This window comes from Oryctolagus cuniculus, chromosome 17, assembly GCF_051225735.1.
Source record: "Oryctolagus cuniculus isolate XC-2025 breed Fujian yellow rabbit chromosome 17, ASM5122573v1, whole genome shotgun sequence".
NCBI lineage: Eukaryota > Metazoa > Chordata > Mammalia > Lagomorpha > Leporidae > Oryctolagus > Oryctolagus cuniculus.
This window is the reverse complement of record NC_142883.1, coordinates 70,089,348-70,155,062: the sequence shown is the minus strand read 5'-3', so window position 1 is coordinate 70,155,062 and position 65,715 is coordinate 70,089,348. Positions and strand designations below refer to the sequence as shown.

The following is a 65,715-nucleotide window of genomic DNA, read 5'->3' as shown; positions in this document are numbered from 1 at the left end:
GACCATCTTCTACTGCTTTCCCAGGACACAGTAGAGAGCTGGATTGGAAGTGGAGCAGTGGGGATTCGAACCAGCACCCATACAAGATGCTGGCACTGCAGGTGGCGACCCTACCTGCTAAGCCACAGCACTGCCCCCTCCCCATGCTCATTTTTTAATTGGGTAGTTTTTTGTTGTTGAATTGTCGAAGTTGTTTATATATATTCTGGATAGTAATCCCTTGTCACATATATAATTTAACAATTTGTTTTATATTTACTTGAAAGGCAGACAGACAGGGAGAGCCAGAGATAGGTCGACAGATCTTCCATCCGCTGGTTTACTCCCCGATGCCTGCAACAGCCAGAAGCCGGGAGCCTGGAACCCTATCCAGGTCTCCCATGTGAGCAGCAGACACCAAAGTACTTGAGTCCTCACTGCTGCCTCCCAGGGCATGCGTTAGCGGGAAGCTGGATTGGAAGCAGAGCCAGGACCCAACCTCAGGGGCTCCACCATGGGGTATGGGTGTGCCACGCAGTGACTTAACACCTGCCCTCAACTTCACAGTTCAATGCAGTGGGCAGTCTTTCCACTCTCTTGATGATGTCCTTTCAGGCACATACTTTTTTTTTTATGGGAATTCTTTTTTTTTTTTATTTTTTATTTGACAGGCAGAGTTAGAAAGTGAGAGAGAGAGCGCGAGAAAAGTTTTCCTTCCATTGGTTCACCCCCAAATGGCCATTATGGCCAGAGCTATGCCGATCCGAAGCCAGGAGCCAGGTGCTTCCTCCTGGTCTCCCATGCAGATGCAGGAGCCCAAGGACTTGGGCCATCGTCCACTGCCTTCCCGGACCACAGCAGAGAGCTGGATTGGAATAGGTCTAGAACCCGGTACCCAAATGGGATGTCGGCGCCGCAGGCGGAGGATTAACCAAGTGAGCCATGGCACCAGCCCCCAACACACGTTTTCAATTCCAATTAAGTCCTATGTATCGTTCATTTTCTTTTGCTGTCTATGCTTTTGGTGTCATATTTGAGACATCATTGATAAATCTGATGCCGTGAAGGCTTTTCCCTGTTTTCCTCTACAACTTTTTTTTTTAAGATTTATTTTCTTTATTTGAAAGGTAGAGTTACAGAGAAGGGGGTGTGGGGGGAGTCTTCCTCCATTGGTTCACTCCCCAGATGTCTGCAATAGCTGGAGCTGTGCCAATCCGAAGCCAGGAGCCAGGAGCTTCTTCCAGGTCTCCCACACGGGTGCAAGGGACAAAGGACTTGGCCCATCTTCCACTGCTTTCCCAGGCCACAGCAGAGAGCTGGATCAGAAGTGGAGTAGCCAGGACTTGAAATGGCACCCAAATCGGATGTTGGCACTGCAGGCGGTGGCTCTACCTGCTACGCCACAGCACCAGCCCCTAATTCAAAGACGTTTTATATTTTTTTGATCATTTGTTTAAGTCTTTGATCCATCTGGAATTAATTTTAAAAAAAGTATTTGAAAGGCAGAGAAAGAGACAGAGAGACCTCCCATCCAAAAATCATTCCTGTCCAGTTTAACTCTTCAAATGCCCACAAAGGCTGGGCTGGGAGCCAGAAACTCAATCCAGGTCTCCCATGTGGGCAGCAGGGACCCAAACACTTGAGTTATCACTGCTGCCTCCTGGAGTCCACAGCACAGGAAACTGGGGTGAGGAGCCAGAGCCAGGAGTCCAGCTCATGCACTCTGATAAGGGACCTGGGCATCCCAACCAAGGTCTTAACAGCAAGGCCATTTGCCCAGTCCTGGAGCTGATTTTTGTATGTGGTGTAAGATAAGGGTGGAACGTCATACTTTTGCATGTTGATAGCATTTTCCCAGCTCCATCTGTCCCCACTAAATAGTCTTGGCACCTTTATTGAAAATCAATTAATAAATGGGGGGTTTATTTTATTCCACTGGTCTGTCTATGGCTATGTTAGTACCACACTTTTTTTTAAATGACTTATTTATTTAATTAAAAGACAGAGTTTCAGAGAGGGAGAGAAGGAGGGAGGGAAGGAGAGGCAGAGAGAGAGAGAGAGAGAGAGAGAGAGAGAGAGAGAGAGAGAAAGTCCTCCATCCATTGGTTCATTCCCTAAATGGTCACAACAGCTGGAGCTGAGCTGATCCAAAGCCAGGAGTCAGGAGCTTCTTCCAGGTCTCCCACACGGGTGCAAGGGCCCAAGGACTTGGCCAACTTCCACTGTCTTCCCAGGCCACAGAAGAGCTGGATTGGATGTGGAGCAGCCGGGACTCAAACCAGTGCCCATATGGGCCGCTGGCGCTGCAGGCGGTAGCTTTACCTGCTGTGCCACAGCGCCAGCCCCTATACTGCGTTAGTAGCCTCAGTTTTATAGTAAGTTCTGAAACCAGGAAAGTGTGAACCCTCCAGCTCTGCTTTTTTCTAAGCTCGCTTTGACTGTGTAGGTTCCCCTAAGATCTTATGTGAATCTCAGGATGGATTTGTCTGTTTCTGCAAAATATGTCATTGGGATCTGGAATGGGATTGAACTGTATCTATAACTTAAGGCAGTATCATTGTCTCCAAAATAGTAAGTCTTGCAGGGTAGATGTTGAACCCAGGGTTAAAACGCATTCTATATTGGACAACCTGCATGCGATGCCCGGTCCCGGCTCCTCCTTCAGCTTCCTGGTCAGTGTAGACCCTGGGAGGCAGGGATGGCTCAAGGAACTGAATTGCTGCCACCATGTGGGAGACCTGGGGTTGAGTTCCTGGTCGCCAGCTTCAGACTTGGCCATGTGAGCAACTGCAGAGTGAACCAGCAGACAACAGCCTCCCTGCCTCTCAAATAAATAAATGCTTACAATTATTGTCTTGGGGCCAGCGCTGTGGCGTAGTGAGTAAATCCACCACCTGCAGTGCTGGCATCCCATATGGGCGCCGATTCGAGTCCCAGTTGCTCCACTTCCGATCCAGCTCTCTGTTGTGGCCTGGGAAAGCAGTAGAAGATGGCCCAAGTCCTTGGGCCTCTGCACCCACATGGGAGACCTGGAAGAAGCTCCTGGTTCCTGGCTTCAGATCGGCACAGCTCAGCCATCATGGCCATTGGGGGAGTGAACCAGTGGATGGAAGACTCTCTCTCTGTCTCTGTCTCTGTAACTCTTTCAAATAAATAAATAAATCTTAAAAAAATTGTCTTCCTATCCATGAAGATAACATTTCTTTCCATTTATTTGTACCTTCTTTAATTTCAGCAAAGTCTTTAATATTTTCAGTGCACAAGTTGTTTAGCCACCTTGGTTAATTCCTAGGTATTTTATTCTTTTAGATGGTATTCTAAATGAAATTGCTAAAAAAATTTACACTTAACTTTTTTCTTTTTAGATGAAAGCAACACACACACACAGAGAGAGAGAGAGAGAGAGAGAGAGAGAGAGAGGGAGAGAGAGAAATCTTCCATCTGTATGTTTACTCCCCAAATGCCCACAACTCAATTCAGGTCTCCTATGTGGGTGGAAGAACCCAAGTACCTAGGACATTACCTGCTGCCTCCCAGGGTGCACATCAGCAGGAAGCTGGAATTGGAAGTGGAACTGGGACTCAAACCCAGGCACTCTGACACAGAACGCAGGTGCCCCAAATGCCATCTTAACCACTCTTCCAAATGCCTACTCTGAAACTGTTTCCTCAATTTCTTTTTTCGGTTGTTCATTGTTACTATATATAAACACAGATTTTTTTTAATAAGGCAGAGAGAGAGATCTGCCATCTGCTGGTTCACTCCCCAAATGGCTACATAGCCAAGGCTGAACCAGGTCAAAACCAGGGGCCAGGAACTCCATCAGGGTGACAGGGACCCAAGTATTGGGCCAGCTTTTACTGCCTCCTGGGGTGCATTAGAGAAAGTTGGATCAGAAGCATGGAGTAGCCGGGACTTGAACCAGGCACCTATTATGCCACAATGCCCAGCCCTTGTCTTTCCTCCCTTCTTCCCTTCCTTTCTTTGTTGGGAATGCAACCGATTTCTTTTTTTTATTTGACAGGTAGAGTTATAGACAGTGAGAGACAGAGAAAGGTCTTCCTTCCATTGGTTCACTCCCCTAATGGCCGCCACTGCGCCGATCCGAAGCCAGGAGCCGGGTGTTTCCTCCTGGTCTCCCATGTGGGTGCAGGAGCCCAAGCACTTGGGCCATCCTCCACTGCCTTCCCGGGCCGCAGCAGAGAGCTGGCCTGGAAGAGGAGCAACCAGGAAAGAATCCGGTGCCCCAACCGGGACTAGAACCCAGGGTGCCGGCGCCACAGGCAGAGGATTAGCCTAGTGAGCCACCCACCGGCCACAACAGATTTCTGTGTGTTGATATTGTATAGTATAACTTTGCTGAGTTTATTTCTCAGCTCTAACAGTTGGTATGGTCTCTTCAGAGTGCTCCCTGCATAAAGTCCTGCCATCTGCAGAGATTTCATTTCTTGCCTTGCCATTTGGATGTCTTTTATTTCTTTTGCTTCCCCAATTGCTCTCGCTAGAATTTCCAATACTGTGTTGAGCAGGACGGGGGAGAGTAGGCAGCCTTGCGTCTGCATGTACTTTTGCAGAGACCCAATCAAGAACAAACAAGGCTGGTGCTGGTGCTGTGGTATAGTGGGTAAATCTGCTGCTTGCAGTGCTGGCATCCTATATGGGCGCCGGTTCAATTCCTGGCTGCTCCACTTCCGGTCCAGTTCTCTGCTATGGCCTGGGAAAGCAGCGGAAGATGGCCCAAGTGCTTGGGCCCCTGCACCCATGTGGGAGACCCGGAAGAAGCTCCTGGCTCCATTGTGGCCATTTGGGGAGTGAACCAGTGGATGGAAGACCTCTCTCTCTCTCTCTCTCTCTCTCTGCCTCTTTCTGTAACTCTGCCTTTCAAATAAATAAAAATAAATATTTTTTTTTAAAAAGTGCACAACTATGACAAGGAAAAAAAAAGCCTCAAAGCCTGACCCCTAATACAGTAATGGCAGTTCCATAAGGTTACACCTGAGCAGAGAGAGTAATTCTGTCTTATTCTGTATTTTTTTGTTTGAGGGACAGGGGCACGTTCCAAAAGTTTCTACTTAAAAAAAAATACATAGTTCTTTTGTAACTGGATTGAAGGCTTTTTAAAAATATGTTATCAGGAAGAGTAGCATAGTTTTTGGAAAGCCCTCGGTGGGCGGGCTCATTCAACTCTATCTTGATTTATCTGGTCTCTGTAAAATTAAGCAACTGAGAAGGAGGACTGGGGGGAGGAGGAGCCAGGATGTGGCGTGACCGTGGCTGTGGCGGCAGCATTTCCAGGACCAGGAAATGTTCATGGTGAACAGGTGAGAGTGTTCCAGAAGGAAACACAGGCTCTTGAGGGCCCCGGACTTCCTAATGCAGAAAGACAGCCACGCACGCTCATTACGCACCACTGGGCTGCTCTCAGCCTCCCCGCATGGAGAAATTAGGGTGGAACTCGGGTGGTGGGGAGGGCACCATGTGCACTGCATATAAAACCCAAAACGTACAAGACCCCTGCAGCAGGATGGGACAAGTTTTCCCAGGCAGGGTGCATCCTCAGCAGGCTGCTGCCTGCGAATTTCCTCTGGCAGTTTCCGTGACTATCAAACAGGCAGAGTTTTTAACAGGAAGAGCCACAAGTCGGATGCTGTTAGCTCCAGGGCGGGCAGCTTCCGGTGCACCTGACACTCCATTCTCTTCCTGCTCTGGCAAATGCTTACGCCCTGCAGGCAACACATGGCTTTGGCTGGGCTGCTCCTAAAACAAAGATGCCTGCTCTGGCCAAGGACAGTGGATGTAAACTGTGTTTGCCATTCTCCAAGCCCCTTCCCCCAGACCTGCAGGGCAGAAAAGTGGCTTTCTCCCATCCACTCTCACTGCTCTTTCTGGTCAGCAGACCGCAGCTGGCTGAGCTGCACCTGGTCATGCTGCCAGCTTTAGGACAAGGTAGCTCAGAGCACTGCAGAGGGCAGAGGCTGGGGTGCCAGGAGCCCCCATCCTGGGCCCAGGGACCCAAGCAAAGTCCCTTCTCTGGTTTCTCTGGGGCTCCAACGTGAAGCTGAATCATGCACCTGATCCCCCTGCCCCTGAGGTCTGTGATGATGGTGACATCAGGCCTCAAAAGCCTTCGGGTCACAAGGAATCACGTCACAGGAATGGAATGGAGTCAGCAACTCCACATAAAAGCACTCAACCCAGCAGGAATGAAAGAAATGAACGTCGAAGCAAAATACCCCTTCATCTACCCATGTAGCAAACTCCTAGCAATGATTCAGAACGGGTGAGGCCTCATCTTGTGCAATGACCCTAACTGGGCTCCCCAAACAGGGGTTCGTCCCCTCCGCCTGCCCAACCCATCCCCTTCGCAGCACCTGAGTGGCCCTTCTCATCCTGACACTGGTCACTAAAAGTCCTTCGTGGTCTCCCACTGCTGGCAGGTCAGAGTCTACATTCCTCTGAGCCCTTGCCACCCCACCCTCCAGCAGCCCTGGGGTTCCTGCCTTCTGCCGCCACCCCCACCCCTGCCCCGGCCTGGACACCTGGGACAACCTTCTCTCCACCGTTGCATCTACTTCTGGCCTTGTTTCTGTTTAACACCTTCAACACAAGGTCTAAAAACCCTTCTTCCATATACCAGTGCCCCTGCCCCTGCCCCAGTCCCAGTCCTAGCCCCCAGCCAGCTTAGGTTAAGCAAAGCAAACATAAACCAGTATAATTTGTTTAGAGAGGAAGAACCTTGAAAATGAGCATACCCTTTGACATGGTAAGTCTGTTCATGGGGATTTATTATAGGTAAATAACGTAAAACGCATTCAGAGAGTTAAGCCATAAGATGTTTATCACTATATAATTGTAACAGCAAGGAAGAAAAAAATAAAAGACATCTAAATGTCCCAGCATTAAGACAATGGTGGGTAAACTGTAGCACATTATGTAGTTGTTTTAGATTTTTTTATTTGTTTAAAAAACAACATTTTCAATTTAAATGTTTATTTATTTTATTTTCATCTCTGACAGAGCAGAGAGATAGAGCTATCTTGCACATGCTGGTTCACTCGTCAAATGCCCACATTTGGGGGCTGGGACTGTGGCGTAGCGGGTAAAGCCACTGCCTGCTGTGCTGGCATCCCATATGGGTGCCAGTTTGAGTCCCGGCGGCTCCACTTCAAATCCAGCTCCCTGCTATGGCCTGGGAAAGCAGTGGAAGATGGCCCAAGTCCTTGGGCCCCTTCTCCCTCATGGGGACCCAGAGGAAGCTCCTGGCTCCTGGCTTCGGATTGGCGCAGCTCTGGCTGTTGTGGCCAACTGGGGAATGAACCAGAGAATGGAAGACTTCTCTCTCTCTCTCTCTCTGCCTCTCCTCCTTTCTCTGTGCAACTCTGGCTTTCAAATAAATAAATAAAACCTTTAAAAAATGCCCACAACGGGCAGACTGAGCCAGGCCAAAGTCAGGCGCTTGGAACTCCATCCGGGTCTCCCAAGTGGGTGGCAGGGACCCAAGTACTTGGGCATCATCTGCCTCCCAGGACGCATTCAGGATGCTGGATCAGAAGCAGAGCAGTAGGGACTTGAGCCAGCACTCCAACAGAGGACGCAGGCGTCCCAAGTGGTGGCTTAACCTGCTACACCACAACACTTGCCCAGTGTTGTCAATATCACTACTTATGGGGGCTGGGGCTGAGGCTGGCTCTGTGGCACAGCAGGTTAATGCCCTGGCCTGCAGTGCCAGCATCCCATATGGGCGCCAGTTCCAGACCCAGCTGCTCCACTTCCAACCCAGCTCTCTGCTATGGCCTGGGAAGACAGTGGAAGTTGTCCCAAGTCCTTGGGCCCCTGCACCCACATGGGAGACCTGGAAGAAGCTCCTGGCTCCTGGCTTTGGATCAGCGCAGCTCCGGCCATTGTGGCCAATTGGGGAGTGAACCAGCAGATGGAAGACCTCTCTCTTTCTCTCTGCCTCTCCCATCTCTGTGTAACTCTGACTTTCAAATAAATAAATAAATCTTTAAAAAAATATTTATAGGGGCTGGCATTGTGGCACAGTGGGTAAAAATCCACTGCCTGCAGTGCTGGCATCCCATATGGGTGCTGGTTTGACTCTCAGCTGCTCCACTTCCAATCCAGCTCCCTGCAACTGCACCTGGGAAAGCAGCAGAACATGGCCCAGATGCTTGGGCCCCTGCACCCACACAGGAGAGCCAGATGGAGTTCCTGGCTCCTGGCTTTGGCCCGGCCCAACCCTGGCTGTTGCGGCCATCTGGGGAGTGAACCAGCAGATGGAAGACCTCTCTCTCTCTCTGTTACTTTGCCTTTCAAATAAGTGTATCCAAAAAAGATAATATTTATAACCTGTTTTTAATTAAAATGCTTATTACACACAGGGCGGGGGAGAACAGGGCACAAAGTTATCTACAGCATCATCTCTGTAAAGAAAAACACACTCATAATATGGAAAGACACGCACACATCACAGATGGCTAGTGACCTACAGGAGGTAGGGAAATGAATATTTTTGTCTCCTTCTCTACATCACTTCATGCCTTCAAGTTTTCAGGTTGTGGGCGAGGGAGGGGGAAAGGGAGGGAGGCAGGAAGGGATTCTTAAGAGCCTAAGCTGAATTCTTCCCCTTGCTCCAGAGCTGCCTCATACCGCGAGGGGTCAGAGTTGATTCGGTCTCTCTCTCTCTCTGATGTCCCTGTGGCACCGATCTCCTGTGACCTTCCCCTCGGGGTCTCCTAACCTACATCATGCGGTGACAAATGCCAGAGGGGCAGAAAGGAGGGCTGGGGCCATCTGTTTCTGCAGACCCCAAGGATAAAGGACAGCAGAACCTGGCAGACGGCCCTAGGCCAGCAGCTCCTGCTCCCAGAAGGAGGTGGTCACCCAGAGTAGCTGCTGGACGCTGGATGTGACCTTTTTCCCGGGGGATGGGGGCTTCATAGAAGCCTAGCCAGCCCCTGCCCCTGCCCCTGTGACGGCATTCCACTATAATCCCTCTCGGGGAACACTGAACATCTTTACTTTCATCTTTGCTGGGAGGCAACCAATAAGGAAATGGCAGCCTGTGTGCCACCACACACCCCGATGAATAAACCACCAGGCACGTTCAACGTCTGACGCCAGGGCCGTCGGGTTCCCATTACACAGGTATGGGAGGCGAGGGCCAAAGATCTGTAGGAAATGGGGCTGGTACCCCACTGCCCAGATGAAAACAAATCTTCTTTCCTGCCTTCTCTGTGTCAGCACCAGGGTGGGCCTCTCCCTGTGATGGAGGGCCCCAGGGCACACAGGCTCTGTGTCACCTGCCAGGGTCATTTGTGCATGCGTGCATGTGTGCCTGGGCTTTCAGCTCCCAAGGCTGACAAAGGGCCCGGCGCTGACAGCAGCCCGCATGCGAGGCGCTCACACTGTGAGCCGCGGGCATGAGAAGGCGTGGGGATAAATGGCACTAAATAATGCAGGGGTGAGCACCATGCAGGCGGGAACCTAACAAAGGGCGTTTGAGAGAGCTGCGACATGGTGGGCGGACGGCAAGGGGACCGCCCTACTGCTGAGCTCCAAAGCGGAGCGCTCCAGCTTACAGGCAGCTCCCGCGTCGTCTCCTTCACGGCTGCGGGCCCACCTGCCCCTGACACGGCTCATTCCAGAGTCCTGCTCTGTCCTGCCACGCAACAGAAGGTCCGCAAAAAGGCGGTGCCTCATGCGTGGCTGGATTCTACCACATGGCAGGTCAGCTTCAGAGGCTCTTTTGGGGTCACACAACAACCCGCAGCAGGGACCCCCCTTTTCCATATCACTCCCTCCCACCCAGCCTGGTGCAGCTGAACGAGCATCCAGGACCAGCTGGTGGGAACGAGAGGGGACAGACTTCAGGTGAAATTAAGAGGGACCCTTTTCCGGCTGTCGTTGAGGCGTAGCAGGTAGAGCCACAGCCTGTGACGCAGGCATCCCATGTGGGTGCTGGTTCGTGTCCCAGGTGCCCAACTTCTGAGCCAGCTCTATTCTAATGGCCTGGGGAAAGCAGCGGAAGATGGCCCCAAGTGTTTGGGCCCCTGCCCCGACATGGGAGACCTGGAAGAAGCTCCTGGCTTTGGCCTGGCCTAGCCCTGACCACTGTGGCCATCTGGGGGAGTGAACCAGCAGATGGAAGTCCTCTCATCCTCTTTCTGTCTCTCCCCTCTCTGTGTAACTCTCAAAATAAATAAATAAGACTTGGAGGACCTACAGGGAGAGCAAGGTCGCCCACCGCATGGAAGCTGAGCCACGGGAGCCGCGGGGGATGTGCCCTGAGGTGGTCCCATGGAGCACATCCCCATTCCATGGAAGCTCCTAGAGCTGCTAGGAGGAATTTTGCTTTCATCTGAAGGGAAGGCTGTAGGTGCTAGCAGGATTGGCAGGCAAATGACTCTGGAGAGGGCTGTTAGTTGTGTTGTGTCTGGGGAGAGCCACCACAGCTGTTGAATATCTCCCTCTACAAGGTGAGTCCCTGCCAACCCAACCTGAAGTCAACAGGGAGCCTTACAGGTGTGGGGAGACACTGGGGGTTGTCCCTGACCACCTCCAACTCAGGAAGATTAGGAAGAGGGTGAGACAGAGAGAGGCACCTTTGGGTGCCTTTTCACACCAGGAAGACAGCCCACTGTACACATCTTTATATCCTTGTAGCTACCCATCCCAACCTGACATCACATAAGAGCCAGCACAGAACACAAGAGCTGTGGGGATTTACCCAGGCCTTTTGGGGCCCTCAGCCTCCATTCTCAGAGGCTGATAGATGCGTTTTCACATGTTGATTGTTTATTTTTGTGCATATAAACTTTTCTATGTGCCTGTTAAACTTAATTGTCAGCAATTAAGGCAAAACTCACTTTGAAGAGTGACAGGAGCAGGGTGTCAAGAACATAGTGTTCTTCTCATTTTTGCGCTAATTTTATACTTCAATTACAAATACACACTGGCTGCATGGCCCTCTCAAAAGAAATGTCTTCCATCACATTTTCCATGCTCAAATATAGTAAAGCAATAATGGTTGGGTTAATGTCACAGAATAATTCTTGCCAATAAAATCCCTGAAATGACTTCTACATGGAGGATAGAAAGAACTTCTACATGATTAGGGAAGGAAACCAAAGAGCTCTGTGCAGTTGTCCATAATTAACATGCAGGTCACAGGCCCCAGGCCTGTGGGGTAAGGACTGAGTAGGCAGCATCAGGACTCCCATTATGTGTCATCAAACCTCCTTCTCATAAGACCCAGGGGAGTGGGCCTTGGATTTTTTTTTTACAGGCAGAGTGGACAGTGAGAGAGAGAGAGACAGAGAGAAAGGTCTTCCTTTGCTGTTGGTTCGCCCTCCAATGGCCACCGTGGCTGGCGCACCGCGGCTGGCGCACTGCGGCCAGCGCACTGCACTGAACTGAAGCCAGGAGCCAGGTGCTTATCCTGGTCTCCCATGGGGTGCAGGGCCCAAGCACTTGGGCCATCCTCCACTGCACTCCCAGGCCATAGCAGAGAGCTGGCCTGGAAGAGAGGCAACCGGGACAGAATCCGGCGTCCCGACCAGGATTAGAACCCAGTGGAATAGGTGGAGGATTAGTCTATTGAGCTGCGGCGCCGGCCTGGCCTTGGATTTTTAATCCCAGGGGCCAAGAGATCTCCCCTTTCCTGTACATCAGGTTCAATGCCATGTGAAATGTCCCCTGAAGGCTGCTCAAGTGAATGCCTAATGGAATTCACAATTGTAGGACGTCCATGCCCCACACAAATGGGCCTCAGTGACCCATGGCCCTGATTTCTGTGGAGGTCAGGACTTAGGGTTATCCTCCAGAGCACAGGAGCCTTCTGAGTGCTGCACACCCATCCCATGGTCCCTACCCCTACAACATCCTTGTCCTGCCCCACTGATCCCTCTACCTGTTTCATCTTTGCAGAAACTTTTAGCAACTTAGGAGACTGCAGTGTGGAGTCCTGGGACGCAGAGGAGCTGGAGTTTCCCAAGCCATCAGAAACTTGAACCATACAGGAGGAGACACAACTTCAGCCACATGCACCTCATCAGTCTTCTGGTAGCTTTGACATTACATTCTTGTCACCCAGTACTAGTTGATTTTCACATGCTTTTCTGTCAAAGAAAATACATGGAAAGAAAACACCTTTAGCAAATGTAGGACTTAAAATGATCAGAGAGCAGTCACCCTAGTGAGTACCACCACCATTCTCTCCCTCAAGAGGAATCTCGTTTGGTCTTCACTTGAAGAAAGTCACTGCCAAGTTGGTTCCTTCAATCTGTCCTTACAGGAATGACTTTCTAGGGATTTTGTCTCACGTCTGTTCCTTCCTCTGGAAGGGATCATGGGGTCCATCTCACCCAAGATCTTTCTCAAAGACTTGGATGCCATTGCATTTTTTAACTAATGTCATCTTGCACAGCATGCAGTTCCTGGCTTAACCTTTTCTTCTTGAGCATCTTAAATATATTCTTTTCCCTCCTAACCCAGATAAGCTGGATCCTTTTCATTCCCTTCTATGTTACTCATCCGTGTATTCTAGATGCCTGAGTACTTTTTATTTAATTCCCAGATTTTACTAGAATAGAAATGACTTCAATCACTCTAAGTACGACCAAGTTTTCTGTGAAGATGGACTTTAAGAGCATATTGTCATTTTCTGAAATAGTTTGAATTAAAATTATTAGCTTTAGATCATTGCATTGGTATTCCTCTTCCAGGAATCTCATTCATACATATGCTTGTATTCAACTTCTAGTATTTCTCTCTCATTTTCTGAAATCTTTGGTCAAGCACCTATTCTTTATATTTCCCCTTTCACCTTCTGTTTCTTGAAAGGCACCATCTGTCTCTGTGTTTCTTCTGGTTTGCATTTCATGAGTGATGTTATTTTTTCCCGTTTTCCTTTTTTCCTGAGTTCTGTACATTCATTTCTGAGTTTCCCTGATTCTCAGTATTGATGTCCTTTCATGCTTGGTATCATTGTCTGAGCTATTTTCCCTCATCCTGTAAACTACCCTGCTGAGAACACAAATTACACAAAGATGGAAGTATTTGCATGTATCAGAGAGTCCTTTCTGTCTTTTCATTACTGATTTCTCCCTTTAGTACTTTTGTATGTAGTTGTGCATAATGTCACCAAGATTTTGGTTTTGTTCCTTTTAATAGAAAATTTGGCTTTGGGAATTGTCAATGAATATAGGATTCAGAAATATTTGTCTCAATTGTATTTGCAATGCTGAAAAAAATGACACCTAATTTCTTGGCTCTGTATTTTATCCTTATTTCATGTGAGTTTCCCCTCTGAAAACCCCTCTTTCCACTTAACCTTATTATCGATACTATTTAGGAAGGCCACTTATATAAGAAAACAATAGGCCCCAATTTTGCAAATCTGCATTTATTTTCCTTTATATTGGGGGTATCAGAATCTTGAGATTATGGAGTTAATTTCTATTATGTCTACAAAATTATTTTCTCTGAGTGACTGATTAGCCTGTTTTTATTGGTCACCATTTTATTCATAGGATTATTAAGTTTTCAAATATTTTGGTTTCTTTGAGTCACAAAATCTGGAGCTTTTTTTTCTTATTTACATTTGTGTCATTTAAGTTTAGAACTAAAAATTTTCATTTACTTTAACATCAATCTTATTTCAGAAAAATTTGATTTTGGATACCAAAAATTTTAAGTTAATTAGTGATTGCTATGCATTTTTAACCCCTTAGATTATCAAAGAGGTACAGAAAAGGTCAGGTCCACCTAGGCCCATAACTCCAGCGGAAATGAGTTTTGCCAAGTTCAAGCATATACATCAGGCTTACCATGGTCTCTTTTGTTGACACAGAGTGGCAAAGAATCATCCTTACTGATTCACCCTTGTTGTCCTTACATGCACTATCTTGGAAATATATGGTTAAAGCAAAAATATTCTTTGACATTTCTTTGCTGACATAAAAAACTTAATATGAAAGAAGAAAAAACTCTCATCCATAAAATGTCATGAATCCCATTCCTGAGCAATTAAAGAATTACACACATATACACACTACAGCCTGGAAAATAAAATGATGATCTTATACTCACATACCAGGAGTTCATGAATGAACATCTTTCTGGCTTCTGGTATCCTGGGATGTTCTACTGCTCACTATCCATGGATTCCCATTGGTGGAATGGCTGAACCCCCCCCTCAAGCTGCTTCTTTCTTTTTCAAGATTTAGTTAGTTATTTGAAAGGCAGAGTTAGAGAGAGAAGGAGACACATACATGCATACATACATACACCCACACCCACAGAGAGAGAGAGAGAGAGAGAGAGAGAGAGAATTCCCATCCACTGGTGGTTTACTCTCCAAATGTCACAACATCTAGGGCTGAGCCAGGCCAAAGGCTGAAGCCAGTAGCTTCATCTAAATCTCCCGAATGGGTGCAGGGGCCCAGGCACTTGGGCCATCTCCCACTGCTTTCCCAGGTGCATTGGCAAGGTACTGGATGAGAGGTGGAGCAGCCTGGTCATAAACTGGGACCACCATGCTGGCCTTCAGAGCTGTATCACAACTCCACCCCCTACACATACACACTCATGGCATCAATTGTGAACAAAAGACAAGATTCATATCATACAAGCTCTTCAAGCCTCTGATACCCTGCAAGCATACATAGGTGATCTGTCTCCAAACAGTCCAGGCATTCATTGGCAGGATTCATGGATGGCACGGTGCGTACCTGTGACTTCAGAAACACATGCATGGCATGCAGTGGATGCATTGGTCTGGCCTCCTGATGCAGTTGCGTATGATATGGATAGTTCAGAGGCAGTAGGTCCAGAAGTGATGATAACAGTGGATGGAGGGCCAGTGCTGTTGTGCAGTGGGTTAAAGCCCAGGCATGAAACCCCAGCATCCCATTTGGGTGCTGGGTCTAGTCCCAGCTGCTCCTCTTCTGATCCAGCTCTCTGCTATGGCCTGGGGGAGCAGTAGAATATGGCCCAAGTCCTTGGCCCCTTGCACCCATGTGGGAGGCCCAGAAGAAGCTCTTGGCTCCTGGCTTTGGATCAGCACAGCTTCTGCTATTGCAGCCATCTGGAGAGTGAGCTAGCAGATGGAAGACCTCTCTCTATGCCTCTCCTTCTGTATCTTTGTAACTCTGACTTTAAGTAAATAAATATTTTAAAAAGTAGATGGAACATGAGCTACAGCCTTAGACACAGTGAGCAGGAGGGCCAGAGAAGTAACTTCCTTGGAAATACCTGGAAACCACTCATGTTAAGCCTCACATATTCTTGGAGGGGCATTATAGACCTGTGGCTTGTTTACTGGCTATTCAAATGGGACATGTAGGAGACAACAAATCCCCACATCAGAGGTTGAGAATAAAGCATGAAAAACCACATAGAAGCACAAGAATGAGTCCAATAAAGGACCTTCTGTTGGTGAGTGGGTTATCTCCCTTGTTGGAGGGCACAGGAATGTGAACTGTCTATGCATAATCTAAGATCAGAAGAGAGAGACACTGAGCATCTAGATTAGCCATGAGCCCCTGGACCTCATGCTAACTAGATTCCTGGACAACTACCAGTTCATCAATGGGAATTTGAGTGCTGCAAGGGATAGGTATCAAAAGTTATCCTCTTGGGACACATTCTCCCCTTGATGTATTTAAGAAAATGTGTGAAAATGCTGAATGAATGTTTAAAGACACACATATATAACTTTGCAAATACCTTAAATACCTCTATACTTTGAAAAATAATGTTGAGGGGCTGTACTGTGGTGTGGTGGGTAAAGTTGTCGCCTGTAGGGCCGGCATCCTATATGGATGCTGGATCAAGTATCCGCTGCTCCAGTTTTTTTTTTAAGACTTATTTATTCATTTGAAAGGCAGGGTTACAGAGAGACAGAAGGAGAAGGAGAAGGAGAAGGAGAAGGAGAAGGAGAAGGAGAAGGAGAAGGAGAAGGAGAAGGAAAAGGAGAGGCACAGAGAGAGAGAGAGAGAGAGAGAGAGAGAGATTTTTCCATCTGCCGGTTCACTCCCAAATGGCTACAATGGAGCTGTGCCAATCCAAAGCCAGGAGCCAGGAGCTTCTTCTGGATCTGCCATGCGGGTGCAGGGTCCCAAGGACTTGGGCCATCTCCCACTACTTTCCCAGGCCATAGCAGGGATCTGGATCAGAAGTGAAGCAGCCAGGTCTTGAATGGGAGCGCATATGGGATGGAGGAACTGCTGGTGGTAGCTGTAACTGCTTTGCCACAGCATTGGTGACTGCTCCACTTCTGATGCATCTCCTGGCTAATGTGCTTGGGAAAGCAGCAGATGGCCCTAGTGCTTGGGCTCCTGCACCCTCATGGGAGATTTGGATGAGACCCCTTGCTCCTGGCTTCTACATGGCCCTGGCTGTTATGGTCACCTGGGGATTGAAACAGTGGATGAAGATCTCTCTCTCTCTCTCCTCCTCCCTCTCTCCCTCTCTCTTCTCTCTCTCTGCCTCTCCCTCTCTGTAGCACTGCCTTTCAAAAAATTATGAAATCTTTTGTAAAAAAAATAAAAAAAGAAAATATCATTTCTTACTTGTGAAGCTGTATCCTTCCTTCCAGGATGTTTCCCTCTCAAAGGAAGTAGGAAGTCAGGACTACCTTTAATTGACAAATGTGCACACCACAAAACCATGAAAACATATGTATCCTAGAAATAAATACAGATAGAAACCAATCCATAACACCCACATGACATTCACAACACATTGGGCTTACAAAAGTAATATACACAGCCCCCAAAGAGCTCACACAAAATTGGACATACACACTCAAGTTCTTTACATAGGGGTGAATGAGTCCTCCTCTTCTGTGCTGGAAAGCATGGAGGTCAGAAACACCTAGAGAGACCTTTTGCTGATATTTCCATTGACCATGGGATGACACCAATCACCATGGACATGTAAGTGCATCAGCCTTGACACCAGGGACCTCAACATCAGTGGGTTGTTGGCCATTCTTTCCTAAGAAAGAAAACCATGGCCACTCTTTTCCAGAAAGAAAACCCACATTTTGAAATACTCATGGTACTCAAAGACTTAGGGGTTGACAAGGGTAGGTGAAGCCTGGCCTCTCCCCCCAATCTATTCAGAAACTCAGTGTTTTGGGGGAGGTTATTTTGTAGGCACTAAACCTGGTTACCAGGTCATATGGCATGAGGCTGGAGGGATGGTCCTGCCACAACCAAAATGGGGATGTGTGCAGACTCCTCAGGCCAAGAAATTGGAACAGGCCTGAAGGTTACACACTCTGGGGAAGCCAGCTCTGGCCAAAACAGCATGTCCTAGAAAGACCGCCCAGGGGAACTGCAGGGCCAGCTCACTGACTCTCTTGGAAACAACTGGGGTCCACATGCTGTTCACCCTCCCCCCACTTTGGAGAGGCAGACAGGACCCATGGCTGGTTACCACCCCTTTCTGACAACATCCCATGTGAAAGCTATTCTTCACCAGGTAGAGGCTGGATGTCTGGTCTGAAAGCCCAGGAGGATGCATAAGAAGAGTACTAACTTAGGGACCATCAGTTCTAGGCCAAGTCACTTGGCAAAACTGTTGGAGGTGTGTGCATGTGTAAATTGCCCATGCACAGAGCCAGGAGTCAGGACCAAGGCCATGGGTCAGCACCAGACCCCTGTCCATCAGTCTTTCCAGGAGTCCCCTGCTTCAACATTGACAGATGGAGACTCATATGATGGCCACAACAAAAGTTAAAACTCTTAGACAAATACACATTACACACATCTGTAAATGTATATATGTATTAAACAAACCTCTGAGGAACTGTATATATTGTATATATACTCGTATTGGTCTACAAAACACAGGTAATGGTTCCTTTAACTGTGGAGCTGTATGCGATAATCTGACATTGCAGAAGGAAGGAATTTACTTCTGCCATTTTTTCTAGAGCTTACACACTCAAAAATACATGCAAACATACATCTCTTCAAAGTGAGTAGCAGAGAAATAATTCCATTAGTCTTAAATCCATGTTTCTGAAACAAGACAATGTACATATACAAACAACTACACACAAAATACCAGGGAACACACACATAGACACACATGTAGTGTATCTAGACTATTTGTCCAGGAGGCATGGGGCCCTCCACACCTCACTGGCAACCTTAGAGCATAACACACCTGGAGGCCCTTCACTGTCCATTCCAGGGGCCCTTAGTGCACACCAATAACCAGGGCCTTTTCACTAAAACAGCCCTGACAACAGGAATCTGAATCTTGGTGGGAAGATGGCCACTCTGTCCACCAAAGTAAAATACATCCTTTGAATCAGCTATGAGCCTGAGCGACTCAGATGCCAAACGAACTGAAGTTGTGCCTCTTTGTGGAGAATTTTCCCATGAAGAGAGCTATGTTCTGAGGCTGACTTGGAGGTAGTCTATGTAGGCCTCAGTTCTGATGACATAAGGCTGGTGGTACAGGTCTGCCACGTGAGAGTGCCCTGATGATAACTTGGAACTTCCAAGGCTCTCTTTGGTTGTTTATGGCCCCCATGCTTTCCAGGACAGGAAGGACAATGGTTAGCCAAAGGCTCATATGACTTCAGTCCAGACAGCATTCCACACTTCTCCTGGCCCATGATTGGCAGGCTCTGCTCTGTATGCTATTCATAGCTAAAATAGTGCTCTTGGAGAAATCCTGGCAAAAATACACCTTAAAATGTACATAAACATTGAACAAACTCCTAAAGATACATGCTTCACTATCTGACTACTTGTACCACTCTATAAACATAGCAAAAATGGTTCCTTTGCCTGTTGAATTGTATTCCTGCATCCAGGATGCTTCAACTCCTTAGCAGAAAATAATACATTAATGCCATCATTTCTGCAAATGTATACAAACACAAATACATACAACATGTACACCACAGGAACAAGTAAAAAGAAAGACATCTTATCCCACATGTATAAGAAATTATACATATACAAATAAGACACACAGCACATTAAAACACACAGTCTGACACACACACACACACACATTTACTTCCTTTGTCTACTGTCCATTTGGCCCTTCCCTCCAGTATTGGCAATATTGAGGGTACACATCCAAGGAATCCCTTCACTGAAATGGCCATGGATTCATGGCCACACCAATCACCAGGGACATGTCACTGAACTACCTATGGCAGCAGGTAGCTCATTAGGGAGCTCACCATTCTTTCCAAAGATGTTCAGTAGAAGGAAAACCACCTTTTGGTTAAGTCAAAGAGCTTAGAATCTCTAGTGCCGATAGGTCTGGCAGGAACTGGATCTCTACTCTAAGAACATTCTCTCACATTGTGTTCTCACTTCACCATGGAGACAGTACACATAGGTATGGTATAGCATGGCACCAGACTAGATGGACAACCCTCCAGGATGAGACTTCAAGGAGGATGTTCCAGACTTACAAAAGCCAGGGAAAGCCCCAGACCCTGAACACTATGTCCTATTACAAAGTTTGCTCTGCCTAAAACTCCCTTGCCTAGAGAGGCCAATGTAGCTACATGGAGGACTGGCTCACTGACTGAGAAACAACTAGAAACCATGTGTCTTAGGCCACCCACATTGAAACCCTAGCACTCCCAGCAACAACAAATCCTGGCATTACAGACTGAAGAGGGGCTTTCAGGCATAAAACAAAGCCCAGAGGACAAAAAAGATAATGATGGATGAACATGACCACATGAAATTTAAACATAACAAACAAGCAACATGAAAACAGCCAATGCTATGAGATTATCTCTGTGAGTGAGTGTGTGCAAAGGATGCTGCCAGCCCATTACACAGTGCCCTAGAAACACATACAAATTCTGTGTTTCTTTAAAGAAATGTTTAAAGGATTCTAGTTTAGCATTATCCATTATAATAAGGAATTCTGAGCAGTGGAGATTTCAGGCATTCAGTGAGAGAAGGTACCCTACATAAATTCCAATATGTCCATGCCCACAGTACTCTGGATCTGTAGTTCATTTGTGTTTTAATGGGGAAATCACAGGTGATGAAATATTTAATGGAAAAAGCAAGCTACATAACTTCCCCGGTTTAAAAATGGTATGCACATTTTTTAAAATAAAATCAAATGTGGACAAGCAAAGACACTAACTGAAACAATTTCAAAAAATGGGAATTAAGTGCCTTCCATGTCAACACTTTTCTGTTAACCAATTAAGCCCATGTAGTATTGTCAGATAGACACATTGGTCAATGAAGAACAGACACCCAACCAAATACGACTACACATTTCCACCTATAATCTGCTCACATAACCACAAACCTGTACTGAGAATGGCATATCCCCAAAGTCACATATGAGGTACAAGCCCACTATAATCCAAAATCACTTTCAAAGGACATGGACATGTGGCAAAATACACCTTATTCCACTAGAAAGCACATGAGAATATAAACACTATATGCCATCTAAGTCATGGCTTCACATTTGACTCAATCAAATACGCCCACACTGTCCAAATTTACAATGCCCAGAGCCCCAGATATATAACATTTTCTCAAGTAAACAATCTGCTCTGTATTATTACTCCCATATTTTCATCACTACTTGTTTTCTCTATAGTAGAAGCTGATATGGGAACAGGATAGACAGTTTAGCCACCTGCAGCCAATAATCTAGCACATATAGGAGCTTTGGTAAATTTACTATCTTTGCACTTCACCTGGCAGGTGTCTCAACAAATTTTAGAGCCACTAATTTCATCTTCATAATAGTTAATATTAAATCACTTACTATATTCAAATACCCAGCACCACCATTTGTATGATAATTATTATTTATAGTTATAATTCTCCTGGGACTGGCATTGTGGCACAGCAGCTTAAAGCCCTGGCTTGCAGCACCAGAATCCCATATGGGAGCCAGTTTGAGTCCCATATGCTCCACTTCTGATCCAGCTCCCTGCTAATGCACCTGAGAAGGCAGAAGAAGATAGCCCAAATCCTTAGGCCCCTGTACTCCATGGGAAACCCAGAAGAAATTCCTGAGTCCTGGATTTGGATCATCTCAGCTTTGGCCACTTCAGCCAATTGTCAATTGAACCAGAGGATAGAAAACTTATCACCCTCTCAGTCACTACTTCTCTCTGTAACTCTGCATTTCAGATAAATAAAATAAATATTAAAAAAAAAATAGAGGGGGCCGGCACTGTGGCTCACTTGGTTAATCCTCCACTTGCAGCGCTGGCATCCCATATGGGCACCGGGCTCTAGTCCCAGGTGCTCTTCTTCCAGTCCAGCTCTCTGCTGTGGATGGGGAGGCAGTGGAAAATGGCTCAAGTGGTTGGGCCCCTGCAACCACATGGGAGACCAGGAGGAAGCGCTGGGCTCCTGGCTTCATATTGGCATAGCTCCGGCCATAGTGGCCATTTGGGGGGTGAACCAATGGAAGGAAGACCTTTCTCTCTGTCTCCTTCTCTCACTAACTCTATCTGTAAAATTAAAAAAAAATACATAGGGGCAAGCATTGTGGTGAGCCAGTAAAGCTGCCACCTGCAGTGCCAGTATCCCATACGGGTGCCGATTTGAGTCCCAGCTGCTCCAAATCTGATTCAAGTCACTGCTATGGCCTGGGATGGCAGTGGAAGTTGGCTGAAATCTTGGACCCTTTCACCTGCACTGGAGACCCAGAAGAGGCTCATGACAAGTGGCTTCAGTCTGGTGCAGCTCCTACTGTTGTGGCCATTTGGGGAGTGAATCAGAGGACGGAAGATGTTTTTCTCTGTTTCTCCCTCTCTTTGTCCATAACTCTGCCTCTCAAATGAATAAAATCTTGTAAAAAATATTTTTAAAAAAGGAATGAATCAAATCCCTTAAAACTCTTCCTTGATAAAACTATAAGTAAAAATATTACATAACTTTGTCAAGGTTAATTTAGTTTAACATTTTTCATATCCTTATGGCATATCTGTGTCAACTAGCATTCCAAGATGCTACATCATCCATTATAGAAAAACTACTATACTTTCATGACTACACCCTAATCTTATTTTTAACTAGCTATTGAATTCTTTACATTATTTCACCTATGCTAACAACCAAATTAACCCATAAAAAGAACTGCAGATCCCCAAGAAACACTATTTATTGTCTTTTATTATTTATTTATTATTACTCAAATCTTATTTGCACATTCATATTTACAAATTATATACATAGGAAAGATGAAATTAACTACCCTTCTTAACCATAAAAGATACAGGACACCAAAAATATTGAAGCTCTGAATGCACAGAAATTGGGACTTAAACTTTGGCTCTTATATACTCCCTTAGAAGATTTAAAACCAGAAGGATTATTACTGCACACAGTAGATAATAGAGTCCTCATACCTATAGAAATACCAATCGATATATTACTTTTATCTGAAGATGTCTTACACTCACAACCAGATCCACCATTTCATCTCAAAACAAATCCCGGGGCCAGGGCTGTGGCACAGCAGGGAAAGCTGCTACCCACAGTGCCAGCCCCCCATGTAGGCAGCACTGCGAGTCCCAGCTGCTCCACTTCCAATCCAGCTCTCTGCTATTACCTGGGAAAGCAATAGAAGATGTCCCAAGTACTTGGGCTCCTGCTTCACTGTGGAAAGACCCAGAAGAAGCTCCTGGATCCTGGCTTTGGATTGGCACATCTCTGGCCATTGCAGTCAATTGGGGAGTGAACCAGTGGATGGAGGACGTCTCTTTCTCTCTGCCTCTCCTTCTCTCTCTGTGTAACTCTGATTTTCAAATAAAAATAATAAATCTTCAAAAAAATTTCCCATCCCAGGATGCTTTCATGAGGCAACCTTCACATCTACCCGACTTGGCCTATACTATGAAAATGCTCTGACATGTATGGGTCCAACCATATCTCCATGTCTTCAAACCAGTACTACTAAAACACTTTGAAAACTGACAGATATCTGTGTTACATCATTATGAATCTAATACTTCAATATTGAAAGCAAAAATATTTCAGTAATGAAATGCCACAATTAGACACACAAATGTAATTAATTAATAGGATCTCAATAAAATTAGCAACATTTATTTCTCCAACTAAAATTCTCTAAATATATTTAACCCTCAAACCCATATCGACATATACTGGATCACCAACGATGAAATTCCATGAGAAACTGAATGAAAGTGCAGTCACCTTTGTTGTTGCCCTTACAGTAACAGGATTCCACATCGTAATTATCATCTTATCCCCTAACATTTTATTCCCATCTCCCAGCTGCCCAGCCAACAATCAATTCATCTACCTTTAACAGTGATGGGTGCAACTCATTCTTAAATAGTGAATGACAGCACTGAAGTATGAACCAGGTCTCTAACACTAACCTCACTCATATTCTGTGATTCTACAAATCAACCAGGACAGTTACCATGTACATGCTCACAAACAACCCAAATATCAGTTGTCACTACTAGCTATCATTCTTTTAGCAGAAGCAGTAATTACTGGCCTCTGCCATAAAACCAAAGCATTTCATCCACTTCCTCCCTTAAGATGCACCTGTCTCATTTATTCCTTTGATAGTAGTTATTGAAACTACTAGCCTATCTATTAATCCACACCTCTAGCCATCCAATTAACAGCTAGCATTATAGCTCTTCACTTACATTGTATTGGTGGGGCCTCTAATCTTGACATGCATCAGTTCTGCAACTGCTACAATCACATTTATTCTAATTCTAGATGTTCTTGAACTCACTGAAACCCCAATCCAAGCACCCGTATTTCCACTCTCATGGTTAATGACCCATCAAACTCATGCCTATCATATAATTAGCACCAGCTCCAACTACAAAAGAGGGCATTGCCAGGTCTGTTGCTTTTTTTAAAATTTTTATTTATTTATTTATTAACTTGAGAGGTAGAATTACCAATTGAGAGAGAGAGAGACAGAGAGAAAGTTCTTCCATCTGCTGGTTCACTCCCCAAATGGCAATGGCCAGAGCTGGGCCGAACCAAAGTCAGGAGCCAGGAGCTTCTTCTGGATCTCTCACATGGGTGTAGAGAACAAAGGATTTGGCCCTCCTTCCATTGCTTCCCCATTTCAGAATCAGAGAGCAGGATTGGAAGCATGAACTGGCACCCGTATGGGATGCCAGCCAGCACTGCAGGTAGAGGCTTAGCCTGCTGCATGACAAAACCAGCCCCTTGTTAGCTCTGTTTCTATCATACAGCTTCATGATAGGTTTCCATTTTAATTCTTCTATTCTACCATTCCTAGCCTAGGAACTAAAATAATAACAATATACCAAGGATGATGATATAGTCTGAGAGCAATACAATTAAGGGCCATCATAATCCCATTTTCAAAAAAGGATTAAGATATGAAATTTTTCATTCTATCAGCAGTTTTTTGCCCTTACAAGATTATTCTGAGCCTTCTATCCATTATGCCTAGTCCTAAAGCTACAACCTACCAACAAGCATCTGTGCCCTAATCTACTAGAATTATCTTTACTAAACACATTAACCTCAGGAGTACCAATTACCCGAGCTCACTAAAGTTTCATAGAAGAAAACAAAAATAACATACAAACTCCACTAACTATAATCAAACTTGGAGCTGATTTTACATCTACAAACTTCAGAATATTTCTTTTTTTAAAGATTTATTTTTTTATTTGAAAGTCAGAGTTACAGAGAAAGAGAAGGAGAGGCAGAGAGAGAGAGAGAAAGGCCTTCCAAAGGTGGTTCACTCCGCAGTTGGCCGCAATGGCCAGAGATGTGCCAATCAGAAGCCAGGAGAGAGGAGCTTCTTCTGGGTCTCCCACGTGGGTACAGGGGCCCAAGAACTTGGGCCATCTTCTACTGATTTCCCAGGCCATAGCAGAGAGCTAGATCAGAAGTGGAGCAGCCAGGATTCAAACTGGTGACCATATGAGATGTCGTCATTGCAGGTGGCAGCTTTACTCGCTACACCGCAATGCCAGCCCCAGAATATTTAAATATATCTTTTACCATCTCTGAGGTTGTGTATGGTTCAACATTCTTTACAACCACAGGATTCCATGGCCTATTTGTAATTTAGATCTTACTTTCTCATAACAATTAAAATTTCATTTGATATGAAACCATCATTTTGCCATTGAAACTGATGCCTGATGCACTTTGTGGACACAGTCTGATTATTCTTACACATCTCTCTTTACTTATGAGGATCATAAGTATGTTATATATGTTATTCTTTTAATATTAACTACTGCTACTGGCTTCCAATGTATTAGCTTCAGTTTTAACCTGAAAAAGAATAATGAAACTTACTCTCTCCCTGACAATCCATATATCTGTAGTGCTATTTCTTGGAACCACCATAATCTGGTCGTAGCAATTAAATATTTACATAAAAAATAAAGTCCATACAATATTTAGATTTGATCCTATAGCCTCTGCCCAGCTGCCATTATCCATAACATTCTCTTTTAGGCATTACAGTCTTTCTATTCAGCCTAGATACTACCATCTTACTTCCCCTGCCATGGGTACTGCAGAAAAACCTAACACTTGCTCTTACCATAGAACTAATTATAGTTTCCATTTTGGCCCTAGGTCTAGCCTATGAATGAATTCAAAAAAGACTAGAATGAGTGTAATCATTAAAATTAATTTTTTCAACACATTAGGTTAAGGTATTCTATTATCACCAATATGCCTTCAAACCTATAGGAATATTATTTTAGCATATGTTGCATCCTTACAAATACTATCATCAGTATACTGATATATCATCACTTTTGCCTTTATAAGGTACAATATTATATGCATTCATTTTAGGAACCCTTGTAATCCTAAATGCTCATTTTATCGTATCATGTATAATATTCATTGCCTACTAGTATTTGTAGCCTATGAAACCACTGTGGGCTAAACAAAATTAATAATGGCATCCAACACTTATGGTCTAGATAATGTATAAACTTAACCCTTCTCCTAAGATAAAAATTATGTAACTTACAATTACACTTATTCCCATAACAATGTACTCAATACCACAATACTCTGAATCAACATAAACACACACAACTTATAGACTACTTCATAATCCTATTTATTATAAATAAACCAATTATAAAATAAGCTGTTTCTCACCCACCTTCCTCTCTGATCCTTCCTGATACCACCTCACAGTTTCCCTTAAAAATCAGAGTGAGTATCCCCTTTCTAAAGGACACCTTCCATGAAAGTGATAAAATACTAATCTTTCTATAGATATTCTTAATTATGACATTCACAGGCACAGAAGTAATTATATTCTATATACTTTTTAGTCAACAGTAATTTCAACCCAAGTAATTATTACCCAATGAGGAAACTAAATAGCATTTAAATGGAAATCCATGCATAATAACATTGATAGTAAGAAGCAAAAATGTCCCTATACGATCTTCAACTATGATTACAAGAAGCCCATGGCCTCTATTGCCAGGTCAATATTCCTTGCAGTCATACTGTTAAAACTAGGAGGCCATGGTATAACATGAGTCACTATAATCTTAAATTTCTTAAACAGACTATAGAGCCTATTTACTTCTTAGAGGATCCCTATGAGGAAAATCATAACAAGCTCCATTTCTCTCTGCCAAACACATCTAAATCACTGAGCACTTTTACATTAGTCCCTCTACTGATGTCATATCTATAAAATACTCTTTATAGCTGTCCTAATGTTTGCATGAACAAAAATATTCTTAAATCCCAAAGCATTAAAATTACTTGGACAGAGGCTGCATGTTGGGCCTGCTGACCCAGGTAGATGCACAAGCAGGGAGGCTAATTTAGGTCCCAGCACTTGAGGGTTAAGAGTGTCAGTGCAGCTAAAGGAGGTGGTTGGGGACTGCACTGCCCATGTACAAGGCCAGGACAGGTTAGGAACCAGAGCCTTCTTCAGTGCAGCTCCTTTCTGAGGTTTCCAGATGTCTCCTGGATCATCAATAACAGGTCACAACCTGTATGGTGGGGCCAGTGCTGTGATACAGTGGGCTAAGCTGCCACCTGCAATGCCCGCATATCATATGCGTGCTGATTTGAGTCCCAGCTGTTCCACTTCCAATCCAGTTCCCTGCTAACGTGCCTGGGAAAGCAGAAGATGGCCCAAGAAGATGGTCCCTGCATCCATGTGGGAGACCCAGATGAAGCTCCTGGCTCCTGGCCTTGGCCTGGCTGCTGGAGCAATGTGGGGAGTGTACCAGCAGATGGTCTCTCTCTCTCTTTCTCTCACTGCCTTTCCATTTTTCTCTGTCTTTTTTTCTCTCTCACTCTCACTGCCTTGCAAATAAAATAAGTAAATGTTTAGAAAAAACCCGTATGTTGCCCCTAGTGAAAACAACCCTCTTGTGGTAATACTTAGTTATGTGCGTTTGTGTAAATGGGCAGAAAAATTGAAGGAACCTCTAAGGTACACACATAACTGCATAAATACTCACATGAGTCTAGATATAGAGAAAGTTGTCCCTTTACTTGCATGGATATATCCTTGGGTCCAGGATGCTTCAACATCCTAAGAGGAAGGAATCTATTACTACCATAGTTTCTAGAAATGTATACACACAAAATATGTACACACATTATATAATAATATAGCTAGGAATAAACCTACAATTCCTAAATATATGAGTTTATAACAAGAAACTATACACATATACTAAATACACATGAAATGCAAGGAACACACACAATCTCACACTCATCACACATACACACACACAGTAATCTTTATGTCAGGCAACACTGGGCCCACCACACACCTGATAGAGATCATGGGGGCATAAACACCCAGAGAGTCCCTCTGCTCCCAGACACAAGGGACCCAGACACCAATCACCAGGTCCATATCACTGAGACAACTGACAGCAGGTTTGTCACTCTCAGTGTGGAACTGGCTACTCTTCCCAAAACTGTCCACTGGAAGGAATGAATCCTCTCAGTAACCTATCAGGTGTTCAGGTTCTCAGGTGCCACAGGGGTGGCTGCAGCTGGGTCCCTCCCTGGAGAACATTCCCTCATTCTGTGTTCTGAGGTGACCATGGCAGCAGTGCATGTAGGCATGAGCTCAGATGTCTAAAGGAGAACTCAGCCTGGCTGCCAGTGGAGAGTGGGTGTTTGGGGACTTTACAGAGCCAGGGAAAGGCCCCATTCACTGAAGGCTACACAGGGTGAAAGGCCCTTGGAGTCTGTCAGGATTTTTCCCTGAAACAGTCCTGATTCCATAACAACTTCATAGCCTGACCTGATGTCCACCCATTATACCCTTCATTGATAGATACTTTTGTCAAGTAAATCTGGCTAAAATATGAAGTGAGACAGTGAAGAATCACCCGCCTGAGAACATCCTGGAAAACGAGAGCTTCTCTGCTGCTATTTCCCTCCTCAGGCATCAGCGCCCAGTCAGGAGCCTCAGGTTGCAAGGAAAGGAACCAAGGGTGTGCTCTTCAGGAGGGACGCACCTGCGGCAGGAACAGCACAGCCAAGGGGCTTTTGGGCACCACCTCCAGGCCGCTTGCCCACGGTGCAGGACGCTCACAATTGTTGACTTTTTGCCTGCTGCCCCCCTGCTGGACGCCAGATGAATCGCTGCTCATCAGTAGTCACAGATTTCAGGTCCTGGCTTCCCAATTACCCAAGGAGTTGGGGAGCAGTGAGTAACCTGTGCATGCGTCATTGCAGATGGAGACCAAAAGAAGCAAAGACACTGTTAGTGTGTCAGTGCCTCCTGATGTGCTTTACACCTGCAGAGAACAACTGGAATTCAAATGTTACCAAATGCCATTTACTGGACCACACAAAAATAGTCACAGGTCTAGCAAAATATGTACAAAAGTTATCTCCAAAAAGCTACAAAATACAAGGTAGCTTTTATGATCTATAAACTGAGTTTGAAAATATCTCTGCTTTTCTCCTCAACCTGATCTGTAGGGCATCCCCAGATTTCTCCAGAACTGTCTGATACTGACACATTTATATACACCTAGAATTCCAGACCTTCTGGGGCCAAGACAGACCAATGTCACTGGGTTAGAGGTCAAGGGTTGGGCCTTCCCAAATGGATGCATGAGGTGTGACTAATGTGAGCTCTTCCACTGTTGGATTGAGGTATGTCCCAACCACTGGAGGAAACTATGGACACAAACTACCCATGCACAAGGCCAAGAGCCAGTTTTACATCTATGGCTGCAGTCAGCCAAAAGTCCCTACAATCTCAGTAGGGCCGTAGTTCACCAATGGGAGGTTAAAGCTTGTATTATGTCCATAGCAAAAATGACAATCTTAGACAAATACTTACCTATATCCACACAGGGAAATGTAAGAAAATATTGAGTGAATCCTTAAAGACATATATTTAACTGCATAAATACTTAGATATGTCTATAAAATATAAATAAATTTCCTTTACCTATATAGCTGTAATTTCACATCTGGGAGACTTCGACATTCTAAGAGGGAAGAAATGTTACTGTCATTATTTGCAGAAATGTCTACTTACACACAACATGTATCAATATATTTACTTATATATACAAAGACATATCAAAAATAATACAAACAGGAATAAACCTATGACTGCCAAATACACAAGTTTATAAGTGTACAAATACAAATGAATTAATAATATACACAACACAGAGACACTTAATCACTGTCTACTGGGACAAGCATGGCATCATAAGCATCAAGGCTTCCTTTGGGAAGTGGCATTATGTTCTTAAACTGTGTGTATGAAATACACAAAATTTGTTCCATTTATATAAATTTTAAAAATTTAAAAATACTTTAAAAACATGTAAACTGCCAATTCCGTGGCTCACTAGGATAATCCTCTGCCTGTGGCACTGGAACAACGGCTTCTAGTCCTTATCGGGGCACCGGATTCTGTCCCAGTTACTCCTCTTCCAGTCCAGCTCTCTGCTGTGGCCCAGGAGTATAGTGGAGGATGGCCCAGGTGCTTGGGCCCTGCACCCCATGGGAGACCAGGAGAAGCACCTGGCTCCTGGCTTCGGATTGGGGAAGCGCGCTGGCTGTAATGCACCAGCCGTAGCAGCCACTTTGGGGGTGAACCAACGGAAAAAGGAAGACCTTTCTCTCTGTCTCTCACTGTCTAACTCTGCCTGTCAAAAAAAACATGTAATCTAACACACACATATTTAATATATTTGTCCTTGGGCTACTGGATCCTCTACTCCCCTACTAGCAAGCTTGGGGCATAGACACCCAAGCAGCTCTTAGCTAACACCAATCACTAAGACCTTGTCACTGAACCTGCCCTGACTACAGGAACCTCACTCTTAATGAGGAGCTGGCCACTGGCCATTCATTCCAAAGATATTCACCAGAGGGAAAATAATTTGAATTACCCTTGGGGCTCAGAGACTTGGGTGCCAATGCGGGTGGCTGGAGCTGGCTGACTTCATTCTGGGTTCTGAAGTTACCCTGGAGGCAGTACACATGTGCACCAGGTAAGGTGGCAGCCCTGTGGGGCTGGACAGCAAGGTGGGAATCTGGAGACTTCCCAGGGACATGGAAAAGCCCAAGACCTGGAATGTTATATCCTAAATCTTCTAGGTGGGCTCATTGTTTTTCCTTGTCTCTGCCTTTTATGTCAGTAGGAATAAGTAGGAGAATGCTAGTATAAAATTCTTCTTTTGTCTTACGCCTGGAAACTGATACATTTCTAAGATGCCCTTAATGTATTTATAATCTTGGAGAAAGAAAAAAGCAGTTCAGCTAACAGATTGGGGACAGAACAAAAACAGCAAAAAACTACTTGCTATTCCTAAACATGTGTTGAAACTCTTCACTCTGCACCCCAAGAGCATGGGCATCACGCTCATTCCATTCTCCTTCTCTCCTTGCACCCTTTTTAAAGACTTACTAATTTCAAAGGCACAGTTACAGAGCTGGAGAGGGAGACATATAGAGAAAGAGATCTTCTGTGTGCTGGTTCACACAGGGCCAGCACTGAAGCACAGTCAGTTAATCTGCACCCTGGCTTTCCATATGGGCTCTGGTTCAAGTCCCAGTTGTTCCACTTCTGATCCAGCTCCTTTCTAAGGCACCTGGGAAAGCAGTGGATAATGGTCCAAGTCTTCGGGTCCCTGCACCCACATGGGAGATCCAGAAAAAGCTCCTGGCACCTAGCTACAGATTGGCCCAGCTCTGGCCATTGCAGCCATTTGGGGAAACAACCAGCAGATGGAGGACCTTTCTCTCTGTGTCTCCCTCTCTCTGTAACTTTGACCCTCAAATAAATAAATAAGTAAATCATTTTTTTTGACAGGCAGAGTGGACAGTGAGAGAGACAGAGAGAAAGGTCTTCTTTGCTGCTGGTTCACCCTCCAACAGCAGCTGTAGCCCGTGCGCTGCAGCCAGCGCATCATGCTGATCTGAAGCCAGGAGCCAGGTGCTTATCCTGGTCTCCCATGCGGGTGCAGGGCCCACGCACTTGGGCCATCCTCCACTGCACCCCCGGGCCATAGCAGAGAGCTGGCCTGGAAGAGGGGCAACCAGGACAGAATCCAGTGCCCTGACTGGGACTAGAACCCAGTATGCCGGTGCTGCAGGTGGAGGATTAGCCTATTGAGCCACGGCACTAGCCATAAATAAGTATATCTTTTTTAAAAAAAAATTACCATGTATCAATAAACAACTTGTCTTCTGCTTCCTTCATGCTTCTGAGTCCATCCTTTGGGAGGGCTCAGGTGGGCTTGTTTCTCATCCAGTGCAATACACACTCACTGGTTTCTATCAAACACTTAGAGCTAAATGGTGTTTGTGGTAGAAGGAATGACTTAAGCTTACCTGTTTGATGAGGGCTACAGGTTTTGAACAATACAGTCAACTCTCCATAGCTGCAGGTTCTGCCTCTGTAGGTTTCTAATATTTATAATATTAGAAAAATAATATTCTAATATTCTGATATAAATACTAACATTTATACATTGTATATTTGTTACTTATATTCAATATATCTTCGTATATGTGATTACATACATTAGTATCGGTATATTAATCACTATAACTTCTAAGTAAAGAAAATGAATTACAGTAAGCATTATTTTACAAAAGCAAGCCGCACACTATCATCCATCCAACCGCTAACTGCGACCATGTACCCGGTTAATCAGCCCCAACTGTAACCTTCTGAGCGTCCGTTGGTCCCCCACTCTCCACCCCCACCTCCCCCTCCAGACGCGCCGCTTGGCTAACCTCATTAGATGATATAAAAGTGGACGATGGGGGGCGCTTGACAATTGGCGCTAACGCACATGGGACAGAGCTGACCAACTGACAGGAGCTCAAAGGTGCACGGACCTGGACCACCTCCACCTCGCTCAACAAGTAGGGGACATCCCGCGAGGCCCTGGTCATCTGCCTTGGAGCTCTCTCCAGCGCAACTGCCCCCAACTGCACGAGGGCCGGCTCCCTGAGGGGGCACCTCCCTCGTGACCTCGGCCACGCGGGCCAGTCCCCGGGTCTGAGCTGGATCTCACCAGAGCAGCCTGTCAGGGGCGCCTAGAGCCGCGTAGCCTCATGGACCAGAAAGTCCTGTGGGCGGGCGGCCTGGGCTGTGGAACTGAGCCCTAGAGGGACTCGCACAACTGATGTGATCCTGTCAGAAGGTATTTTGGGCTTTAGCTCAGAAGAGAGGAAATGACTGATAACCTTGACTACACAAAGTTTAAACAAAATCCACAGGCAAGATAAAAAGACAGCAAAATTGATGTGAGAAACATTCCTTCCAATGACTTGGCATTAAGGATTTTGTTTAACCATTACATACTGCCTTATAAACATGTACAATTTGCATGTGGTTTTTATTTTTTCTTTTAAAAATTTATTCACTTGAAAGCCAGAATTACAAAGCAGTACAGTGAGATCGAGTTTCTATCTGCCAGTTCACTCCCAAAACGGCTGCTACAAGTCAAGCCTGGGCCAGTGCAAAGCCAGGAGTTTAATCCAGTGTCCCAAGTGAGTGGCAGGGGCCCAAGCATTTGGGCCATCTTGCTCTGCTTTTCTTAGGCCATTAGCAGAAATCTGGATTGAGAGTGGAGCAGCAAGGATGTTAACCAGCACCAATATGGGATGCCCCGCATTGCAGCTGGCGGTTTGACCCACCATGCCATACATTTATAGGAAAGTATATTGATTTCAGCATTATATATTATAATAACCAAAAACTGAGGCAAAGGAAAAACAGGCATTCTGTAGGAACAGCCAGATTAAATAAATTCTAATGCATCTGTACAGCTTATTACTATGACTTTGCAGCTTATTTTTAGTGAGGTAAATATTGTTCATGCAATGTTGAATAAAAGTACAAATTACAGGGGCTGGAGCAGTGGCGTTGTAGACTAAGCCTGTGCCTATGGCGCCAGTTCATAGCCCCACTGATCCTCTTCCAATCCAGTTCCCTGTTTAAGGGCTGGGAAAGCAGTGGAAAACAACTGAAGTGCTTAGGTTCCTGCAGCTGCACTGGAGACCAGAAGAAGCTCTTGGCTCCAGGCTGTGGGTAGGCTTACCTCTGGCCGTTTTGGGTATTTGGTGAGTGAACCAATGGATAAGATCTTTCTCTCTGTCTCTTCTCTCTCTAACACTGCCTGTCAAATAAACAAAATCTTTAAAAAAATGAAAATATACATTTATCTCTTCAGAAAACAAAGGAATAAAATTACAAAAACAACAGAAATTTTATAAACATAAAAATTAAATTGCAAGCTACTGAACACTAGCCAATTGAAAAAATAAAACAGGAAATCAGGAAGTGTCTTGAAAGAAATGAGAATGCAAATATAACATATCAAAATCTGTGGAATATAGAAAAAGCAGTGTTAAGAACATAGTTTATAGCAATAGAGCTTATACCAGAAAAACAAAAGAATGTCAAATTAACAATGTAATGATGGAAATCAAGGGCTTAGAAAACAATGACAAACCAAACCCAAAATTACCAGGAGGCAAGAAATGACATCAGAGCAGAAATTAACGAAACTGTAACAAAAATAAAAGAGCAACAAAATGAAAAGGTTTTTTTTTTTAAGAAACAAAATAGGCAAACCTTTAGACAAACTAACAAAAAGAAAAACTAAAATAATAAGAGATAAAAGATGTTACAACTGACACTACACAAATACAGAGGATCATAAGCAACCACTATGAACAGCTAAATGCTAACAACCTTGAAGAAATGGATAAATCCCTGGATATATATGACCTACCAAGATTGTAGTAAGGAGATATAAAAAATCTGAACAGACATATGGCAAGCAATGAGCTGAAGGAGGAATGTAAGAACTTACATGAGTGAAACTTTCAAGATCTGAACGTTTTAATATTGAATTCTCCAAAATATTTAAAGAGGGACCAATACAATATATATTTACAAAACAATACAATGCAATATACAAAATATTTAAAGAGGGACCAATACAATATTATTCCAAAAATACTGAAAAGAAAGGCACTCTGTCAAACCCCTTATATGAGGCCAATATTATTCTGATACCAGATCTAAACAAAGACACAACATAAAAAGCAAACTACAGATCAATAGTCTTGATGAACATAGATGCAATAAATTCCAACACCATATTAGCAAACTAAATCCAGCACTACATATAAAAGATGATCCATGGGGCTGGCACTGTGGCATAGCAAGTAAAGCTGCTGACTACAGTGCCAGAATCCCATATGGGTGCCAGTTTGAGTCCCAGCTTCTCTAATTTCAATCCAGCTCTGTGCTATGGCCTGGAAAAGCAGTAGAAGATGGCTCAGTCCTTGGGCACCTGAACCTGCTTGGGAGACCCAGGGTAAGCTCCTGGCTCCTGGCTTCGGATCAGTGCAGCTCCGGCCATTGTGGCCAGTTGGGGAGTGGACCAGCACATGGAAGACCTCTCTCTTTCTCTGCCTCTCTCTCTCTCTGTAATTCTGATTTTCAAATAAATAAATCTTTTTTAAAAAAAGATCATACATCATATTCAAGAGAGATTATCCAAGAGATCAAAGAATGGTTCAACATTTGGAAATCAATAAGCATCCTAAGTCAGACCAACAGAATGAAGAACAAAAACCATGCACAATCCACTGAAAGAGATGCAGAGAAAGTATTTAATAAGATTCAACGCCCCTTCATAATAAGTATTCTTAACAAACTAGGTATACAAGAGACATCCCTGAAAATGATAAAGGCAACAGATTACAGTCTAACAGCAAATTTCATATTAAATGTGGAAAACCTGAACGCATTTCTCTAAAATACGGAACAAGACAAGGCCATTCATTTTCACCACTCTTACTCAATATAAAAAAATAAAGGCCATAAAAACCAGAAAAGAGGAATCAAAATATCCATGTTTGTGGATGACATGGTATTGTACGTAGAAAATTCCAAAAATCAGTTACAACTGGAGAAGCAATATCGTAAAGTCACAGGCTACAAAGTCAACATAAAAGAGAGAATTTTTATACACCAATAATGATCTTGCTGAAAGAAAAATCAAGGAAAGAATCCCTTTCATAAAATGTACAAAAATTTATTTAGGATGAAATTCAATGAGAGCTCTTTACAATGAAAAGTATAAAAGTATATGATGAAAAAAATGGTGAAAGAATCAAAAAAATTAAGATATTCTTTGCTCAGAGATTGAAGCATTAATGGCATTAAAATGTACACACACCTGAATGAATCTATAGGTTCAGTGTGAACCATATGAGCATATCAATGGCATTTTATACAGAATTAGAAAAACGTATCCTACACTATGGAACCACAGAATGCAAACAAGTCAGGAAGTCCAGATTCCCCCAAGATCAAGCTGGAATCTCAATACTTGATTTCAAAGCACACTGCAAAGGCATAGTAACTAAGACAGCATTGTACTGGCATCAAAATGGACTCATAAATCAACAGAACAGAATAGAGAATCCAGAAATTCATCCATGTACATACAGTCAACTGATTTTTGACAAAATTGCCAAGAACATACATTAGTGAAAGGTTGTTTCTTCCAATAAATGGTGCTGGGAAAACTGGACATGAAAATTAGATCCCTACCTCTCACGATATACAAAATAAACTCAAGATAGATCAAGCACCTAAGTGGAAGATGTCGAACTATAAAATGGATACAAGAAACCCTAGAGGGAGTACTTCAGGACATTGATATAGACGATGATTTTTCAGACAAGACCTCAAAATCACAGGCAACAGAAGCAAAACTAGACAAATGGTATTGTATCAAACTCCGGAGCTTCTGCACAGTAAGAAAACAATCATTAGCGTGAATGTACACCCATCAGAATGGGAGAAAATATCTAAGTTCCTTACCTGACAAAGGACTAACATGCAGAATGATGGATGGTCCTTGATGCATTGTGATTTGGCTTATGCATTTGCAACTTGATGGTTTGTGACAGTGTAACCACACAACCAAGCTGATTTTCATTTCAGTCTAGTTTTCAATAAATTACATGAACTGGTCAGCATGTCTGGACTAACCACATTTAGGTTAAGATGATTTTGCCCAGATAGGATAATGGGAGAGTTCTGCAGATGTTTAAGGCAAGCTAGAAGAAGCTCCAGTTGTTGCTGGGTTAGACATATTAAATATATTCATTTTCAGCTTTGATGTGCTCATTGGAACATCACTCCATTGTAAGTTGAGGGGCATCTCTATATTGAAAGTGGCCTAGTGCTGTTCCAAAGCTGGCCGTGTTCATGCTGCTTGCCCAGGCAACTGGGGCTTCTGGGCCAGCCAGTTGGGCCCTGCAGGCTTGGCTGGGAAACTTCTGTGAGCACATGGCTGGAGCTCGGCACAGTACTGGGGAGGAACAGCAAACTTTGTGGACTAGATTTATTTTCAAAGATTTCTCTATTTATATGGAAGGAAGGGTTACAGAGAGGCAGAGGCAGAGAGAGATAGGTCTTCTATCAGCTGGTTCACTCCCCAGATGGCTGCAACATCTGAAGCTGTGCTGATCTGAAGCCAGGAGCCAGGAGCTTCCTGCAGGTCTCCCACGTGGGTACAGGGGCCCAAGGGTTTGGGCTGTTTTCTACTTTCCCAGGGCATAGCAAAGAGTGGGATTAGAAGTGGAACAGCCAGGAATTGAACCGGTGCCCATATGGGATGCCAACACTGCAGGCAACAGCTTTACCCACTATGCCACAGGGCCGGCCTCATGGACTAGATCTTAATCAGCAGCCCAGATGAACTTTAATAAACCAGCCTGACATTTGTAGCCTCTCAAGATCCATACACACGAATCCTTTAATCAACACCAATTTGTGTCCAGACTTTTTATGGTTTGTGAAGTCTGAGCAATGCTCTGGTTATGGAAATGCAAAGGACTTAATTATTTTCCCCAATTATTTTGTGAACTGAAAAGAGAACCAGGCATAGCACAGTCATGGGAAGAAATTCAAGTTTATGGAAGATCCTCCTATATGAACGCCCAGTCTGCACAATCTGGAAGCTAGAAGCTGAAGGCACCATTTATCATCTTGCCAGTATTTCATTTGTAGATCAGACTGATAGTTTCTGCATTACATTTTCCCCTTTGAGTTCCTGGATTCTCTGCGTGGTATTCACGGAGACCCACAGAGGAAGGCATTTTTCAGGTAATCCTAATGGCAAAAACTGACTGTTGATATGTGTCTTGGAGGACAAGGAAATTATATTTGCTCTTTGCTCAGCATCATTATGCCTCCTACCCATTTTCAGTTTTAATTGGCAGTGACACAGCGGAAGTAGAAGATGGTCCAAGGTCCTGAGTCCCTGCACCTGTGTGGCAGACCTGAAAGAAGCTCCTGGCTCCTGGCTCCTGGCTTTGGATCAGCTCAGCTCTGGCCATTGCAGTCATTTGGGGAGTGAACCAATGGAATGGAAGACCTCTCTCTCTCTGGCTCTGCCTTTCTCTGCAACAATTTCAAATAAATACAATAAATCTTTAAAAAGACTCTTGTCATCATTCCCCAAGTAAACCACAAAATACAGAAAACTGAGGTAATAGTTTTATAAATCAAGTTCAGAGGCAAGATGCCATTGCCAGATGTTTTATGCCTCTCACATCCAGTATTGCAAATAAATTATACAAATGTTAAATTATACACATGTTAAAGAAAAGAAAAAAGAAAGGAATCTGTGCTCATGGCTGATTTAAACATGTTTATTGGTGTCTCTCCTCCCTGTGAACCAGAGCTGCTCCTGGGTTTGCTCATCACTGTCACATGGTGTGGAAGGCACTCTGTGGGACTTCCAGAGTTCTGTCTGGAAATGCCATGAGCCTCTGCCAGGTCACTGGTGTCACTCATCTGTGGAGCCCTTGACCAGCAGATCAGCACTTTGCATGCCCCAGGGCTCCCCTGATGTAGGAAACCTAGGTCTCATGGGAAGTTTCATGTAGCCCTCAGCCTGAATCCAAGCTCCACTGCTTGTCTTGAGTGACGCCATCTCCAGACAACTCCAACTCCCCACTGTGGATTCAGTCCCAGCCACTAACTCTTCCCTCAGACCTCAGACATCAACAAGCAGATGTGGGCCATCATCACCATGTGACCTTTGAATTTCTCTCCCTTTTGGCCATGAGAAAAATAACATGATGATTACATATATTTTATTTATATATATTTATACATTATATATGCTTACACTTATATAAGCACATGTATAATTTTATGTATTATATTTATATTAAACTATATATAATTTATTATATTTATTGCATTTAATCTTATCAAATTTTGTTTGAAAGAAAATTCCATGTTAACAACAAGAGAAACAACATAGGTGTAGTAGAGGTAAAAGGTACAAAACATGTATGAGAAATCTGCCTTTCCTTCCTTCCCTCTGTCACAACCTGCGAGGCCTGGCTTCTGGAAGAAACTTCTGTAACACTGCTGCATAACCTTCAATATCGAACCATCCAAAACCAGGCAGCACTGACACTGTGGTGGGCTTCATTCTAGGGCTTGGCCTGCATTTATCCCATCTCTGTCCATGTATGCACCGTGTGATGAACAAATCAGATCCTTCAACATTGTCTTTAAACATTTGAAACAATCTGAGATGAATCCTTAAAACTGCCTATATTTGCTTACTATGGTATGATAGATCAATACATGTGGACAACAGATACTCATTGAATCAAGGTAAAATTTTCTTCTCTGAAGAGGAAACCTTTGGTCTCTGCTTTTCTATTTGCTCACAAAATGAAGATTATTGTGAACTGCAGCAAACTACACCATGCTGAGCACACAAGAAATTATTCCTTCTACTCAGTCACTGCCTCTTTCTCTATCTCTCTCTTTATCTCTCTGTCCACACTTGCCCTATCCCTCCCACCCTCACACAAAACTTTTCTCTCAAGCTGCAGACCCCTACAAGTCTCCATTTTGAACAACAGCATACTGCCTCTTCCTTCCCTCCCCTGTCCACCCACCCGCTCTGCTGAGTAACCTCTGAAGAAAAAGCAGCGCCCTCTGTGATGATGCAGGTTTTTGCACATCAGTATTTCCCATTTATGAATTCTAGAAAGCTAGGTGGAACAGTGCTATGTGTGATATAGTCTGAGTGTGTTGCAAAATGTTTCTGTGTTGGAAGCTTGGTCCCTAGTTCAGCGATTTTGGGAGGAACAGGAAATTTTAAGAGGTGTGAAGTAATTAGGTCACTGTGGGCTGTCATTGAAGGTGATTAATGTAGCTCTCATGGGACCTAGGAAGTTTTCACCAGAAACCTGTCTTAAAGAGAATTGACCTTCATCCTCTCAGGGCTCCTGACTCTATGGTTGGCCATATCACATGTGCTCCCCAATCTGAACATGGTCTTTTAGGCTGTGGTGTGTGTGTGTGTGTGTGTGTGTGTGTGTGTGTGTGAGAGAGAGAGATAGAGAGAGGGAGGGAGGGAGAGAGAGACTGTATGTGTGTGTATGTACTAAGTAAGCATCTTAAAATTATTATAGAGGCAGAGTGACAGAGAGATGGAGAGGGGAGAAGGGGAGGGGGACAGATGGAGAGGGTGACAGAGAGGAGGTAGGGAGGAATGGACAGACAGCACTCCCACTGATTCACTACAAAATGCCCACAACAGCTTGCACACAGGCCAAAGCTGGGAGCCAGGAACACAATTCAGATCTCTCAGGAGGGTGGCAGTAATATTATTTTTGAGCCATCCCAGTGGACTCCCAAGGCCTACTCTAGGAGGGTTCTTCAGTCGTGAGACACATCCAGGTAGCAAATGCAGGAACCTCCAATAAGGGACATGGGCATCTCAACCAGCCTCTGAATTCCTTGGCCAAACTTATGCCATGAGCCTCTTTTACATACACTTTTTGAAGTTGTAAAATAGTTGCCCTATTTGTTTGAATGGCCTAGAGACAAGGAGACACAGTCCATCAGACAAGATATAGACAACAATCAAATCATTAGATGTCAGTTTAGCTGGATATACACAGTTTTTTTTTTTTTTTTTTTTTTTTTTGTACTCTATATATTAACTACAACCAATCAGAGAAAGCACATGTCTTCAGGGGTCTGGCTTCTTTCATTAGCATAATGGTCTCCAGTTGCACCCATTTTGTTGCAAAAGAGAGAATTTCATTCTTTTTTATAGATGAGTATGTATATATGTACCATATTTTCTTTAATTAGTCACCAGTTGATGGAAATCTGGGTTGATTCCCTACCTTGGCTATTGTGAATTGAGCTGTTATAAACAGGGGACTACAGATAATTCTTTCATATGCTTATTACATTTCCTTTGGGCGTTTTCCCAGAAATTGGATGGGTGGATCATATGATAGATCTATTTTCTGAGGAATCTCTAGACTGGCTTCCACAATGGTTATACTAGCTTACATTCCCACCAGAAGTGTATTTAGGGTACCTTTTTCTCCACATTAGCAGGGTCTAGAGATGGATTTTTATTATCAGAAAATGAAAGTATGGACCTGGCACTGTGGTGTAGCGGATAAAGCTGTTGCCTGAAGTGCTGGCATCCTATATGGGTGCTGGTTGGAGTCCCTACTGCTCCACTTCTGATCTAGCTCTCTGCTTTATCCTAGGAAAGCAGTGGAAGATGGCCCAAGTGCTCAGGACCCTGCACCCACATGGGAGAGCAGGAAGAAGCTCAAGTCTCCTGGCTTTGGTTCGGTTCAACTCAGGCTACTGTGGCCAGATGGGGAGTAAAGCAGCAAATGGAAGACCTCTCTCTCTCTCTGTGTCTCTCCATCTCTGTCTCTGTCTCTCTCTCCCTGCCTCCTTTCTTCCCTCTCTGTAATTCTGACTTTCAAATAAGTAAATAAAACTTTTTTTAAAAAAAGCCATAAAACTATAAGAGAAGCTGCTTCTGCATGTGGTAAGAAAATGATAATGGTATTGTAAAAAAGATGAAACTCTGAAAATACAGAATAGCAAAGAAAAATAAGTATTTCAAAATGAAATTTAGACTAAATAATCTAAGATTTGAATTACTTGATAGAAAAAATGATAATCAGCTTTAACACTTTTTTAGAGGTTTACTTATTTAAAAGGCAGAGTTACAGAGAGAGAGACACAGAGAAAAAAATCTTCAGTCTGCTGGTTCACTCCCCAAATGGCTGCAACACCCAGGGCTGAGCTAGGCTGAAGCCAGGAGCTTCATCCAAGTCTCTCATGGTACTTGGATCCAGGGATCCTAGGTACTTGGGCCATCTTCCACTGCTTTCTCAGATGCATTGGCAGGCAGCTGGATTGGAAGCAGTGCAGCCAGGATTAGAACTAGCAACCCTAGGGATTCTTGCATTGCAGGCCATGGCACAACCCACTATACCATGTAGCCCCCAAAGGCAACTGATCAATACTTAAAATAACTAAGTTTCTCTCTCAAATATGTGAAGTAACTTGATTTAAACAAATATACATAGTACTAGCCCAAACCAATAACATTTCTCTACACCAAATGATGAACTTTCTTAAACAAACAAAAGAATTTAGACCAACTGCACTTAGCAATTACCATAAGAAAATAAATAAATAAATAATAGGTAAGTAAATAATTAGGGATAAATTTAACCAAGGAAGTGAAAGACTTATACCCCCAAAATTATAAACATTAATAAAAGCAACTGAAGAGAGCACAGATAGATGAAAAGATATCCCATGTTCATGGATTACAAGAATATTGATGAAGTAATATTACTTGAACTAATCTGTTAAACAATAACCATCAAATTTCCAACATCAACTTCCTTTTTGTAAATAATTTTTATTTATATAAGGTGAACAAATTTCATGTGTTGCCTACATACATATTTAGGAGCACAGTGATATTTTTCACCCTCCCTCTGACCCACACTCCCACCCTCATCATTTTTCATATATAGAAAAAAATCCTAAAATTAATATGGAACAAGAAAAACAAATAGTCCAGTGAAATGAATCATAAGCAAAAAGAACAAAGCTAGGACATCACATTACCTTATGTCTAACTATACTACATGCAATAGTAATTAAAATAACATGGTACTGGCATAAAATTAGACATACTGGTCAGTGCAATAGAACAGAAGGTCAAGAAAAGAACCCATGCAACTATACCAGTTGAACTTCGATAAACATGACAAGAATATACAATGTGAATGGACAGTCTCTTCAATATGTGATGCTGGGAAAACTGTATATTCAATTAAACAACAATGAACTGGGACATTATCTTGCACTAAATATAAAAATTGACTCAAAGTGGATTAAATTAAATGAAATGGTGCAACTACTAAAGCAAATACAGAGGAAAAGCTATGCATTGTTGGTCTAGGCAGTATTTTTTTTTTTTTAGATTTGACAAAATGCAGACAATAGAAACGAAGACAATGAGATTACATCAAAACTAAAAACTTCTGTATAGCAAAGAAAGCAATTAACAGAGCAAAGAGATAACCTACAGATTGGGAGGAAATACTGACAATCCACATATGTGATAGGGTTTAATATATAAAATATATAAGTATTCAAACAACTCAAAAATTGGGTCTGAATGAACGGTTCTCAAAAGAAGGATTTGAATAGATGTTTTTCAAAAGAAGACAAACTAAGGCTAACCTTAAAAGGTTCAACATCACTAATCTTTAGGGATATGCAAATTAAAACATCACACCTGTTAGAGTGCCTCTTCTCAGAAAGACAAAGGATAGCCCAGTGTTAGCAAGGATGTGGAGAAAAAGATAACCACCATACACCTTTGGTGGAAACATGAATTAGTACAGCCACCATAAAGTTGAGATAAAATACTAAAACTAAAACCACTATATGATTCATCAATACTGCTTCAAAGTGTCTTACTGGAAAGATTTTAACTTAGTATGTGGAATAAATGTCTGCCTGCCTATATTCATTTCAACATTTTTCATAATAGCTAAGATATGAAATCAGCCTAAGTGTCCATTAACAGATAAAAAAAAGTGTGTGAAGTGTGTGTGTGTGTGTGTGTGTGTATAAAGAAATAACATTTAGCCTTTTTTGTTTTAACATTTAGCCTTTTAAAAAAGGAAGAGATTCTATCATTGAGGGCAACATGGATGAACTGGAAAACATTATACCAAAACAAACCATACACAAAAAGACCAATGATCAAGTTCTCACTAATATGTGGAAGCTAAAATAATGGAAGTCATAGAAGTAGATGGTAGAATGGTAGTTATCAGAGGTTGGGGAATAGGGGAAAGCAGGGAGATGATAATCTGTGGGTACAAAGCTCAGAAAGGCTATTTTAATTTTTGAGGTTTAATATACAGCATGGTGATAGAGGTAATCATTGAGTACTATTCATTTCAACTTCACTAAGAGAATAATTCTCAGATGTTCTCACCACAAGAAATGTCAAATATTTGAGATGATGAATAGGTTAATTAGTTTGATTTAATCTATCTATATGGTAATCACAAACCACATAACTTTATAACCTATAAATATACATGATTACAATTTATAATTATAATAAAAAGTAGAAAAATACATGATTAAAATATATTGATCAAGTCACTGTTTCTCATAGTGTACAATGTAATACTTTATCCATTTTTGTATTTTTTTGTTCTAGTACTATTGGTTGAACTCTGTAATTAACACACAATTATTCTTAGGTGTTTAATTTTAACTGAAAAGTGATCCCTGTTAGGAATTTGGAAAACATTATGCTGAGGGAAATAAGCCAGTCCCAAAGGGACAAATATCATATGTTCTCCCTGATCGGTGACAACTAACTGAGCACCAAAAAGGAAACCTGTTGAAGTGAAATGAACACTGTGAGAAATGGTGACTTGATCAGCCCTTGCCCTGACTGTCGATGAACAACTTAATACATTATCCCTCTTAGTATTTTTTTGTTTGTTCTACTTAATACTTTTGGTTGAATACTGTAATCAATACACAGTTATTCTTAAGTGTTGAAACTTAACTGAAAAGTGATCGCTGTTAAATATAAGAGTGGGAATAAGAGAGGGAAGAGATGTGCAATTTGGGACATGCTCAAACTGACTTGCCTGAAACGGTAGAGTTAGAAACATACCAGGGGATTCCAATTCAATCCCATCAAGGTGGCATGCACCAATGCTATCTCACTAGTCCAAGTGATCAATTTCTGCTCACAATTGATCATAATGATAGGACTAAGAGCCAAAGGGATCACATAAACAAGACTAATGTCTGCTAATACTAGCTGATAGAATAAAAAAGGGAGAGAACGATCCAACCTGGGAAGCAAGATACACAGCAGACTCATAGAATGGCAGATGTCCTAAACAGCACTCTGGACTCAGAATCAGCCCTTAAGGCATGTGGATCTGGCTGAAAAGCCCATGAGAGTATTTCAGGCATGGAAAGCCAAGACACTCTGGCAAAAAAAAAATGACCAAATGAAAGATCTCCACGAGTGAGATCCCAGTGGAAGGAAAGAACAGGTCATCAAAGAAGGAGGTACCTTTCTGTGAAGGGAGGAGAGAACTTCCACTCTGACTACGAGCTTGCCTAAATATGATCAGAGTCGGTGAACTCAAAAGGCTTCCATAGCCTTGGCAACTCATGACAAGAGCCTAGGGTGATTCCTGATGCCATAAACAAGAGTGTCAATTTGTTAAGTGAACAACAGGAGTCACTGTGCACTTACTCCTCATGTAGGATCTCTGTCCTTAATGTGCTGTACATTGTGATTTAATGCTTGAAAAGAAAAATCTGTTTTAATTTATTTAATAAAACATTAAAATAAATCTGGATTTGCATTTATTTTTTGCAAATGAATATTAAAAGTTAAACAACAGGGAACTGGGTGGTATACAAATATTTGTATACAAATAGTCTAGCAGCAGGTTTCCTGCCTTTACTGCCTGTATTTAATAGAAGAAAAATGCATTTGAATTATTGAATCTAAATTACTAAATCTAAAACTGTCTCAGCATTTCATTCTGTCTTTACTTGCACAGACACAGTATGCTCAATTTATACAGATAATCCTAAAAACTTTCAGTAGAAGTCATTTTAGAAACCAGTCTAAATCCCAATTAATTCAATTTTGGAGAACAAAAGGGGGTACTATTTCAAAGCACTTAAAACATGGCTGCTGATTATCATTACCAGTTTTGATAACCAAAGCTTCTTCCCTTCCAAAGACACTAACCCAATTTCCTTCTATTTCTCCTTGTTGCCTTGACTTTGTGATTTTAAGTAAAAGAATTGTAAAAAATTCTTCCTATCCTCTATTTATGAAAGGAAAAGAGAGGATGACTAGATGATGGCACTTGATGCAGTAAGAACCTGAAAGCTAATTGCCCCCTCCCTTTCCTGCCCAGCTCAAGAGTTTCTGCAAACATTTTTGGAGAACGTCAAAGTGTTGCTCTGATGTTTGCACCATCCAAAGAAGAAAAGATGGTTATTTTATCATCACCAGTTACTCAGGACTAAGGTGGTTCATCTCATTAGTAAATGTCCTGTGAAAGATAAACATGAATGGACAAATGACTAGGAGCGAAGTCTCTCGGAAAATTCAGTGATCCCCTTCATGGGTAATCTTCCAGGGCATCAGGTCATGTGTTGATCTATTGCAATCACAAACTGTAAATAAATATTTTCTTCTTACCTTCCAGCAAATGCTGCGGAACCTGCTGCTTCCCAGCTGCCCATGAATCCCCTTCTGCCCTTATTGCCAAGTAATTGTTGTTTACAAGTTGTTCTTCCCATTCTTTCCTACAGGAAAGAAACCAAAGCATGGGAATCCCTTTGTTAGAATTCTTCTGCTTAGAAAGGAACACTACAGGAAATTAATTTTAAACAAGCCTAAGAAACAAAACTTTTAAATCATGTATATTTAATTGTGTACTGTTTCTGAATGCATGGCTGTCTTTTGGGAGACAGTTCTTCTGTACATTTAATGGATATGTAGATAGCTATAATTATGCCAGTGACTGAAATTCATAAAGTTTAAGGAGGCTATTCTATCTCCACTAAAATGCTGGTAGTGCAGTTCAGTGAATAAACAAAAAAATGAATATTAATATAAACACTTGACTCCAATACATACTTGACTGCCAAAGACATATTTCAAAAAATACACACAGAAAGGTGAATTGTTGATTACACTAATGTATCACATGAGATATTCGTGTAGATAAACCTGTTTCTCTTTAATGTTAGGCTGGGCAGTTAAGTATAGTGAGACTACTTACTTTAGCTGTTATTGCTATTCACTATTGAAATCTGCAATTTCTCTCTACATGATCAGTTCTAAAATTTTAACAGGTATGGGTAAATTTGAAAAAAAATTAAAAATTAAAAACCCTCACTGTAAAAACTGCTAAAGGCAAGCCTGAATACCTTGCAGTACCTATGGCTGAGTAGATAAACAACTGAAGTACACCTCCCAGGCATGCAGGCACCAGGGGCCTAACACCTGTGCCTCATTAATATACAAATAAATCTGCTCTTGGGAAACAACTGGAAATTCATTGTCCCAACTCATTTACTGAGTTTGAATAAAGGAATTAGACCCATATTCCCTGCATTTCGTACCAAACCAAACACTAACAATCATTTTTCGGGGCCAGCGCTGTGGTACAGCGGGTTAACGCCCTTGCCTGAAGTGCCAGCATCCCATATGGGAGCCAGTTCAAGACCCAGCTGCTCCACTTCTAATCCAGCCCTCTGCTATGGCCTGGGAAAGCAGTAGAAGATGGCCCAAGTCTTTGGGCCCCTGCATCTACATGGGAGACCAGGAAGAATAACCTGGCTCCTGGTTTCAGATCAGCACAGCTCCAGCCACTGGAGCCAATTGGGGAGTGAACCATTGGGTGGAAGACCTTTCTCTCCCTCTGACTCTCCTCTCTCTGTTTGTAACTCTGACTTCCAAATAAATGAATAAATCTTAAAAAAAAAAAAAGAATCATTTGTCAACAGTGGAGGCAAGTAAGATTGGCTTTATGAATTTTTCTCAAATTTAATAATGTCACATTTATCATCAATGCTGAAACCCTGGTAACAATATCTTGAGAGGCTTGCTGAAAAGAAAGCCACTGGAACCTCTAGTCATCCTATTCACATGTGCTTGCAGTCATTACCCACCACACCCTATCATCTGAGGAGAAGACAACCTCACATACTAGGCTAACAGCCATGAATATGACCGACTGAACACCTGAAGCTCAAAAATCTGACCACAGGAAAGACACATCTTCCCCAAAGACCTCCAGAAGTGCAACTGAAGTAAAAAGAAATTGCTAAATTTTGTCTTATATAAAAACGTATATATAAGAGTACATCAAAAGGTTCATGGAAAAAAAAGTTCAGTGCAAACATTTCAAAATTCATGTATGGTTCTATCTTGAGACAGATTTTTCATGAATACTCACAATAGAGGTATGTGGAGAGAAGGAGTGTGTGGGTAAGAGGGAGGGAAGAAGAGAGAGAGAGAGCACAAATAAATAGCAAAACTCTAACAATGATGTCATCAAAATGTCAAAAATTCTATTTATGAACAAATATTTTACATAAATCTCCTCTAACCTCTGCAATAACCCTCTGGAGAGAGTGTTTTTTATCTTCCTTTCCAAATGAGGAAACTAAGGTTCAGAAAAAAACTAAATAATTGGTGGAGAGGAAAAAGGAATGAGAATTAGAAAACACACCTCCCTGGAATAAGATGGAAGACAAGAGACACTAGAAGGACACATGATACTCCAGATATTATGGGCAAAATTGCTTCTAGCAACAAGGCAAGGTTGAAATCCGTGATTTCTTCCCCAAATGTTTCATTTTTGAGTACCACAATTAAGGACATAGAGATGAGTTTTCACCAGTTTCACTCATAAGGTAGGTTAACAACAGCTGTTGTGAGGGTTCATAACCTGGGTCATTTAGGTGTACAAAAGCCTTGAATGGAATAGTTTAGAGGCATGGGCATTGAAGGGTTCCTTTTAAAGGCTGGAGTGCCATCTAGTGGTAACTATTCTACCTTGCAGGCACTGGGTCCCTGAAAACAATCAGCACCAAGTTGGGAGAGGCACCCTATGTACGTTTCATCTCTATACTGATGTTAATGGACCAGAGGCTGTCATGGAGCCACTGTGTTGAGGACTCTGAACCTATCCCTCAGAAAGGAACACTGTGCCTGACTAAAAACAACGGCCATCAGTGTCATCATCATTTCTCAGGGAATCAAACTTTCACAGCAGCAACTGATGCCCTCCCCCTTAAGAATTCCTGCTTAGATAGTGCCTCGTCCCGAAATAGTTTTCTCTGACATGGAAATGCACTAGACTATGCAATGAATCCTTATAAATAGTAAGTACATGTAGCTGATGATTACAGACGAATATCTATTTCTATTAAAGTAATATTTTCCAAAGATATGAACATAAATTTGTATGAGACTAGAATTTTTTTTTCTGTCACAAAGGCGTTTCATTTATTCTATCACGGATACTCCGGGGTTCACATTTCCAGACGCCGCTCCTCCTTTACAGAAGTTCAGGGAAGGGACAGCAGCTGGCCGCCTGGGGGCGGGGGGCTCCTGGGCTAAGGCACTGCCCTGTCTGGCTCTCCTGGTGGGAAGTTCCCTCCCCTGCACCCCCCCCCCGGCCTACCCCCACAGGCCCGGAAGCCAGGGGCCACCTCCTGGGGTCCCTGAAGACCACTGGGCTCTGCCACCTGGCCCTGGCACTGCAGAGCGCCCCCACCGCGGGAAAAGGTGGGGAGGGAGGAGAACCCCAGTTCCAGGGAGCCGGTGTGCCTACTCAGGCCTTGGAGGCCTGGACACACCTGGGCACGCCCACTGTTCTCTGAGGGTCTGGCTGGAGTCCCCCGCCCACCCTCGGCCCCAGCTGCTTGCCAAGAGACCAGGATATTGTGCTTTGGGGTCAGCGCTGGGGTGGGGATGGGGTGGGGACTAAGGAGCTTGTGCTTTAGCAGGGGGTGCCAACCCCCCCATACACACTCGGGGTGGCTGGGGGCTAAGGCAGGGATCAGGCTGAGACTCCCCCCCAAAGCAGGCTGGTGGTGACGCTGTTGGAAGGGTATAGTGTGGGGCGACCCCCTTTGGTCCTCCCCACCCCACACTGGAACCCTCCCTAAAATGCTCCACCTGGAAAGCGAGATCGTCGGGCACAAGGTGTACACAGAAGTCAGAGCCAGGGGGCAGAAAGGCGGGTAATGGTGGGGAGAAGGCGAGAGGTGTGGGGGTGGGGAAGAAGCCTCCGTGTGCACATGCGCGTACACACTCGCGTACACACACTCGCATACACACACACTTGCCCTAGGCGAGAACGAGAGGAATGGTGAGAAAAAACTGCCAGTGGCCCAAGCAGACCCTGCTCTGCCCCTGGGGGAACCAGGCCCACCCAACCAGCCAAGGCCAGGGACCTCCCTTGAAATACAGCAGTGGGGGGGGCAGAGAAGTTGAGGGAGGGAGGGAAGCAGGTCAGACCCATGGGGCCCGTGTCAGGAACACGCAGCCACACTCCACACACGCGCACGCGTACTCCGCTTGCCTGCCCAGCACACGTCCCCCCCATATCCTGCCTTCCACAGTGCGCCCCCACCCCCACTGGGGACCTGCAGGTGGGCTGGTGGGGTCAGTCCAGTTGGTTTGAAAAATAAAAGGAAATCTTATACTTCAATATTTCAGTAGCTAAAAAAATGTTCTGTACACGGGTAGGGGCTGGGCCCTGTCCCGGGTGGGTGGGGGCAGCAGGACAGGGGTGGGGGGCGGTAAGCAGAGGAGAGGACAGCAGCCCCACCCCTCCCAGCCTGCTCCCCGCCCCCCATTCCAACCCCGGTCCACTCTGCCTTTTACCTTCATTCAAGTTGCACGTGCGCGTGCACACACATACACACACTCACACACAAGAGGCTCCTTGGCTGAGGATCTCCCTCCCTGGGGCTCCAGGGGACACGGGCTGGAGGGGTGAGAGCAGGTGCTGGGCCGCCACCCCCAGCCACCTTAGGCTGCTTGTGGCATTGCTCTGAGCCTGTTGGCTCGGCTGTACCACGGGCAGTGCCCACGGCCTCGCCTGCCCCGGCCCCCAGGCGCAGGGACTGAAGAGGAGGCAGGAAGGTGCTTTGGAGGCCTGGAAGCACTGGGGGATGGGTGGGGGTGCGGAGGGGTCCTGAGCGACCCCTCCAGTCTCAGCGGAGGCTGAGGAAGGACTTCCACCAGGCAGGCCCCTGCCCCGTGCCCGGACTGGTGTGTGTGTTGGGGGGGGCACAAAGCTTGGGGTGAGGGAAGGGGGAGCCATGTGTGGAAGAAGGAAACCCGGGCATGCCCCCCGCCCCTGCTTGACCGCCCTTGCCGGCCCTGCCCACCCTGGCCAGCAGCTCACACTGGGGGAAGGGACTGGGATGGGGGAGGGGACCCAGGAACATGCAGCGACCCCCTCGGGGCCTGGGGAGGGACAGACAGTAGCTCCTGACCAAGGTGTGTGTGAGGACATGGGGGTAGGGGAGTGTGACGGACCCCCCGGGTGGGGTGAGGGGAGTGTGATGGCCCTCCCGAGTGGGGTGGGAGAGTGTGACGGCCCCCCCCGGGTGGGGTGGGGGAGTGTGATGGCCCCCCCGGGTGGGGTGGGGGGAGTGTGATGGCCCCCCCGGGTGGGGTGGGGGGAGTGTGATGGACCCCCCTGGGTGGAGTGGGGGAGTGTGACGGCCCCCCTGGGTGGAGTGGGGGAGTGTGACGGCCCCCCGGGTGGGGTGGGGAAGTGTGACGGCCCTCCCGGGTGGAGTGGGGGAGTGTGACGGCCCTCCTGGGTGCGGTGTGGGGGCGCAGTTACTGCAGGGTCTCGGCCAAGGGGCCTCCTCGCCCCATAGCTGGCCGGCTGGAAGCTGTACTCCCCGCCCGCCACCTCCGGCTCCATCTTGCCTGAATCCCTGATGCAGGCGGTGTAGGGTCGCCCTCGGGTGAGCAGCTTCAGCTTGGGCATCCAGCTCTGGCGCACGACCCGGCGAGCGTTGGGGCACACGCCGGCCGCGGTGATGTTCCTCTCGTTCTCCTTGAAGTTCCGGCAGTGGTTCTTGAGGGTGTGGAGGGCGCGGCTGCCTAGTGGTTTGCCGGTGCCACAGCTGGGGGCCAGTGCGTTCCGGTCAAAGGAGGAGGTGAGGAGCGGCCGCGGCAAGACCTAGTGCCGGGTTCCTGAGCTGCGCCCTCGTGATGCACACCTTGGCGCCTGCCACCAGCTCCGGCTTCTCGGAGGGGCCGCCTTCGTCCTGGAGCTTGGGGTGACAACGGGTGCCGATCTGGTCGAGTAGCTCAGCCAGGAGCGACACCAATCTTGCCGCACCCGGATCGGACTGCGGGTTCCAGGAGGGCCTCAACCTTCTCGGCTGTCGGGCCCACGTTCATCGCGCTGTGCACGGTGTACCTGTTGCAGATCTGCCGGCACTGCTCGTCCGAGCCTTCCTCCCCGCGTCGTCCTCCTCCTGGTAGGAGTCGGGCTGTCCTGGTGTAGGCGCTCCAGGTGCCTGGGCCCCTGCGGACCGACGTGCTGGGCCCGCTTCCCACGCCCGCAGCGGCCACCACCGCCCCGCTGGCCGGCTGCCCTGCCCCCACCCCCGCAGCCAAGGCCACCCCGGCAGGGACCTGCTGCAGGGGCTGCCGGTTGGCCGCCAGGTCCAGCATGGAGAACTTGGCCATCTTGCGGCTACCGCCACTGCCGCCACCGCCCCTGGCCTCCTTGGGGCCACCGTCCCACAGCCGCTTGGCCCCGGGCGTGCACTGCAGAGTCCGACTCCTGCTGCTCCTTCCTGACCCGTGACACGAGGGGCAGTGGCGAGCTGCAGGTGGGCCAGCCGGAAGTCTGCGCCACGGGGCTCTGCGGCTAGGACGAGGGCGCCCCTAGGTGTGCAGGCCCTGCGAATCGCCGCTCCGGGAGCTCACCTTCAGGAAGAACTCTGCGCCTTTCTCCAGGATCTCCTGGATCTGCAGGAAGCCCGCCATGTCCGTGAGCAGGAACTGGTCCCACGTTCGTGCTCAGCGGCCCGTGTAGTGGAAGCTCAGGGTCTGCTGGAAGGACTGCGGCTGCACAGCCGCCGGCAGCTCCACCACGGTGCTGCGGCTGCTGTTGAACAGGAGTAAGAGCTGCTGGCGGCCAGCACGGCCTGACCCCTGACCACCACCGACACGTCACAGGGCAGCCCTGCAGCTGCTGTTCTCTGAGGCACTCCAAGATGCCATGGCCGAAGTTGGGGATCTCCATCTGCAGGCTCTGTGCCATGGTGGGGCTGCGCCACGGCGACTGAGGCCTGGCCTGAGCCCTGGGTGCGCCCCCTGCACTGGGGCCTTGGCCTCCACCTCCATGGCCTCCATGGCCTCCACCTCAACAACAGCGGCAGAGGCGGTGGCCACTCACTGCTAAATTTAATTGTTTTAAAAAATGATGTACAGCCGGCACCGCGGCTCTGGGTGCCGGATTCTGTCCCGGTTGCTCCTCTTCCAGTCCGGCTCTCTGCTGTGACCTGGGAGTGCTTTTTTCCCTCCATAATGAAACATCAGGGCACATCACTGACACATTTTAAATACATATAAAAACAGAATGCACAATTATCATCAGCCTAATACGAATATCTTCATATGTCTAGATGAAACATGTTCCCATATGAGGAGGCCCCACTGAAACAAAAGCAAAGAACACTTCCCTGCATGAGGACTGACTGCTAAAGTTACGATGATTTTTAGGTTAAGGTTTGGACTGAGAAATCTTGAGAGTCCACCTCAATATCCACAAGGACATAAAGAACTGAATTTAAAAAAACCTTATGGACTGTCAGATATAATGCCTGATTTTCTACAAAAACATATATTTTTCCTTCAAAACTAAAATTTAGCAGTCTCTAAAGTCACATTAAAGTAGGGAAATTCAATTATTCTTTCATAAAAGCAATCAAGAAAATGTGCATAAGTTTAACTTTATGGAATGTTTTTACCTCATTTTTTAATTTCATAAAACTGTAATATATAATAGGTAACTCTGTTATTTTTTAAAAACAGGATCAACATTTAGGAATGAGGTGAGGAAAGGACACTGTACCAGGAAATCTCTGTGATATTATCTGAAGTGAATAAATTTTCTATTCTGTGGTCTACTGTGATTTCTTTTGATTTTTTTCTTGATTTGCTTGAGAGACAGAGATATAGAGTGAAACAGAGATAGAAAAAGAGATGTCCCATCCACTGGTCCATTCCCCAAATGGCTGCACAGCCAGGCCTGGACCAGCCCAAAGCTGGTAGCCAGGAATTCAATCCACAGCTCCAATATGGGTGGTAGGGACTCAAGTACTTTGGGCATCACCACTGTCTTCCAGGGTCCACCTTGGCTAGAAGCTGAAATCGGGAACTGGAGCTAGGGATCAAATTTAGGTACTCCAATGTGAGATGTAGGCATCTTAACCGATAGGCCAAATACTTGCCCCTAAAGGCATTTCTGATATCATCAATACATAAGGAAAAATTCCCTTCTTTGAGACGTTTCTCTGCATATCTCCCCCACTCTCTTCTTACTGCCATCCTACCTCATTTATGTTGGTATGTAGGATAACTGACATAAGCTTGATGTCTAGCTTTCTATAACAAGGTAAAGAATTGGCCACACAGTTTGTAATGTAAGCAGTACTGAAAAGGAAATACTTATACAGTCAAGAACAATTTTTTTTTCCAACAATTTAAAAATAGGCATTTATTTAGTAAAATCCCAAGTTCTAATTAAAAGGTCATTTTATCTCTTTTTTCAAAAAATGGATTTATTTATTTGAAAGGTAGAGTCACAGAGAAGGAGATAGAGAGAGATCCTCTTTCCACCAGCTCACCTCCTAAATGGCCCCAATACCCAGGGCTGAGCAAGGCCAAAGCCAGGAGCTTGGAAATCCATCCATTCTCCCACAGGAGTGGCAGGGGCCCAAGTACTTGGGCCATCCTCCACTGCTTTTTTTTCAGGCATTAGCAGGGAGCTGGATCGGAAGCAGAGCATCTGGGACTGAAACCTGCCCTTGTACAGGGTGCTGCTGTCAAAGGTGATGGCTTAACCCATTGCACAATGATGCTGGTCTCCATCTTATCTCTTAAAGCATGTTTTCCAACACTAGATGGACTCATGGAATATTATAAAAATAGAAATAGATGTTTCTGTTAAATATTTTCTTTTTAAAGATGAAAATAAGTTACATTTTAAGTGAATCTATCATTCACTCTACAAGTTCTACACCAACACTATCCAACAAAATTTTCTGAAAATACAGAAATGTTCCATAACTAACTGTCCAAAATGGTAACCACTCATCACACATAGTAACTGAGAAGTTGAAATATGGCTAATGCAGTTGAAGAATTACATATTTTATTTTAACTAATTTAAGTCAAAATTTATATGGCTAATGGTTCCCATATTGGACAGTGAAGCTCAAAATATTTTAACAATGATAATACACACACACACACACACACACACACACACACACTGGTTTTAAAGCAAAACTGTAAAGTTTCAAGGAATATAAAGATAAATCTACACATGATACATAATCATATGTAGTATAACTGGAGAAAGAAAACAAACATTAAAAGTAAAAAGGTTCAGACATTTGACCTGGTGCTTAAAAAGCCAGTTAACATGCCCACATCCCATATCAGTGTCTGATCTGAATCTCAGTTCTACCCCCATTTCTAGCTTCCTGCTAATGTACATTCTGGGAGGCAGCAGGTGATAGCTCAAGTACTTGGGTCTCTGCCACCTAGGATGGGACCTGAATTGGTTCTCAGCTCCAGTGTTTGCATGGCCTAACTGCCACTGTGGCATTTGGAGAGCCAACTAGGGGATCTAAGCTTTCTCTCTCTCTCTCTCCTCTCTCTCTCTCTCTCTTCTCTTTCTTCTCACTGAGAGTGTGTGTATTTGTGCATTTCTGTGTAACTAAATACAATTCAATTTAAAAAAAAACTTTGTTAACTAATACATGTGGTCAAATAAATCAAAATAATTCCTTAAAAGAGGCTTTTATACAGTATGTCATAATTCTAAATGCATAGTGGCACTAGTCAGAACTATCAGATAAGCATGTAAGAGTTTCTTTTTCCTTCCCATCCCTCTCATTGCCTTTTCCCATGGTATTTCTGTCACCACCACCACCCTCAGCCACTGTCTCCTCTCACCAAACTCTTGTCACATACACATGTGAAAGTGAGGAAAGTCCATCTTCAGTGGCAGCAGTGTTAGCTCTATTAGGTACCAATGGTGGCATTGCTGGAAAGACCCTGATCTAGATATGGATATAACCAGACTCAGCAACAGATTGTCTAAAAGAACTAAGAAAGGACAGGTTAAAAAGAAAGTAAATGGGTCATGTGATCAACTTTAGTTGAAGGTCAAATATGTACTTCAAATTTGTTGGGATTAATGTACTTGAATAAACAATACACAGAGGCTTATGGAGATGTACATCACCACCTAAGCCTACTAAAAAACTCACTAAAAATCATTACAAGGTGAATATCCTTATCCAAAATGGTTAGGATTCAGAAGTGTTTCAGATTTTTAAGATTTTGGAAGATCTGCATAGACTTTACTGGCTGAACATCCTTTATCCACCTGCAGCGCCAGGCAGAGTACCAATACATTCCAAAACTTTAAAGTTGTTTTCGCCCATATGTGGTGTACAGTTCAAAAATACATGGCTATGTGTCCCTACATTAAATAATGGTTTTGTCTGTAGACCTCTCCTTTCTATTTTAGAGGCATTTCTCATATGCCCATCAGGGCTATCTGTTACCAGTCCATTTAATGCTCATACAGTAGTCCTCACTTATGTGCAGTTTCGCTTTTTACGGCTTGTTATGCCTGGTCAATGAGGGTCCAAATATATTAAATGGAAAATTCCAGAAGTAAACAATTTCAGAGTTGTAAACTATACGTGGTAATGAGTGGCGTGATGAAATCTCATGCCATTGTGCTCTGTCTTGCCCAGTGTATCCATGTTGTGCACACTACTACCCATTAGCCACTTGGGAGCCATTTCAAGTCATCAGAGTGACTGTTAGGGAGTCACAATGCTTATGCTCAAGGAAGCTTTATTCTGTTTAATAATGACTCCAAAGCACAAGAATAGTGATGTGGTAATTCAGGTATCTCACAGAAAAGCAAACTAAAAAGGTAAAACAGTTTGACTTATTAAAGAAAAAATATATACCCTGACGTTGACCTACATTAGGGATGAAACTTTTATCAATGATCTTGTGAGGGGAGAAAAAGAATGTCAGGCTACTTTAGCCTTGTACCTAAAATTACAGAAGTTTCAGCCATAGTGTGTGATAGTAAGGACTTAGTTTGGAGGGCCAAGGCGTGAATTTTCTGTGGTTTCATGCATCTACGGATGTACACAACACTCCTGAGGTCTTAGAATGTACTAGGGAATAAGAGGAGACTACTGGACATTAGCTTTTAGAAATCTCAAATCTATACACCTTTGTCATTTGCTCAGACTTTACACTTATTGCATATTTCAGTCTATTTTGACATCATCATCTTCTTAAATTTTAAATAAAGGGAGAAATGAGAAATAAGACTAAATGGAAGAAAATAGGATTGATTGGTAAAGCCTTCCTGTGATGAAATATACTTTAATCAGCAGACCTTTCAGCCATTCAATTATTCTCCTCTAAGTTTCTGATTATATTCTGGTTGGTTAGAGTATGCTGGTTCACTCTCCAAGTGACTACATCGGCTGGGGCTGGTCACTGCTAAAGCCAGGATCCAGGAACTTCATCTGGGTCTCCAACATGGGTGCAAGGGCCTGAGCACTTGAGCCATCTTCTACTGCACCATCTTTCCCATAAACATTAGCTGGAAGCTGGATCAGAGTTGGAGCAGCCGGGATTTGAACTGGTGCCAATATGGGATGCCGGCGCTATAGGCAGCAGTTTAACCAGCTGCACCACAGTGCTGGCTCCAGGAGTAGTATTTTTCTTACTAATTTTTCAAAAACAGTTTCTCCAAATCACAATGAAAGATTAACCATTTTCTTTTTATTTCCTTTTCCAAATTAAATTTTCATCAAAACTCTGTTAGCTATAAGTGACCCTATTACAAAAATTTTAAACTATTTTAAAGTTCAAATACTTCAACAGAACCTAAATCTGGTCCTGATTTTCCCTTTGGTATATTAAATTTGCTATTGTGTTATCTATATTCCTAATAATTTGAATATTCCCCCAATAAATGCCATAAAAATTTAATTATATGACCACAGATATCTTTACTTTTTTTATTTTATTTTTTGACAGGCAGAGTGGACAGTGAGAGAGAGAGAGAGACAGAGAGAAAGGTCTTCCTTTTGCCATTGGTTCACCCTCCAATGGCCGCTGCGGCCAGCACACTGCAGCCGGTGCACCATGCTGATTCAAAGCCAGGAGCCAGGTGCTTCTCCTGGTCTCCCATGTGGGTGCAGGGCCCAAACACTTGGGCCATCCTCCACTGCACTCCCAGGCCAAAGCAGAGAGCTGGCCTGGAAGAAGGGCAACTGGGACAGAATCTGGTGTCCCAGCAGGGACTAAAACCCGGGGTAATGGCGCCACAGGTGGAGGATTAGCCAAGTGAGCTGTGGTGCCGGCCCTACAGATATCTTTTTATGAACCAAATAGATGTTTCCAGAAATATTACTGTAAAACTGAGGTTTAACACCCCCAAAAATCTCATTTTTCTATACAGCCTTTATAGTAGTCCCATTAGGTGGTGATGACAAAGTGACTTGGTCCGTACACACATGCAAGAGACCTAAATTCAGTTAATAGCTCCTGGCTTTGGTTCCAGCCATGACAGTCATTTAGAGAGTGAACCAGTAGATGGGAATTCTCTTTCTGTGTTTGCCTCTGTTTCTTTCTATCTCTGCATCTGAGTTGAATACATAAAATACTATGATTAGAAATGGCATCTAGTGATATAGAAGCAGGAAAATGGTTGTTCCTTCTTTAGAATCTATCAGCAGCTCTGATGGCATAGGAGAAAGGGGGCAGTAGTAAAATCACTAAACAAATCACTTTGGCTTTATTCATTTCTCTTATGCCCTTCCACCCTCACTCAAATCTCTCATATGGGGGAAAAAGTCTGACTTACAAAGTACAAAGGAGATAAGTAGGTTCTAGGTGTGGCAACACAGAGAAAGGATGGAGCAAAACAGTAGCTACCTTGGAGAGTGTGAACTTATTACTGTGCTCTAAAGAAAATCCAGAGAACAGTAAGTCTAAGTCTAGTTCTATGATAGCAGAATTGTGCTGTTCAAGATAACTTTAAGACCTAAAAGGACATTTTAAAAAGAAGTGAGAGTTCAGAGTGTGCAACTATCCTGTTTTGCTTCTAAAGGGCATGCACCTGAATTAGTTTCCTAATCTGAACAGGTTGATTAGAATAAAGTTTTTGGAGCTGTTTGAGAATATGTCAACCAGACTAAACCACTTCTCTATCTCTGAATACTGTACATATAACCCTAGAATGTAAATTGTATCCCTATACACAGATGATACTGGGGCATATTTTAACTTTCAACATTTTTCTCAGTAACAAGCTATTTTTAATATCATAGCTATCTTACTGATGTTCCTTATATTTCTAGGCACATAGTACCCATTATCAAATATTTCAAATAGTGTGTGATCTCATTTTCAACTCTCAGTTAAATATTTTGATAAGATTCAAATATAACTAAATTTAAAACTTTAATCAAAATAGCAGTTCATGCAAAGTAACACTGTCACCACATGAAATAGATACTCAGCTATGTGACTACCCATATTGTGGGTCACATTAGCTATCTTTATCAGTAAGGCACAATTCTGTCATTGACTAAAGTAAAACCAAATCTAACCCACTCTCAAACTGCAGAAGAAACCAAAAGGATACATTCCTAAGGAGCAGAAAATGAAGATTGTGTTCCTATCACTCATCTCCCTGCAAACTCCTGCCCCTCTAGAGTGCTGAGCAAACAGATCTTCCTCCTAAGTACCATTTAATTTTAATTACCCCATTTGGTCTTTTCCAGATCCTTGATAAAAGCTTCCACTGTAACCCCAGTTATCAGCTGTGTTAGTTATTTCCAAGTTTCTCTCTCTAACTAAAGCACAAGTTCTCCAAGAGGAGGAGCTTGTGTTTGGATTCCTTTGGGTCTATTAGTTTTTCTTTTTTAAAAGATTTATTTATTTGAAAGTCAGAGTTACACAGAAAGAGAAGAGGCAGAGAGAGAGAGAGAGAGAGAGAGAGAGAGAATCTTCCATCCAATGGTTCACTCCTCAGATGGCCGCAAAGGCCGAAGCTGTGCCAATCTGTAGCCAGGAGCCAGGAGCCAGGAGCTTCTTCCTGGTCTCCCATGTGGGTGTGTGGGTGCAGGGGCTCAAGGACTTGGGCCATCTTCTACTGCTTTCCCAGGCCATAGCAGAGAGCTGGACAGGATGTGAGCAGCTGGGTCTCAAACCAGCACCCATATGGGATGCGGGCACTTCAGGCCAGGGGATTAACCCACTGGACCACAGCGCTGGCCCCTGAGTCTATTAGTTTTAACACATAGGCTTGTCTACAAAGGAAGTACAAGAAAGATACGCAAAATGACTGAAGATGTATTCTCTTGAGTAGGGAGAGAAAGAGCTCTGAAAAGTACTTGAAAGCCCTGAATTAACAATAAAATGAGAAAACTAACTGCTACAGCAGTCGGCATTGTGGCACAGCAGGTTAAAACCCTAGCCTGTAGTGCCAGCATCCCATATGGGCGCCAGTTTCTGTCCCAGCTGCTCCATTTCCAATGCAGCTCTCTGTTATGGTCTGGGAAAGCAGTGGAAGATGGCCCAAGTCCTTGGGCCACTGCACCCATGTGGGAGACCTGGAAGAAGCTCCTGGCTCCTGGCTTCGGATCAGTTCAGCTCTGGCCATCGCAGTTATCTGGGGAAGTGAACCAAGGATGGAAGATCCCCCCACTCTGGCTCTACCTCTCTCTGTAACTCTGTCTTTCAAATAAATAAAATAAATCTTAAAAAAATTAACTGCTGCCACTGTGTCCCAACAATCAAGGCAATGTGTCTACAAAATAGACAAATCTTAAATCTCCATTTCTAATAAAATTTCTTTGAAAATTTCTCCCTTAAACCATATTGTTGAGTATAACAGCCTGCTGTGAAGTCAAATATCAGATAATGAAAATTAGAGTTCAATATATTACTACTAAGCAAGTTAGTAAGTAAACAAATAAGAAGTTGTTGTAAATTTTTAAAAAGGTTTCTACTTTTGAATGTTTATGCAATATTTCCTCAAATAACTTCAGTATTATTGACCAAATATGTAGGTTATGTTACGTATTTTTACCACCATACCTACAAAGCACAACACACTAATATATATTACCAACAGTGACCCATGGCACTGACGCGGAGGCATTTCAACCTGGAATACAGTGCCAACAACAACAAAAAGAAGTCTGTGTAGGGGAAGGGACTGATTCAGAGCAGCTTACCCTATGTTTCAAACGAATGCCTGTCTACTCGAAGATAAACACTGACATGCCTTGGATGATGGGGCTTATGGCTGACTATGTAAATAAGCAAACTTAAACAACCCTCCCACACACACACACACAACACATACAGCCTGGTGGAAGATAATCAAAATGGCTTGAAGTGGTTTCCAAAGGAAAGGAGCTCACACTGTAACAGTAGGGTCAAACCAGCTTGGTTACTTAATTCAAGACTATAAATGCAAAAATAAGTTAATGTAAGGCTACAGACACAAAAATCAGCTAACCTTTTTAATGGAAGGTAGTAATTTCAGAGCCTTAAGTAATCAATTAGTTCAGAGAAATTATACTCATACAATATATAAAAAGAGATACTGACCAGTTCTACTATCATGTGTCAAGAAGACATGTTCATCAATCAAAAATATTTCTTTCTCCTCTCAAAAGTGTCTCCACTGTGGAGATTACAACAAAAGGTCATGTTTTGTCTTTGGTTTCTGAAAAAAAAAAAAAAAACAAGGTTGCACATATTGTGCTCCCTGAAATCATAACTATAAAGGTTGTGGTGCTTCTGGAACAAGTACGGAAACTAGAAATAAGAACATCTGATAATGAGATTGTTAGACTAAATATAATGAGATTGTTAGACTAAATATAAGAACAGGTCACATAAAGATTCACACTATATAAGCTACAAGTAATTGTAGATAAATCAGATTCTTAAAATACTCATTTATTACCAATTTAGAACTATAAGTGATTTTTTAAAAAAACTTTCTGAGATAAGGGCCAAATTTGTCAGGTGAAACAGTTGATTGAAAGTTAAAGGAAACTTTAGAAAAGAGAGGGAAAGAACATGTGAAGAAAGAAAACTTGTTACCTAGTAACTATATGTTATGTAATGGGGCCAGGGGTTCCACACAATTTATAGGTAACTACAACTGTATGACATAGGTGCTATTGAAAATATAATTTTACAGATGAGGTAATTAGCAATCAGAGAGGTTAGTTACCTTGCCTCAAGTTATACGTTTAGTAAGTGGTAGAGCTAAGATGTCAACTTTGTCTTATTTCTTTGTGCTTTTTCCATTTTGCTTCCCTAAATCATGTATTTATTCTTAAGAACATACAAAGTTTGTATCATATAATTATAAATTCACAACAAAAATCAGGCAACGAAATGAAGTCAGGAAAACAATGCTATCAGAAAAGGAAGCTTAATTCTAGTCCTTCCTTCCTCCTCTGCTACCTACTAAGGTATGAAACTGTGGAAAAATAATTAAAATATCTAGGCCTTAGAAATTTAAGATGGTGGCATGGAGGGGAAAGGATTCAGGTTGATCCCCCTTATCTGTAGTATAACTGCCAGATTAATTGATTCCAATCAGCTCATATCATTAAATAAAATAAAATTTTATTGTATGAGTGTGACTAGAACTCAAATTTCTGAATTTTAAATCTTGTTGTCCAAAGAAGGATTGTGTCCCACTATCACTCTCTCCTTTAATACTTTGAACTGCTGTCTATTATTTAAATGAGTTGTATGACAATCTTACCTATGAATGCAAAAGGTACTAAACCAAAAAATGTGAATGATGGGAAGGTATTTCCTGCATCCTTTCAAGTTGCTGATTACTTATAAAGATATATAAAAATCTTTACTATCAAGACTTCAAATCATTTTTAAAATACACTCAGCAGTTCAAGAGAGTATAAATTGATGTGTGGCTTTTTTCTTGTTCAAGATATAATTTAACTTCTAGATTCAAAAAGCTAAACTAACTAACTTTCAAAACTTCTCCCTGGGAAGGACCAAATCGCTGCTGAGTAAGATATTCAGGTGAACTTCTCTCAACACAGATATTAATTTGAATAGCTGTTCACAAACTAATTCACCTTCACAAAAGCCAAAGCAAGGTGACCACAGTGCCTGTGGTTCTGGCATCCCATATGGATGCTGGTTCTAGTCCCGGTTGCTCCTCTTCCAGTCCAGCTCTCTGCTGTGGCCCAGGAGGGCAGTGGAGGATGGCCCAGGTGCTTGGGCCCCTGCACCTGCATGGGAGACCAGGAAGAAGCACCTGGCTCCTGGCTTCAGATCGGCACAGCGCCGGCCATAGCAGCCTTGGGGAGTGAACCAATGGAAGGAAGACCTTTCTCTCTGTCTCTCTCTCTCACTGTCTGTAACTCTACCTGTCAAATAAAAAAAATGTATAAAAAATAAAAAAAATAACAAGGTAGTGAAGAAGGCAACAAGGGGCACTGTGGCACAGTGAATTAAATCACAGCTGATTTGGGAGCTTAGGTTCCTGTCTCAAGTGACTCTGCTTCCCAATCCAGTCCCTGCTAATGCAATTGGAACATCACCAGATGACGGTCCAAATGCTTGGGCCCCTGACACCTCTGTGAGATACTGAGGGAGTTTCTGACTCCTGGCTTTGATCTAGCCCAGATCTAGCCATTGAGGCCATCAAAGGTGTGAACCAGTGGATCAAAGATCTCTCTCTCTGTCTCTGATGCTAATCCTTTCAAATCAATCAATCATTTTTCTTGTTTTTTAAGGGTAAGAAGGAAATTTTTACTACATCACCCTTCCCCAAGCTCCGAGCAGCCCAGTCTAGAGAGAAACAATTACTGCCTGGGGAAGAGGGAAGTCCAGACCTTAGACTTGAAACTCAAGACCAGGCTTGCGACTGTGAAATCCAGACTCAGAGAGGACGCCATGGTCTCTGCCTCCTGGACAGGACTCACAGACTAAGACTTTGGATCCTCCTCAGCCATGTACTCCTGCCTCAAACTCCAGCACACAGCAGGGCAAACTCCAGTCCCTGGGCAGCAGGGCAGTAAAGTGAGTTAGGACCTAGCCTTAAAGCTGCTTACCTTCAAGCAGACAGCAAAGAAGACCAACCACAAAGGAGTAGGGCAGGAAATTGAGATCAGTAGCAGTCCCACTACAGTGGCACCAGACAGACAGCAAGGCTCCTATAACCGGACCTGCATGTGCAGACAGAGACAAACCTGCCCTAACACCAGATGAAGAACTACACCCGTGTAGGAACAGACAACTCTTTCTCCCTGCATCACCTTCAACCTCCTAAGGGCTTGGCACACAACTACAAGATAATGCCAACTTACTCTCAAAATGGACAGCCAAGAGATCTCCCCCATCCCTGTTCCCCGACCACAGGCAAGCGAGGAACAAGGTCCAGCCATGAGGGAGTAGGGCAATAAAGTGAGCACAGAACTGCATCACAGATCTGGTAAAACCATCGCTTGGCAGGTATTAACAGTCCCACGGTCAGTGCTTGTAGACAGAGGACCAGCCCTTGTCACAGGTGGAGACCACAGCCCCAGTGAATTAGACTTATATCCAGGCCGACATCACATGTGGTTGATTGCAGTGGTCTCAGGTAGCAAGTCCATGTCAGCAGTTGGCAGGTCATGACAAATTTGCGCTTGACCATACCCGAGTCTGCAGGCCTTTTTTTTTTTCTTTTTTTTTTTTTTTTTTTTTTTTTGCAGGCTGAAGGACTTAGGTTTGATCTAGCATTGTATCATAGGTGGCCACAAGACTGCTCATTCCAATCCTCCCTCAACCCTCAACTCCAGGCAGTACAACACAGAGAGAGTAACTGGGGTAAAAAAAAAAGGCAGATGGGTATTCAGGCATTGTATGGAAGCATGGGGCTGGCACTCCAGGAACTCCTGAATCCTTGCTGGACTTAGTGCCTCTGTGACAGCAAACACATCCCTGCCTACGTGAGCACCTGAGCAACCACGTCAGACCTCAGGGCAGCATTCCTGCACCTCAGGCACAGTGGACTGAGGGTGGTACCCTTGTGGCCCTGGACTCTGCCATACGAGCTGCTACCAAGAACCATGCATTCCTCTAGGATTGAGGAGAGAACCCCATGTCCCAAATGCCACTGTCATCCTTTGCTATGAAAGAAGACACTGGGAGACTTCACAGCATCCAAATTAAAATAAAGCCAAAATTCTTACCAGATACCCAAATACACATTTTTAGGAAAAAGTCTTTTACACAAAATCAACTGATTAAAAGTGAAAGAAGGGTCCAGTGCTGTGGCTTAGTAGGCTAAGCCTCCACCTGCAGTGCCGGCATCCCAGATGGGTGCTGGTTTGTGTCCTAGCTGCTCCTCTTCCGATCCAGCTCTCTGGTATGGCCTGGAAAAGCAGCAGAAGATGGCCCAAGTACTTGGGCCCCTGCTCCTGCATGGGGAGACCTGGAAGAAGCTCCTGGTTCCTGGCTCTGGATCAGCCCATCTCTAGTCACTGTGGCCATTTAGGGGAGTGACCACTGGATGGAAGATCTTTCTTTCTGTCTCTTCCCCTTTCTCTGTAACTTTGCCTCAAATAAACAAATCAATCTTGTGAAAGAAACAGCTATTCTGCCAGATGACAAATATCCATGTAGGAACACTGAAGTATGAAAAGGCAAGGCAGTATAACACCTCCAAAGGAAAAAATAATGCTTGAGTAACAAATTCCAAGGAAAAGAGACTTAAAAATACCTGATATTCAAAGTAATGATTACTAGGATGCTCAAAGAGATACAAGAGAAAACACACTCTGAGATGAACAACAGCCAGAAAACAATTCATGGCTTTAATGAGAAATTCAGCAAAGATACAGAGATCTTGAAAAAGAGTCAAACAGAAATCTTGAAAATGGAGAAATTCAGTGTTGAATAAA

At 44.0% G+C, this 65,715-nt stretch overlaps 1 long non-coding RNA gene and 1 pseudogene across 1 annotated transcript; both read right to left on the bottom strand.

Moving 5' to 3' along the window:
- Positions 1–28,361: 28,361 nt before the first annotated feature.
- LOC149121358 (uncharacterized) lies at positions 28,362–61,511 on the bottom strand. Its single transcript, XR_016223771.1, has 5 exons — positions 61,385–61,511; positions 46,127–46,233; positions 31,830–31,904; positions 29,428–29,467; positions 28,362–28,680 (listed from the first exon to the last, which is right to left on the bottom strand). It is a non-coding gene; the product is annotated as an uncharacterized LOC149121358 (long non-coding RNA).
- LOC149121359 (nucleus accumbens-associated protein 1 pseudogene) lies at positions 51,302–52,798 on the bottom strand (annotated as a pseudogene).
- Positions 61,512–65,715: the final 4,204 nt, after the last annotated feature.